This window comes from Oreochromis aureus, linkage group 3, assembly GCF_013358895.1.
Source record: "Oreochromis aureus strain Israel breed Guangdong linkage group 3, ZZ_aureus, whole genome shotgun sequence".
NCBI classification, from domain to species: domain Eukaryota; kingdom Metazoa; phylum Chordata; class Actinopteri; order Cichliformes; family Cichlidae; genus Oreochromis; species Oreochromis aureus.
Window position 1 is genome coordinate 30,305,337 of NC_052944.1, and position 72,089 is coordinate 30,377,425.

The window sequence follows — 72,089 nt, forward strand, 5'->3', positions numbered from 1 at the left end:
TGAGGTGTCAGAAGTGGAACAGCAGCAGTGGGGGTGGGTGAGTCTGCAGCCGGTGTTGGAGACTGCATCCTGGATGAATCAAACCTGTTAAAGAAATGATTCAATTCATTTGCCCACTCACATCCCCCCAGGACAGAGAGTTCTGATCTTTGTGGCCCGAGATGGTCCTAAGCAATGTTCCTTCTAAGCTGCGCGCGTGCACAATCGCACACTCCTAGCACGGTCTCTGCACTCAGAAAATCTGCGCCGCGCATAAAAAACAAACATAAAAAAAAAAATCCAACCTGAATTGAAATTAAAATAAATACATAACAATTCATTCTGTGCTGTTTTGCAGTGTGACTCAGTAAGTGACCGGTGACTGGCTGCTCCAGCCAAAGCGTTGTGGCCGATGTGAAGTGAAGATAACCTATTGACAATGTGTATAACCATTGGTGATGTGAGCAGGACAGAAAAATTAACTGAAAAACTGTGGACTTCAAACTATATACCTGTTTTTAAATTGTGTTGATAGGCCATGTAAAATCAGAGTTATGATAAAAAATGCAATGTTTTCTTTCCTGAATACTAACATTGTTTATATTTACTGCGTGAGGAAATAGTAAAAACTGCATTTTCTAAGGAAAGCGCTCGAAAGCACTCTCCGCCTGTGAGCAAAAACGAAAACCAAAGGAAAAAATCCCCACCCTTTCCTCTTGGTGGAAAAATGTACCATATTGACAAATTAAAAAAATCATATGGTAACATGGCGTTTGGTTGTTTAGGAAGAGGGGGACGTTTTAGGAGTGACCGCAGTGACATAGAGAGAGCGAAAGAGAGAGAGAGTTTTGAGATGTGAGAGATTTGTGACTTTTAGCGTATTTGGAGTCTAAAGTAAGTGTGTTGTGTTGTGTAGTTAGTGTGTAGCCTAGTCGATAGTTTTGTTTTGTGTGTCAGAAGAATGAGGCGAGTGCTGAATGTCACAGTTGCTACCGAAAAAGCCACCAAAGGCAGATTGCAGTGTAAACGCTGTCTGCAGGTGGAAAACAGATGGAATGATACACCTCCAGCTGTCAGGCCTGCAGGTATCAGGCTTGTGATGTTCTCCTTTATCTTATAGTGGACAGAAATTATTTTTTGGAGTTACACAAATAATTTGTGTGGCAACCTTTTTGATGCAGAGCAGCTGATTTTTCTGTGAATAGTTTAAAATATTTCTTTTAAAAAATGCCTTGGCTGCATTTTTAGATAAATGGCTGCACATAACTTTGTTGTTTGCAAAACTCAGGTACTTTTTTGAAGAAGTAACTAGTAACTATAATTAATTACTTTTTCAAAGTAACTTGCCCAACATTGGTCATTATATACTGTATTTTGCAGACAAAGAGTTACAGGACTCCCTCCCAGACACACAGTCAGGAGCTCAGTGCACAGCAGGAGCTTCACACAGACTCATGATACAAGTCAGAGCTTTATAAAAAAAATGTTGTGTTTCCGAAATTTGGGGGTTAAATTATTTTTACTTCCAATAGTGTTAACATACTACACAGGTCATGAACAAGTTTTTTTTAATTTTCATTGTAAGTGAGCTAAAGCACATAATTAAAAGTATTCTAACAGAAATGTAAATGCTGTAATTTGATTATTTTAATAAACCATGTAACTTGGATGGATGCGATACTGGTGTGACCACAGTGCACACGTCTGATGTTGCTCACAGTGGTCCAAGGGATCGCTCAGGGAGTTTGTGTGTTTCCTCAGACATATGAAACATTGGAGGGAACATGAGTTCTGAGGCCTCTCCAGACTTCACTAACATTGTTTTGCTGATGCTGGTTCTCCATCTTCTGCCTGTAGCTGTCCTTTCCATTCCTGATCAGTCCTTTCAGCTCTCTCTGCACCCTTTTCAGCTCCTCCTTGTCTCTCTGTTTGAAGGCCTTCCTCTTCTGCTTGAGGACGGCTTTATTACCTCCTACCTCCTGCTGTGTGCTGGACTGTCTCAGAGTGCTTTTTGCACAGCCTGCAGGTTGGTTCATGTCTACTGTGGTAGACTTCTGCCTGTGAAAGCAACATAGTCTGATAGTCCAGCAAACAATTAGCATGGAGCAGATCTCCAAACATGAAAAAAAAAGTTTGTTTGTTTTTTTAATGAGTTCATTTATTGTTTATTTTTTAATTTAATTATTTTATTCATTCAGTATGTTCATGAAAAAACAAACCTTTCTTTACCATCTGGTCAAACAGACTTATAAAATGATCATAAAATGGGAGAATTATTCATTTATTTCATTTGCTGTAGTTTTGGTGTTACAGTAGTGCAGTAGCAGCAGTGTCGATGAGGCACCGATGCCTTCATTTTTAACTTAGCTTTACAGCAAGTCAGTGTGTAAATTTAACTCTGTGGTTGCTTATGTCACATCAAACACAACAGAACAGTTGCACAGCGTTTGTCCACTTTGCAGCCTCAGAGTGTGCTGTGGTCTCAACACGTTTGCCTGACACAGCAGCAAAGCTCTTGTGGAGGAACTGCACAGTTCCTGTTGTAGGACAATCCTGTTCACACATGCTGAGTGGAAGTACAGACTGGCTTTTTCTTTTGCAGTCGACAAAGTTGTTTGTTTTATTGTTTTCATTTGTTTTTTGTTTCAGGATTAAGCTGATAGTCAAACACAAATGTGAGCAATAAAACCCCTTTTCCCTTTTTTTTCAATATTTAAAAAATACATTTTGTAAATTAATCTGTCCTATTTACCTGTAAGCTTTCCTTTTCAAGGAAGCTAAAGAAGACTCATACATAAACTGTATGCACCAAGAATAATGAAACCTTTGATGAAGTCGTGTGTATTATTTGTGATTTACATACAGCTGATTTGCTCAGCTCCTCCAGCTTTATGTTATTGGCTTCTTGTCAGTGCTGTGCACTTTTAGTTTCTCTTCCTGTATTTGTGCATTTGCACTTGCAGTTCAAAGAGCATTTATGGTGTAAAATTTAATACACAATGTTAAAATGTGCACTATGACTTTAGATAAAATATCAATGAAATCATTTTTCCCTTTGTTACATAAATTTGTTATTTCCTTGTCCTGGTCTACACAAGATAACTGCAGCATGTTATCTATTGTCAACCACAGCAATCTTATTCAAGTCATTTTATTTAACTGTCATCAATCATCAGGGAGTATTTTGAGTGAAATAAAGGAGCTGCAGGTGTTATATGGTGTTACACTTTAGTGGTCCAAAATTTCTGTCAACATTCTTAAACTATTCTGAGCTGGCGTGCATATAACATTTGCATGCATGTCTCTGTACGACTGCTGGCATAAGGTAAAGAAATGTTTTGTGAAGAGTTCTTTTCACTGTAGAAGCTTGATGAATTTTTTAGAGTCTCTGCTTGTTGCTAATCAGACTTTTCATCTGAAAAAAAGGCTGATTACTGTGTTTTAGTGTTGTCTTGGAATAATGGTTTGTGGAGGCCTGTTTGTACCTGACACATATTTAATTAAATTAAAAGTTGCTCCTGACAGTCGATTAGTATTCATAAACTGTTTTGCTTCGGGCTTTTTCAAATGTGAAACAATGTATGGGCATCGCTTAACTCACTGTTCATCAGCTCATCTCCGATCGCTTCTGCTTTTTTATCTGACAAAACCCTCACCCACTCTCCACCTTCTATTTTTATTTTTTATTTTGTGTCTGTGTTATCTTGTCAACACACAATCATAGATCAGAAGTGAAAACAGTCATTGTTCATCTTCCCGTGGAGATGGTTGTTGGTGGCTTTTGCTGCCGGAGCTCCTTCTTCACATACAGTGTGGTGCTGTTTCTCTGGGACTGCCTCCAGGGTACGTACAACTTGCAAAAACGTGTTTGAAAATGTACAGATAAAGAGTGTTTTTTTGTTTTGTTTCTCCTGTGTTTTCAAATGCAAGCTAATTAATAGCACCATTAGTATCATTTGAAAAAACAAAACTGACTTCCAAAATTGAAAAAAAACATGTTAATGAATCCAGAAAAACAACAGTGTTCTCATGATTAAAACTTGCAATACCAGACGTATTGTTGAGAATTTATACCACCTCAGGGGGAATCATCCTTTCTGTTTCTATCTCTCATTAATTATCAGTTTTAAGCTACAAAATATCCAATTTCTCCCTCTGAAATACAAAAGTTACAACTGCCCTGAACCCTGCTGACATCCAGGGATTGTGTTGCAAGAGAAGCAGTTCATTTTATATTCACTGTGATGGTACATGAAGAGTTAATGTGGTGCGTTTTGTGCAAAAGGAGCAAAAAAACATTACAAGAAATAAGTAAATAAGTTGCATTACTTAACTGGCCTTAAACAATCACATTACAATCCTCTTAAGGACTTAAATCAGTCTAATTCTGTTCTGCAAGAATGATATACGCCAATTCTTAAATGTGTCACAAGATGGTGCTCCAAACGGGGGATGCTTTTTGTGTCTGATATGTGATTGTTCCAGTTTTGTGCCAAATTATGTATCCCCTACAGAATTTGGTTCCCCTGCGTTGGGACCTTGACACAACATCAGACGGGATTATTTAAATAAACCAACGACATTTTGACTAATCATTACTTGTATCATTCTGTAACTCTACAGAACTGTACTGAGCTAAAACCACCAAAATTTCAGGAGCAATAAGTCTTTGGACAGGGGGAACAAATCGTGGCAGGATCAGCCTGATATCATTTGTATCCCACTGTAACTTTACTGTATACAGAGCTAACATTTCCAAAATGTCAGGAGTAGTTACTCATTATAAGAAGTGTTGATGAATTAAAAATCACGAATGTGGGATACTGTTAGTCCATGATTTCGGAAGGCCAGTGCATGCTCCCGACGCAGGGGAAACAAATTCTGTAGGGGATACATAATTTGGCACGAAACCGGTTTCTGCGCCTTTTGGTCTTTTATGGCATTTTATCTTCGTGGCTGAGGCCATTGGATTTTAGCTGTATTGTTTTACTGTTTTGAACTTCATTCACAACTCCATCTCCCTGGCCAGGGTATTTTAGTGCTTTCTTTGTAAATAAATTATAGTTTTAAGAATTTGAGTTTATATTTACTACTTCCTTGACTCCTCCACTGCTCTTCCCGTCAGAAGGGTTTCCCTTCTGTTTTAACCTACCACCTAGTGTCCACCTTACACATGAAATAAACAACTGTACTTCCACAAAAGCCACAAATAAGAGTTAAAAAAAAATGGCTAATCATGTTGCTGTTAGTTAGCAAACCAGATTTGACCAAAAGGTTTGCTGAGGTTTGAGGTTTGCTGCAGAAATTTGTTTTTCTGCAGCAACACACTTTATGCATTGTTTGTTTTCACTCCACTGGGGATGACTTGTGACTAAAAGTGACCAGCAGATGGCAATAAACATTAAAACCATATGCATAGATTTATGTTTTTAATGACTGAACTATCATCAGTACATGTTACACTGTCAGTGTCAAAATACCCCTTGAACTCTGTCACCACAATCCTGAAAAAATAAACAGAAATATGGCATAGACAATTTCACAGTTTAAGATTCTCTGAAGGTTTTCTTTGATATGATCCACACTGGTCAATACAAAATCTATCTCAGTTGATATTTCTCAGATTGGACCAAAACAGCCTCAGTAAAGTTTGTAGGACCTGTGCAATAGTATAAAAAATTATACTTAATTAATAAAAACATGTTTCTGTATTTTGGGTCTCTTTGAGAAAAGTCATCAAATTTCAGGCCAAAAATAATAAAATTTGGCGTATTTGACCTACATTTGAGCTGAACAGAATGTAAAGTTTAAACCATTACTATGATATGTTAAAAATTAGTTTAGCAACAAACGCTCATAAAGGGTTTTTGGTTTGTTGTATTTGTTATTCTGAATTTTTCAGATGTGGAGACTTCCAGTGGAAAACGTGTCATTCATAAAAAAGTTGGCGATACTGTGGAGCTTTCATCAGGCTTACCAACTGAAGGTGTGACCGTGGCAATATGGAAATATGGAGGAATGACGGTTGCAGACAAAGATGTGGGTTTTTCTAAACATTCTCCATTTAAGGACAGATCACAGCTAAATGCTGAAGACTTTACTTTAACAGTGAGAAAACTGACTCTTCAAGATTCTGGTGATTTCATTTTTGTCTCAGCAATAAATGACAAACAGAGGAAATCAGTCATCATCACTTTGCAAGTTTATGGTAAGACACTTTGGTCATTAAACAAGCATCCTGATAACATTTAGTGAGTGATTGATAAATGATAACCTATAATCTTATCATGCTGGCTTTGTTGGCTTGTGTTTTCTGTAAATCCTCATTAATTTTATAAATAAAGCTGGATATAATACACAGATTAAAACGGTATCAATGTGATATTGTATATTTTAATCTCTGACCCTCATCACTGCTTATTTCAAATAAATGTTATTTTTGAAATGTATGTTCTTTTTTTATTCTCATCTCATTTAAGTTTAAAAAAGGAATTATTTACTTTAAAAATTAACATTAGATGCTTGGTGTTGCTGATTGGCCTAATTCTGGATATCACATTTGCAAAACTCTGGACAAACAGCTGTGATACTAAACTTGACCTGATTGTTATACTCTTGTCCTCTTTCTGTTCCTATCTTACAGCCCATAACTAAGCAGCCTCTTCTGAAAATCCTAAATTTCAGCCAGGAGGCCTCAAACAAATTTTGCACAGTTCTGCTGGAGTGTAGCTCAACTGGCAATGTCACCTTCAACTGGACTGTAGGGAGTCAAACACAAACTGGAACCAGGCTGCATCACATTATGAAGGAGGAGGATGGAGAAATCACTTTCACATGCACAGTTTCCAATCATGTTAGTGAGAAGTCTGCATTTGAAACCATAAAGTGCAGCAAAGATAATGGTATGTGCAGCATGATTGTAGTTTTGAATCCTTGCATCTTTTTTTTTTTTTTTTTTTTTTACTTTTAATCATATTTTTAGGGCTCACAACTGACAATGATGGGAGGAGACGTAACAATATGCAACCGCAATTAAAATTTAAATTAAAACAAATACGACAATTTGAAAAATCTATAAACCCATATTCAGCAGATAGAGGAGGTGGCTGATACCCAGAAATCCTACCAGTGGCTGGACAAAGCTGGACTGAAAGACAGCACAGAGGCACTAATCATGGCAGCACAGGAACAAGCTCTGAGCACAAGATCCATAGAGGCTGGGGTCTATCACACCAGGCAAGACCCCAGGTGCAGGCTGTGTAAAGATGCCCCAGAGACAATCCAGCACATAACAGCAGGGTGCAAGATGCTAGCAGGCAGGGCATACATGGAACGCCATAACCAAGTGGCCGGCATAGTGTACAGGAACATCTGTGCCGAGTATGGCCTGGAAGTCCCGAGGTCAAAATGGGAGATGCCCCCAAGGGTGATGGAGAATGACCGAGCTAAGATCCTGTGGGACTTCCAGATACAGATGGACAAAATGGTGGTGGCTAACCAACCGGACATAGTGGTGGTAGACAAACAGAAGAAGACGGCCGTAGTGATCGATGTAGCGGTTCCGAATGACAGCAACATCAGGAAGAAGGAACACGAGAAGCTGGAGAAATACCAAGGGCTCAGAGAAGAGCTCGAGAGGATGTGGAGGGTGAAGGTAACGGTGGTCCCAGTGGTAATCGGAGCACTAGGTGCGGTGACTCCCAAGCTAGGCGAGTGGCTCCAGCAGATCCCGGGAACAACATCGGAGATCTCTGCCCAGAAGAGCGCAGTCCTGGGAACAGCTAAGATACTGCGCAGGACCCTCAAGCTCCCAGACCTCTGGTAGAGGACCCGAGCTTGAAGGATAAACCACCCGCAGGGGCGTGCTGGGTGTTTTTTTTGTAAAAATATATATATATATATATATATATATATACAGTACATACACATACATATACATATGTACATACATACACACATGGTTACATACACATTATGGTTTTAATTGCTATTTATTTAATATATTTTTACTATTTATGATTACAGACTCCAGCTCTTCTTCTCCTGTCAATGTCATTGTCGGGCTATTTGCTGGAGTTTTGACCACTCTACTGCTGGTATTTCTTCTTCGCTACATGAAGTCAAAGGGTAACATGTTTCCCTTTAGTAAAGTAAAAACCTGATTATTCATTAAAGCTGAGAAGTTTTAAAAGTTACCTAAAAATATATAACAACCCTTTTTTTTCCTTTTTTTTTCTAGACTTTTGCAAAAGGTTGGTTCAACCCTCAAGCACAGGCCTATACCTAAGATTTTCTTTATCTATTGCGTAGGTTTACTCCTCTAATACAAACATGTTAAATGATTTCAGGGTCACAGGGTCTGAAAGGATCAACCAGGATGAAAGTCAAGAGCATGTGTATTCCTCTCTTTCCCACGGTCAGTCTTTAGTTTAGCACTGTTTGTTAAACTCCTCTTTGGTGTCAGATTAAATTCTTTATTTAAAATTAGTAAATGTTTAAAAATATGAATTAATATGATCTTAATTGTTATTAACTTTTAGGCGATGCTTGTGTTTATGAGACAGTGAGAACCTCTGGAGATGCTAAACCAGGTATAGTATGAGACTGTTGATCTGTAAAAAATTTTTGCATACATGTGGATAACATTTTTATTTTAGTTGAACTGTCAACTAAATGCAATAACATCAATTGGATTAAAGAAACAGAGCAGAATAAAGAAAAGTTGCATTAATAAAAAATGCTTTTTTTTCCTGCTTTATGAAAATATGCTACATGTTGTAAAGATTATAACAAATTTAAAAATGGTGAGGCCACTGTCCACCCACAATTCACAAGAAATTCTACAAATTCCTTTAAGGGTTTTAGTTGTTGTGCTCAAAGCAGGCACCACCAGAATTTTTTCATAGGGGTGCCACTAAAAATATTGGGGTGGCACACCAAAAACTGAATTTCCAGGTTTATTATGCTGTTGCCAAACATCGATTACTTGAAAAATATGTCAAAAACGAGAGAAAGAAAAGAATTATATGCCTAGTTAATTTCCTGCTATTAAAGTTGATAACACTGGAAATAGGTACATATGAAAACCAAATAAGATGTTGAAATCAATAATAATGTGTTTTAATTGACTGATTGATTGACTGGAAGTCCCAACTCAGCAGAGTTAAGCAGAATGAGCTTAAGATTCACTCTCCCAGAATAGAGTTAACTGGTTCAGGAAAGACAAACAAGTATCAGATCATGTAAGAGTGTGAACTGTTGCCTGTCTCTATGTTGGCCCTGAGATGCACCAGTGACCTGTCCATGGATTGGCATTAGGGCTGGGTATCGTCACTGATTCCTATTGCTGATTCAATTCTGATTCACAAGGTCCCGATTTGATTCAATTCAATTTTGACTCAGACAGTCAGAAATATTATAATTATGATCATTTATCAGTTTATATCCTTATTTGTATATCTATGTAGGCTATAAAAACAAAGCTTACACCTCAGATTCCATCAGAGGTGTAAGCATTACAGCAGATGCCTTTGTGACAAAAACACAGAAAAATATGAATGAGATTTTCCTGGCCTGGCTTTTTATAGCAGATAAGCTTAAAAATATTCTGCAGTGAATCAAAAAGAGAAGAAAACCATGCATCAACATATGAACATTATCTGATGCTGCTGAAGTGAAGCAGAGCAAAGTTACAGAGGTTTTATTAGAGACACAGCCAAGCGTTTTGCAATTTGGCAATACAGAAAATAGAGACTTGAAGTACAGAAAGAGAGAGCTGTGCAGGAAGTGTGAATTTATCGTGGTGGAAGCAAAACAGCAAAAGCAAGAGGAAATTCATGACAATATTTATCAAATGTGAAGGGTAGTTTTGATCTTCTTTTGCTGCTGGTTCAGTGAATTTTGGTTTGGAGAGTGAAAAAAACATGCAGCTTCACAATCTGTGAGATACCAGTTTTTAGAAACTATGTCATCAGTTTTATTAATTAATTAATTAGTTTATTTATTGTCGGTTAGAACGGATTGTCACTCTTACCACTTCATTTTTTAACACAGCTTTTCATTGATAAGTTACCATTTCCCAGGATCTTTTGCCAACTGCCGTAATCCTAACTGACAAAAAAGCACTAGTCTATCTTCCATTCATGATGTATAAGCAGACTAAACTTTGATTATAAAGACATGTTTGTAAAAAAACACCAGGATAAGTTGTGTTCAGTGATACAGACTGACAGTTTCTTGCCTTGTTTCCTCTGCTGACAGCTAAAGGGGCTGCAGTGCTTTCTTTGCTTTGCTGTTTTTTTATATATTGAACAATACATGACTAAATATTTCAAATTAAATTTTAGGATTTAAGAATATAATTTTAAACAACTTGTTACATTGGAATCACAACTTTGTTTTGAAAGAGAAAGTATTTATTGTGATATGTATTTATATAGTTTATATATTTTATTCTGACTTGTAGGTGATGACTGTAGGGATGATTATGAACCCATGTGAGGCCCTGAGCATGCTGGACCAGGTATAGTATGAGACCAATAGATGAATTAATTGTTATTCATTAGTAATTGAATGATGTAGGGATTTGAAGTAATTATATTAAAAATTAAATAAACGTTACATATTAAATTTAAAAAATTATTTCATTTCAGGTGGACCATTGATGGGAAAAACAAATCTTGTTATTGAAGAAAGGCAATGAGAGATAAATATCTAAGAAAAACAAAAGAAATTTTAAAAAATGTATTCTGTGGTGCAGTTTGTGAAAATGGTTGTATTATCAATCGGACTTTCTCTGCCTCTTCTTTTTTCTTTCATATAATAGTGAAAAATAAATATTGTAACAATGCTAACTTGTTAGATTATGGTGGTCTATATGGCCCCAAATACTAATGTGTAAAAGTGTATAAGTAATGCTACAGGAACATGTCTCTGCAAGAGGAACTATTAGTTAGAACTATTGTATCCAAAGGAGTGATGCCCACAAATCTTGACCAGCAGTCACTTGCTCTGTTTTATTAACAGTCCATAAATGTCTGGGTACTATGGAGACCAGTTTCTGGACTTTTGGGAGAGGGATGTTGTCCCATTCTTGTTTACTATATGCTGTTTTCATTGATGCAATATTTGTTTTAGCATTGATTTACTGAGAAAAAGCTGAATAGGAGCATAAATGCTAAAACTGCTATATATCTTTCAGTGTTGATGGTACTTTTACAGATTTGTAAGCTGTCAATTCCATGCAATGCTATATCATCAAAGATGCAATCTTTTGAACTGAGCACTTAGTAATAGCAAGTTAGATGTTGCCTCTCCTTTTTAGTCTGGAGGACATTGTCACGATCCTGGGTCTTATGACCCAGTGTTTTGAGTTTTAGTTCATTTTGATGTTTATAGTATGTTTAAGCTCATTAGGTTTTCTATGTTCATTTTCTTATTAGTTCCCCCTTGTGTTTTCAACCCCTGTGAAGTCTCCCTTGCCCTTCATGTGCTTCATGTCTGTGAGTCTTATGTTGTCAAGTTTATGTAGTCGTGTCTGCGTTTCATTATGTTTCCTATTTTATTTTCTAAGAGGTTCTGTGTTTTGTTTTACTCTTTCCCTGTGGCGTTGTTATGTCCATGTTGTGTCTACTGTGCCTTTCTGTCCCATGTTTCAGGTCCCTATGGTCTATCTCCCCAGTTGCTGTTAAGTTTGCATGTCTAGAGTGCAGTCAGTGTGTTTCCTCTTTTACTTTGAAGGTCCATGTCCTACGTCAGTGTAGTCAGCTTTGCTTCCTTTGTCTCGTTAGTGTCAGCTGTTTCCCCATGTGTTTCCACTTCTCCCAATCACTCCTGTGTATTTAGTCCATGTGTCTTCAGTCATTCCTTGTCAGGTCGTCTGCTCATCCACATCACAATCTCAGGTATCCATGTCAGTTCACCATGTTTAAGGTTTTTCATGTTTAGTTTTAGTTCACCCAGTTTAGGTTATTGTTTAGTTTCACCTATGCCCTTTTGTTTGTACCTTTTTTGCTAGCCTCAATAAACGGCTTGTTTTTTGTTCTATCCACGCCACGTTCAGTTTTTGGTCTGCGTTTGAGTCCTCTTTTGCAAACACATACAGTTTGCCCCAGCCAGACTGTGACAGACATAGTGTCCATCCATGCAAAATGAATTTCTAATTTGCTGACCACAGAGAAATTTTCCACTTTTCTTCAGTCTATTACAAATAAATTTTGGCTCATTTATATTGGACTGGAAGAGGTCCTGAGCCAATGCACTGGTTCCCATGACAGAATTGTGCCTGTTGCTAATCCAGCGCCACCTAAACGCCCTAAGATCATGGGTATGCAGTATGGCTTTATGAAATTTGCAAATCATTACATTTTGTTTTTATTTGCATTTTACACAGCATGCCAATATTGTCAGAGTTATGGTTGAATCACAGTATTACTCAGTGTGTTTGTTTTGTATGACCTTGAATCATATTTGACTTGTAGGTGATGGTTGATGACTGTAACATATCTGTTTGTTCCCCTCTCTTTATTGCATTAAATTTATATTTATTTATTTAGTTTAAGATCTTCCATCAGTCAAGCAACTAAGTACAAAAGTCAGTATAACAGGTACAGAACCACTGCCAATTAGGTGGGTTTTAAAACAACTTTGCAGTTTTCCAGATTTAACCAGGTACTTGCTTTATAGTGAAAGGAATGAATGAGCTAAAAGTCAGTATCTGATATAGAGTCTGGTGGCAATTGTGAGGTAAGTGTTTGTATGACATTTATGTACTTTAATTGATTAATTTTATTATTCAAAGCTTTCACGCTATTAAAAACAGAAAGTGGTTTCACTTTCTTGTGCTTGCAGATTTTCATTTTTAGCCACATGATGGTGCTCTCTGGTTTTCCTTTCAGTTAGTAGTTGCTTTGAGTTTTGCTGTCCTCAAATACCCTTTCAGCCGCATCAGTGAGAGCATGCAAGAAGCATCACTTTATCAAGGTTCATTCTATTTAACAGTGTAATATGAGTGGTCAGTAATAGGTATTATAGGCAGGAGTGCACATAAGTGGTCCACAGGTGCGCATTCGCTGTCAAAATAAAAGACGCGCACCAGATAAGAAGTTGCAACGTGCGTTTGCGTACATAAGATTTTCTGGAGGAGGACAGACATTTGTTTAGAACTCTTAAAGATGTCGAAGAAGCAAGATCCTCTAAGCAATTACTTTGGTGTTCCTCCACCTCCAAATAAATGTCAGAAGGAGTCCGAACCACAAAAGAAGCGCTTATTCTTGGAAAAGTGGTTGCAGGAGGTGAGCTGGCTTCAAACAAATGATGAACGCACAGAGATGTGGTGCAGAATATGCCGTGAAAATCCCACTCTAGTGGACAAAAACAGTGCCTTTTATATGTACACAAACGCGCGTTGCAACTTCTTATCTGGTGCGCGTCTTTTATTTTGACAGCGAATGCGCACCTGTGGATCACTTATGTGCACCCCTGATTATAAGTATTGTAATATGTATATTATTGTTTGGTTTGATGGAAATTTTACTGTAAAATAAATTACCATGAACTTTCAAATTTATCAGGGTTGTGTTTTAGAGTTTTCTTTCAAATTGTTTGTTAGGTAATGTCCATGAATGTGTCCTGTATTGGTTCTGTTTCTTTAATAACTGACTGTTCAGTCTCAGCGCTGTATCACTTTCAGTCCTCTGAGTGTCTTTAAACATGTCTGTCTTTTGTTCTGTGTCTTTAAATCTTGGCTGGTCAGCATGGCTTCACCAGGATTGCATAACTCCTTTTGAAATGTAACTAAACATGGAGCTGTGATGTCTCGGGGTTTCAACAAGTGTTTGCTTGAAAAGCCTGAATTGAGCACCCGAAGAGCTCAGGTGATTCTGCTGAATGATCAAAGACTATTTTTAAATGAATGTAAACTAGTTTGAAATTGAAGTCAGAAATAGAAAATTGTGTAAAAAGTTTGTGGTATGAGCAGAAAGAAATGGTGTTTTCTCTACACTTCCTCATATTTCAGAAAGTAATATCTCAAAAATGCCAAGCCAAAGCATACTGAACGTTTAACTATGTTCACAATCTTAGTTTATATTGTCAATGTGTGGCGTTATTAGCTTTTGGTCACCCAGAAAGGTGTTTGAATTGCTTGTTTGTTAAGTTAAAATTGACTTGATTTCCAAAGTCAATTTGTCCTATGAGACAAATGGATTTGTTTATGATATTTCAGAGCTATTGAACAATCAGCAGTTTAGTGACATAGAAATAAAAAACAAAAATCTTAAACCTAAAGGTCATGTGGGTGAACATTGTTATGGAGTCAGTACAAATTTGTACTGGGCACAAAGTTCAAGTTAGAGTTGGTGAGATATGTGTGTGTTGATCTGTTAACCAAACATTTCCAACCATAAAACCACTGCTAACATCACAAACCCCAAATACTCATAATGATATTAGTCTGCTGCGTCTTACCTACACATAGCTGTGTGACATTTTACACATAGAGCTGTACTTTGAATGTGAAGCATCATGACTTATGTTTAGTGGCTTGTCCCCTAATATTCATAACAGACAAAGTTGTAGCTAACCACAGATGATTGACAGAAACACCACACTAAGAGCTATTTATCTCTCTTCCTTCACATTCACACCTCATGAGAGCAGTGAAACCACAGTGGTGCTGACTGATGAGGACTCTTCCTTAGGTTGATGATGAAAAGTCCCTTCATGATGTTATTACTGGCACTTATAGTTAGGATTGTGATGCTATGGTCTGAAATCTAATTTCACATTATTCTTAAAAAGCTTTGTAATAACTATGTAATGCAGTGGTTCCCAAACTTTTTTTGCTAGGCCCACCTTTGTTTTACAAGAACCCCCTCCCCCACCCACACCTCCCCACTGTACAAACACATCTTCCAACCACACACACCCATATTTTGTTTTCAAACTCTACTGCAGTTTATTTCACACCCCAAACCTTTTGTAAACAATTAAACAAATAAAGAGTAAACGGCAATAAATTACAGGTTGCAATAAAATAATATACTACCTACCAAATAACAGAAAAACAAGCCATCTTTATATCTTTATGGTGTAATTATTTTATGCGTAATTGTTTTTGTTTTTGTTTTTTTGTTTTTTTTATTCAACACTGCTATCAATACATTTTTCAAAAAAGGCCTCTCTGTGCAAAATGGGTTTAAAAACATAAACGACTGTGAGATACTGTTTGGCCGTGATTTGGACAGGGGGAACAAATTGTGGCAGGATCAGCCTGATATTATTTGTATCATACTGTATAAAGAGCTAATATCTCCAAAAAGGAGTAGTTAGCCATTATAAGAAGTGCTTGTGAACTAAAAATCAAGAATGTGGGATACTGTTTGTCTGTGATTTGGACAGCCCAGCGCGTGCTCTCAACGCAGGGGAAAAAAATTCTGTCAGGGAGACCTACCTTAGCATCACCATTGTGCAGGTGAAGCCAAAGGAAAGATATGCTTCATCATATTTTCCAGTCTTTGGTTTGGAAGCATATCTGGCGAGGCTTCATCTTCTGCTTTGCGTTTGTGTGGGAACCCCGTCAAAAATCTGTCCATTATGCTAGCAAGCACTTTGGGAACCACTGATGTAATGTTAGCTAACAAAGTAGCATAGGCTTTTACTAGTGCTGTCAGCGTTAATCTCTTTAAAATGATGTTGCACAGCACTAACGCGTTAAAGAGCTAACAGCGCTAATGCGTTGATGCCGTGCAGCCTCACGCACTGGGCGATCCACGCTAACTCGCTAACAGAAATTTGCCACATTAATGCAGTTATGGCATTAACGTCATTTTAACGAGATTAATGTTGACAGCACTAGTTTTTACACAAAGTAGTTTCTGCATTTGAAATTTGAATGTTGTCCATTTAGCTGTACATAGTCGGCTCAGTAAGTCAGCATGGTCATACATCCTCTTCTTCAGATGTAATGCAGACGAAACATTTATATAGTGTGTGTTACACACTGGACAAAGTAGGACAAGTAGTATTGCTCTAGACCAAAACCATTTTCTTTAAAGACAGGATTGATCATGGACTGTTTTTCCAGGGGGAAAAATTGTCCACAGAATTGTCCATGCCTCTCACTGTTTTTAATATCTATCGGTGTCATTTCTTCGTGCATCTCAGTATTTACGTGCAGTATATACAGACAGAGTGGTGACTGTGGTGAAAGTGACTTTATTAACCACAAACATGTCAGCAGTAACAAGGGTTTGATGATCCCTTTTGCTTGACAAAGTTGTAACAATATTTAATGTTGGCAGACAAATAAGAATATGTTTTTTAATGAACAGGATTTCCTACATATATATATACATACAGTGCTAATCTTATTTTTATTTTAATTCAACAATATCATATCATTTCTGTTTTGAACAGGCTGCATAGCAATTATGTTTATCTTGATGATCTGTCGTTTACTTCCCCACCCAAGCCACAAAATCTAGTTAAGATGTGTGCTATTAAAAGCCTCATCATGCACGCAAGAACAGAACAAAAACAAGGAAATATGCATGCTTTCCTTTACATATTGTACAGCACTATGAGAAAGCAACACTTAGCAGCGGTGTTTAAATGTTTGACAATACACTGGACAAAGTTTCACTCTATTACTTTAGACCAAAACCATTTCCTTCAAAACAGGATTGATCATGTGCTGCTCTCTTCAGGGGAAGAAACGCTTCCACAGACTTGTTGTGCATCTTACTGTTCTTTAATATTTATCAGTGTCATTTCTTCATGCATCTCAGTATTTCTCAGTATATACAGACAGAGCGGTGACTGTGGTGGAAGCAACTTTATTCACCACAAACATGTCAGCTGCAGCCAGTGCTTGATGATTCCTCTTGCATGACAGATCAAAGCTGTCACTTTTATAAATGTTTAAGACAAGTTCAAACCAATAAACACCCTCAGCGGTTCATTATCTCAGTATATGTTCTCCTCTGTTCTGGACAGGCAGCAGTGAATAAAGTTTAGGACAGCACTCTCTTAATTGTGAAAAAACTGATGACAGGATGTGGTTATGTTCTTTCTGCTGAAATGTTATTATATAGAAATTCTCATCTCTGACCTCTACATCTAGCTCAGATACAGTTGCTCTTAGCAGTAAATACAGAGTTTGTAATGTAGGACTGGATATTGTTTGATGTAAATATGATTTTATAGTGATCCTCTTGAACATTTAGGCTACTTTCTGTAATTTATTAACAGTGTTTTTGAAAATCCTCTTAAATATATTTTATTTAACTGTGAACTTTAATGTCTTATAGTTGAATTCTTAATTGTACGGCCAGCTTATGACCACTTCTTCTGCTTCTATTTTGATTGAAACCTCCCCCACTCTCAGTTATTTTTTTTTTCTGCACTTAGTTGTGAAGACACAGTTTGACAGATAAGAAGAGGAAACAGACATAGTTCTCTCCCCAAAGCGATGGCTGGTGGACGACAGTATTGTAGCTTCATACACAGCGTTGTGCTGCTGCTCTGGGTCTGTCTCCATTGGAAGTGCATCTCTGCTTCCAGATGTTTGTGACATGTGTTGTATTTTTTTGCCACATGAACTCTGGTTCAAAGTTAGTACGTAGGTCAAAAGATCTTCTTCTATTGAGAAGTGTCACATGTGACATGTCTTCCTTGGAAGAGACTTGGAGTGTATTTTTCTTGTGTGTTTCCAAATGTGGTATTACTAAATGCAGCGGTGGCTTTAAAGCCATAACAATAACATGTAAATTTGAAGTAGCCACTACTAATGAGCAATTACCTTCACTTTTTTTCCTGTTATTTTTCTTTTGTTTTCCTGAAAGACAGCCTCTGACATTTTAGTTTTCATTCATGTGAAAATTACAAAATTATGAATTCATGTTTGTTCACAGAGAAACACCAACCTAAGAACTTTAATGGAGCTATATTGTATTATTATTTTTTGCTATGTTTAAATTTTTGTTGTTCCAAGTCAGTCATATCATAGATACTTATGTATGTGTAATCACTTATGTATGATGATGTTCTCATTCAGTAAAGAGATTTTGTACTGTCTGATTTGATAGATTTTACTTTTAAAATTGTACTTTGACAATAAAGTTTTAGGCCATTTGCATGTATTTGTCTCACCCACTCGCTGACATGCTGAAAAGCTATCTTTCATGAAGATTATACTCAGTTGCTTGTCTGTATGTTTTTCAGATGTGGAGACTTCCAGTGGAAAACGTGTCATTCATAAAGAAGTTGGTGATACTGTAGAGCTTTCATCAGGCTTACCAACTGAAGGTGTGACAGTGGCTATGTGGAAATATGGAAAAATAAGTGTTGCAGACAAAGATGTGGGTGTTTTTGAAAAATCTCCATTTAAGGACAGATCAGAGCTGAACCCTGAAGACTTTACTTTAACAGTGAGAAAACTGACTCTTCAAGATTCTGGTGATTTCATTTTTGTCTCAGAGGTGAATGATGAGCAAAGGCCTTCAGTCATCATCAATCTGCAAGTTCATGGTAAGACACTTTTTTTGCTTGTTTGTTTTAATTAAAAAGGCATCCTAATAAGTTAATAAAAAGACTAAAAAGTTAGCTTATGGGGTTGGCTTTGTTTCCTTTTAATTTATACTTTGATAGATTTGCCTGTGATTTCTGTGCATTCCTGGCCAGCATAATGTGTTAAGGTCAATAATGACTGTGTGTAATACCAGTTACACAGTTTATTTTATATTTCAACCTTGACACTTGAAGAACGGTTTGAAATAGTTGAGAAACCTCCATTTTTTTGTACACCGTTGTTTCGTCTCTCCATGATTTTCTGTTTAAAGATTAATAACACTGCTAACCTCTTTAGATAAAATCTATGAGAATCAGAATCAGATTAAGCATAATTAATCTAATTTGCATTCTTGCTTAAATGGCAGACCCTGCACTGTAAAAAAAAAAGTTGTAGAATTTACGGTGAATTACTGGCAGCTGTGGTTGCCAGAATTTCACCGTGAAAAATAAACTGTAAATGTACAACACAAAACGGTATCCTATTTTGGTAACCATAAATTTCACAGTAAATGATAAATATTTTTTTTACAGTAAATGACTATGAATTTAAAAATAAATTGTAAAATTGTTTATGGGTAATTCATGTGAAAACAACAGACATTCCGTTAACCTGATTACAGTCTTACTTCGTTACATATAGTGAAACTGTATAAAATAATACGGTATCATAGTGAAAAGTTGAATATTACGGAAAATATAGTGATAATGCAGAATACATAACGGTATACTTTGTTGAGAAATGTAAAATTCACAGTGAACTTTGGTTTTTGCACAATAATTACATTGAAATAAAAAACTAATATAATGTAAACCTGTTAAAATACAATTTTAATAAGTTTGATTACCGTCTCCTATTGACAAAGCACAGAAGAGCTGTATAATACAAAACATGGTTTTTTATTCAAAAGTTCATATTTACAGTAAATTATTGGCAGCTGTTTTAGCCAGAATGTCGTCTAAAAAGATTAAGGTCCAACAAATGAGGCAATAAACATAATAGGGCTGACTGGCATAAAATTTACATTCTATGACATTTTGTTATAATTTCCTAGAAACATTAATTAAAAACCAGTAGAGACACTTAATTAATTAATTAAATTAAACAGTTAATATTAAATAATCAAATTAATGACTAAAAAGGCACTCATCTAATTAATATCAAACTTAATACAACCAAAAACAAATAAGGACATAATAAACAGTCAAATAAAATTTAAAACACTTGATACTTGCAGTGGTTGACAAACTTTCTTTTTATCCAGATTGATAGTAGAGGGCTTTCAAAACAGTCTCTGATGGTGTCTTAGGAACTGGAACAGGTTTTGGATCCAATGTGTTTGAGGACTTGCATGTTGTTCTTCAGATGCTCGGTGTAGATTAGCATTCTTTCCTTGCAGTCTGAAAGCAAATACAAAGCACAATAAAGCAAACTGCCCATTTCAAAAGCAAATATACAATCTTACATCTAATAGAGCTGACACAATTAATCGTATAATGATTTACAATTGTGATGCATTGCAATGCGGACATAAAGCATTCTTAATCCATTCAGAAGAAACTAATCGATTATTAAATACAGTCCCGATCAAAAGATTAAGACCACTTGAAAAATGGCAAAAAATCATGTTTTGCATGGTTGGATCTTAACAAGGTTCCAACAACATGCAACAAGCAGAAATGGGAGTGAGACAAAACATTTAACTTACATTTAACAAACTGGACAGGCTGTTTTTTTACAGCAGCCTAATCTGTGCAAATATGTGGATTCATTGTCATTTTCTGTCAGGTAGTCGCACTGTCATGACGTTCTGATAGCAAAAGCAAAAAAACGTTCCCTTTTGAACGTGGTCGAACTGCATAAGCACGGTCTCTCACAGCGTGCCATCGCTGCTGAGGTGGGACGCAGTAAAACAGTCATTTGGAATTTCTTAAATGATCCTGGGGGTTATGGAACAAAAAAGTCAAGTGGAAGACCCAAAAAAATCCTCAACCCAAATTAAGGCCATTAGTGGTGCCGACTGCAGCAAACAGCATCTGAGACTGAAGGGCTTCAAAAACAAATTCTCTGATGAGAAAAAAATGTAAACTTGATGGTCCTGATGGTTTCCAACGTTACTGGCATGACAAGCAGATCCCACCTGAGATGTTGTCTACGCGCCACAGTGGAGGGGGCGCCATAATGGTCTGGGGTGCTTTTTCCTTCAGTGGAGCTTCAGGAGGTGCAGGGGTGTCAAACGGCTGCTGGTTATGTCCAGATGATGCAGAAAGCATCCCTCATGACTGAGGGCCCTTGTCGTGTGGTAACGACTGGGTTTTTCAATAGAACAATGCTACAGTACACAATCCCCGTAGGACAAGGGACTTCTTCCAGGAGAATAACATCACTCTTTTGGACCATCCTGCGTCTTTCCCTGATCTAAATCCAACTGACAATGGACAGTTCCAGACAGTAGACACCCTTCGTGTGGCCCTCTTCACCACTTGGAGAAATGTTCCCACTCACCTCATGGAAACGCTTGCATGAAGGGATCAACAAGAACAGCGGACCTATTCATTACTGAGTTCAAGTTTGGAACTTTGATTCCTGTTTTGGGGGTTTACCCATGTTTTTTGGAGGTGTGGTCCTAAACTTTTGATCAGCTGTAAAACAGCCTGTTTCAGTTTAAGCTTTCTTTTTAATAAATTACATGCTCAAAAAAATGTTTTGCCTCACTCCCATTTCTTCTTGTTGCATGTTGAAGCTCTACTTGGAACCTTGTTAAGATCCAACCATGCAAAATATGATTTTTTGCCATTTTTCAAATGGTCTAAAACTTTTGATCAGGACTGTACAACCTAAAAATAACAGCAATTTGTTTTCTTCAGCCACATACATCACAGTGGACCAACAAGTGCAGTCTGTGTTCAGACAAGTTTTGAGCAATAAAAAAAGTAGCTTATATGTAACCTCCTTTATTTGTTGATGAAAACAAACAAACTGAAATTAAGTTATCATGATCCATTGGGATATTGAATTGTATCGTTGACATGAAAATTGCAATTGAATTGAAATGCAAGTAGGGCTGGGTACCAAAACACGATACCCTTTTTAGTACTGACTGAAAACATTCAGTAGGTATTGATACTAAAAGAAATAATATTTTTTGGCACAAAATTCCTGTACTTTTCTAATTAAATCTCTGTTACTGAGCCTCACAGGTCCTTTTCTTCTGCTGCTGCGCATCACATGGCAGCAGTGGGGTAAAAATCATCTGCTCCATCTTCCATTCCACCACGTCATCAATTATGAGATGCAACAGCCTTAAAAAGTTCCAGTTTTGTATTAACTGTCCTGAGAGTTTGTTTGAGGACTGATCTCACACGGTTTTGAAGAGGTATCAGAGTCAGAGTATTTAAACTGTTTAATGCTCCGATTCAGAATGGAGTAGGTGAACCATTCTTTTTTTTTCACAAATAATTTAAGAAACAGCGCAACATCATATGACAAAATGCCCTAAAAATGTTGTGTCCTAATCAAAATGGCAAACCTGGCTGACAGATGTGAAAATATTTTAAACAGTTGAAAACTGACTCAAACTTTACTCCTTCTATATCTGGTGTACCTTCAGTCTTGAGGTGTTCAACAGGAGAGTTGTACATCTCTATAGTGCATTCTGCTCCACACTGATTTGGATCACCACCCTGAAAAACAGATTGTGTCATTAAACAATATCTACAGAAATGATTTGTACAACTAAAGCAGAAGCCACCAGTGCAATGTGAGCCCAAATTATCTACAGCATGCAAAACAAGGTTCCTTTAACTACAGTTTTATCTATTTATTTCCATAACCTAAAGGATTAACAACTTCAAGGGCATCTAGGTATAGCAGTAGTTTGAAACATAATGGATTTTGGTTAAAAAAAAAAAAAAGTACTACTTTTGAATATCTTACCATCACTAATGTCACACAGTACATCTGATGAAGACTCAGCTGATTCCTCACCTGTTACACATCTCTGCCACAAATCAGTCTAACAAATATTTCAAAGTCTCTCTTAGAGGTACATAGTATGCAAACTGATCTTTTCTATTCTCACTTTGTCCTGAAAAATTTAGCTTGGGCTCCACATAGTTCAACATGTGTATGAAGAACTGTGTTCTGGAGTATGTTGTCCTCACTGGCCCTTTATGACATGGAGAAAACAGCCTGGATCCCTTGACTGCCTTACAAAGCTTGGAAATACCCTCATCAGATAATGTTGTTTCAGTTTTAAGAAGTGTAGTGAGCTTATTCAGAGTATATGACTGACCCAACTCATGTATTTTTAAAAATTTTCTCTACAATGGTCAGGATGGCAGAAGCAGGTCGCAATGAAATACATAACCCTAAATAAATCAAAAAGGAACATTGTCTTTAGCTGCTCCTGGTAAATTAAACTGGCTTTTGTTTCACAGTAAAGCTAGCTAAAATCTTCAACCTGCTGCATTAGCATGAACTTTCCAAAAAACTAAACAGGACTGAAGGCAAAGCCTGTAACAGAGGAACGCTTTCAATGCAACAAGAAAACTGACCAAGCGAACTATGGTTACAGCTGATATACGTTTAATGTCTAATGATATACTTAGATTGAAATAGAAGGTTGTTGGTTCAGTGCAGGGTGCTGCTGGCACTCCCTTGCTGAGCGGAGTCAGTCTGGACCGTTAGAAGTGGCGCTATTTTCTTCTTCGTTGGTTTGGCGGACTACACGCCACCAAGGAGTATTGGTGCCCTCTGCTGTTGCAGTACCTCACAGTCAGACAGCTATTTCTGACAACATAGTACCCTTCCATACCTCGTCTAAGATTTTTTTTTTTATATATATATATATATAGAGGTAACGACACGTGATGCAATGTCTACAAAAGTGCATATAAATGAGACATTTTAAAGAAACTGTTTGTTACAGCTTTTATAATACATTCGACTGCTCTTGACCTTGCAAGCTACACCAAGTATTTTATTAACATTATTACATTATTTTTTGGGGTATTTCATTTTTATCAATTAATTTTAATTTCAGCAGGTGGTATCACACTCAAAGAAGACTGAACAGTGGTAAATCCATGATTTATATCTCCTGTTCCACCACATCCCAAAGGTGCCCTTGGTTTGGGATCTGGTGAATGTGGAGGTTGATGGAGTTCAATGAAGTCCAAAAAAAAAAGTTTTATTGATTATAAAATACACTATATCGGATTCATATCAGTATCGGCAGATATCCAAATAAATGATATCGGTATCGGACATAAAAAAGTAGAAACAGAACACAGGAACAGAAATACCAACTGGACATAAGAAGAGAAAAGCAACTTGGAATAAGGGCACTGAAAAATCAGACAGGCATGATAAATATAACAAAATCAAGAAGAAAAGCTTAGAAAAAATCTCTGTATTATTGTAAGGTCTGTACTTTTACCAATATTAAGCACATTGAGGTACTGTTGTTGTGATTTGGCGCTGTATAAACAAAATTGAATTTAATATGCAGACTGCTGGAGGATATAACATGACACAGAAAAAATAAGACTCACACAAGTAAACTCCAACCCTGGGTCCAACCCAGCGACCATGACAACATGACACAGTAGTAAAGAATACTTGTCTTTGTTATTGTTAATTGGCCTAATTTTATATGATAAATTTGCGGAACTCTGCACAAACATATACTGTGATGCAAAAGAAAGGTGACGTGACACAGACTCTCTTTGTCCTTCTGTTTTCTCATTAGAGCCCATAACCAAAAAGCCTGTCATAAAAATCAATTCTACCTGGATTTCCTCAAATGAATCATGTAAAGTTCTGCTGGAGTGCAGCGCAACTGGTAATGTCAGCTACAAGTGGACTGTAGGAAAACAAACACTAACTGGTCCCAGGCAACAATACATCATCAGGGAGCAGGATGGAGAGACCAATGTCACCTGCACAGTTTCCAATCATGTCAGTGAGAAGTCTGCATTTCAAACTGTGAAGTGCAGCAAAAGTACACAACAAGAACCAGGTATGTGCAGTGTGCATATTTACTCCCTCTTTCTTTCTTTTGATGTTTCTTTAAATTATGACATTAGTGATCATGAATGCTGTGGTAGAAACTGTGGAAGAGATCTGATTTATTTATATTATGCTGATGATGTTCCCAGTATGGTTATTTTTATGTAACTATGTTACATAAATGTATTGTTTCAGAAAAATACTTGATCCTTTTCCTGGGTGTAGCTGGTGGCTGTTTGATACTTGTCATTATATCCAGTGCAGCTGTGGGTGTTTGTCTCTGCAATAAGAGACATCCAGGTAAGAAACTCTGAACTATGATTACTGTTTATTATTGCACGGTCAATTTCTTCTTCTCTTATCATGTTCATTAGTAAAATATGTTTTTTAATATGCAAATGCAAATAATATATATTTTTTTATTTTTATTTATTTTTTTACAGATCTGTGTTGCAACAGGTTAGAGAATTAATCAACACCAATAATGTACAAAAATACTTTTGTTCTACTGATAATAAAATACTTTTATTGCATGAATATTAATGTATTTTAAAAATTTCAGGCTCACACAGTCTGAAACAATCAACCAGGAGGAAAGTCAACAACATGTGTACTCGGCTCTTTCCCACGGTCAGGTTTAACACTGTTTAACCAGTCACATTACACTGTTAAATAATGATTAAATGTTAGACCATTTACACTTTATTATGATTTTGACTCAGCTGTTGCTAACTTGTAGGTGATCTTTGTGTTTATGAGACAATGAGAGGCCATGAAGATGCTGGACCAGGTACAGTATGACAATGATGTGATATGAGGTGCTGCATTACTCCACTTAAGTAATGTATTTTCCCTACTCACATAAGATAAGATAAGATAAGATAACCTTTATTAGTCCCACACGTGGGAAATTTGTTTTGTCACAGCAGGAAGTGGACAGTGCAAAAGTTATGAAGCAAAAATTAGAATAAAATAAGAATAAATACCGTACACAACTGTACAGAATAGAATAAAATAAAATAAAATACTATATACAGTAGAATAAAATAGAATAAAATATACAATAGGATAAAAATAGAATGCAAATGCTATATACAATTAGTTATATATTAGACTTTCCCATTGTTTTGTGCACACAGCTATTGCTTCTACACTTACTTCACTACTAAACATATTTGTTATTGCATTAATGCATTTCTCATCAGAATCTAACACCTCATCAAAACATTTTGTGTCAGTCACAACTCACTTTCCTGAATACTATCCAGCATTGCATTTCTGTCAAATTACTTCCACTTAAATCACTACCTCTCTTTATATATATATATATATAAATATATGAAAACCAGCAAAATGCTGTTAGTGGAGGCAATGAAATTGCCCTTCAATAAATATAAATATAAATAATTGTTTGAGAAAGAGGTCTAGTTGCAACAAATACATACCATCAGTCTTATGTCCACAAAACTAAACGCATCAGTAAATTGATGCTACATACATTCAGTAGCAGTTAAATAGGTAGGCAGGTTCAACTGCTTATTAATGCAAATATCTAATCATCCAAACATGAATCCGCATTTTAAAGCATTTAGGCACGTGGACATGGTCAAGACCTCCTGCTGTTCAAACTGAGCATCAGGAAAAAAGGCCAGTGAAAGTAGCTTGGTTATTGGTGCCAGACAGGCCGGACTGTGTATTTCAGACATTTCCCACACAACCATGTACTCCAGTGGCCTCCACAGTCACCTGATCTCAGTCCAGTAGATTACTTTGGGATGTGGTTGAAGGAGAAATTTGGATGAGCAGCTGACAAATCTACATCAACTGTGTGATGCTGTCATATTAATATAAAGCAAAATGTCTGAAACATGGGAAAAGAACCTTGCTGATTCTATGCAATTCTAGATCACTCTTCTAAATACTATCCGGTATTGTATCAATGTTTTTTTCAAACTTTTTTCATACATATTGAAAGAGCAAATTCAATAACACCCTGGCAGAGGTTTACATTTAACAAATACAAATACAAACTTGTGTCACAGCTGCAATCTTCCCTCTAGATTTTCATCAACATCACTCCTATAAAAAAAATAAATATGCCATGCTGTCTCATCAGATTGTCAATTGGTGTCATTTATAATGCTGCCACATTTAACATTCAAGAGTTAAACAATGTGGCAAATATTCTGCTAGGCTGTTGATTTTCCTGGAGAGTTATTTTATTATTTTCCATCATATACACTGAGACAAAGTTTTCCTTGTTTTCTTAACTTTTATCGTGTTTGTTTATTAGTTTAATTGTTTTCCTAATTCACAGATATTGAAGCCAAAACTACTCACAGAAAGTAAACAGCAGAAGCATGACAGCAGGACGTAGAAGATAATGAATCACAGCGATCTGTTTCTCTAAAAGAGTCACGGACAGCAGGAAAAGAAGGAAAGTGGCGAAATTTAGCCATGTTAGACAGCGATTCAATCATCATCGGAAAACTGTTTTTTTTTATTTTTGTTTCGTTTTTAATAAAATAAACAATCTTGGATTTTCTAACATGCAATGTGTAAACACTTTTCAGATCTGTATTTGAAAAAACAAATAGTGTAAAATAATGAGTTCTTGTTATTAGTCCAGTAGCACTTTCTTTAATAAATACATTTACTGATTAATCACAGCACAGAGGATGCTGTTTTATTGAGTTTTATTTCAAGTTTTCTGAAGCCAGTTACAACAGAACTGGAGCTGAATTGCAGTGTTTCTGCACTTTTCCTTAAGACTTGATAATTCATTGACACCGGGTGCTATTTAATCATGTTATCTGGGAATGTAAAATGAACCAGGAGACACCCACAAGAAGATAAATGATTGAAATTCATTCAGCCATACAGATTACATGATGCCAAACTTTGCAGAAACAAAGTTTAAGTACTCGTGTATTTATTTTTGCAGTAATATTAACCATGCATAAACCTTCAGCTAAACTGATACCAAGAAAAAGGAAATGTGTGCAGGGTTTTGTTCAGAAACATTTTGAAACCATCACTTGAATCCAAGATGGCTGTTAGGAAACAATTACTAAGTTGAACTGGTTCAGAAGAAAAATGTGGTCATTTTTACAAATGAATAAAAGAAGCAGAAATACCTGTCATAGCAAATGTAGTTGCTTTTTCCCAGAAAGAGACAAAAACAAAACATGATTACCATGAAATGTGTTCAACCATAAGAAAACCCAGAATTATACTGACATGAGAAAGACAGTCAACCACCAGGGGGCAAAGTGGGCTCTGCTGGACATGCTTCAGCCTCTAGAAAAGTTGAAAAAGAATGAACAAATAAAATTACAATTAAATAAATGAATAAAGATAAGAAGATAAAATGAAACAATCACAGTTTGTTACTTTATTCTGCATCCTGCATTGGGTCCTTACCCCACATTATACATGTAATCCACATTATAACTCTCAGCTTGCATTTTTCATCCATCCCTCTAACCTTCAGGTAGACTCCTGCCTCTGTGGATATGCTGCTTAGGGCCTGTTCTTTCTGTGCCTCAGGTATATTTTTGTTGTTGTTGTCAACCACTTCCTCTATCTGTTGGCGATGCATGCTATGGACAGTCGTCTCTTTTTCCTCCTGATCACCAATTTTCTTCTGCTACCTACATGGTGTGTCTGTGTTATTGTTGGTAGAGTAAAAAAAAGTACAATATGAGAGGATCATTAAAAATTATTAATAATAAAAATGTAGCCCCAGGAAGCTTACTTACTGGTTTGTATAATCTTTTTGTAATTTGTTGGCGTTTTCTAGGGTTTAAGTTAGCGTGACACAGACCTAACAATATCCAGTCCCGGTAGAAATAATAGCATATCTTTTGCACACAGGAGTTCCTGAATTTTGAATTTGAGTTTTGGTCATTTAGCTGCAGATAGTCAGATCAGCAGGTCAGCACATCATCTTTAAAAGGTGTCATTTGTCTGTTTTGAGCAGGCTTGTGTGTAGTTTACTTCCTCCTGTGTTAAGTCCCCACACGAACCACAACCTACACTATTAAAAGCCTCATCATGCAAGCACAGACAGAGACTGCAGAAAACAAGAAAACATGCATATTTTCTTGTTATATTCCATGCATAATCATGCCCTTTTTTCAGGGGAAAGGATATTCACACAGATTTGCCCATACAAGTCATTTTTATTCCTCTTATCTTATCCCTCCTCATCCACTTTTGCAGACTGTGATTCTCAGTATGTACAGTATATATAAACAGGGTGCTGTGAGGTTGGATATTCAGCAGTCACTGGTGCTTAATGCTTCCTGCTGAGTTGTTAATAGATAGTGACTCTAAACTCTGATGTTACTTTCACATGTAGCTCAGATACAGAAAAGTACAGAGGTTGTAATGTTAATGTAAAGTAGGAATAACCTTTAATAACTAGGGCCCTGGATGGCCATTGTTTGATGCAAGTAGCATTTTGTGGTTGTCTTGAACATTTAGGCAACTCTCTGTGACGTAATATATTTGTTACAGTAAAATAAAGTAAATGCTGCGATACAGTATTATATGTAACATTGAGATTTAATACATTCTTGTTGCCTATTTTAATCTTGTATGTCATTCCAGGTTATGACTGATTTTTCTGTTTCTGTGTTAATAGAAACTTCCCCCACTCAACACAGTCTCAGTTTTTTTTCTGTGCTAACATGTGAAAGCACAGTTTGACAGATGAGAAAAGGAAACAGACATCGTTCCTCTTTCCACAGCGATGGTTGGTGGACGACTTTGTTATCGTAGCTACTTCATTCACAGCATTGTGCTGCTGCTCTGGGTCTGCCTCCATTGTAAGTACACCTGTTCTTTCAGATCTCTGTGAAATGTGTTGTATTTTTTGCCTCATTAACTCTGATACATGGTTAGAGTATAGTGCCTAGAGATCAAAAGTACTTCTCCTCTTGGGAAGTAGATAAGAAGTGCTGTGTCTTCCCGGGAAGAGGCTTGTAGTGTATTTTGCTTGTTGAGTTTCCAAATGCAATATTATTAAATGCAGCAGTGGCTTTAAAGTATAACATGTGAATTTTTGAAATTTAATTAAAGGAACTTAAGGACTGATCACTCCTTCTTCTGCTGTTACTTCCTGATTCTTTTTTTCTTTGTAAGTGTTGGTTGTACGATACACTTTTTACATACTTAAAGGCTTATAGTGCTTCTCATACAGTACAATTCTATGCAGTAATTGTTTTGACAGGAATGGACGTGTTTTTGCACACGTAGATGTGTGGATCCAAGTGTTGCTTTTCTTCTGTTTAGAGTAGATATAAAGGAATATTTTTAAAAAGAAAGGAAAAGAAAGAAAATACAACATGTATTCATTAGAAAGGACAAAGTAACTGATTATAGTGCTATCAAAAAAGCTGTGAGTCAGACATGACACTAGCGACAGAAGCATTTCCTGAGTATCTCCACTGTAGTAGCTGCACTGGCCAGAAGTGATGAGCTCACAGCACAGAGGACAGCTGCAGGCTTTGCCCATGAATTCTGTGGTTCCACCATTTTTTTTTTCAAAAATCTATAGCTTTGGCCATCACAAAGACTATTGTTCTGTTAAAGTATATATTGTTATCAGTATCTGCTATTAATGAACAATTGAGTTTAACAGACACATGTTTTTCTAATCCCTTCCTGAAAGTTTAATTTCCATAACTTCAGTTTGTTTATTTTCCGTGGGGGTTTTTTTTATGTTTTTTTATTCATTTGTTGTGCTATTTATCCCAAAATTACAAGATTATTAGTTATTTGTCCATGTAGAAGTAGCAACATAAAAAATCATTAGTAGAGCCATATTGTGCAATATTTTTTGCCATATTTAAATTTTAGTTATGCAAGGTCACTTATATCATAAATGTTACTTGACATAAGTTGTTGTTTTCATTCTATAAGTATACTTTTTTCATGTTTTAATTGTCTGTCTGTTTGTTTGTTTGCTTTTGCATTAAGAATCGCACTTTCCATACTATAACTGGAGGATAAGGTTATAGGCAGTTTGGCCACTTTCTTCTCACTCACTCACTTATAACTTGAACTGTGGCCTTTCACAAAAATATGTATACATATATTTGCAGATGTGGAGGCATCCAGTGGAAAACATGTCATTCATAAAAACGTTGGCGATACTGTGGAGCTTTCGTCAGGCTTACCAACTGAAGGTGTGACTGCAGCAACATGGAGATATGGAGGAATAACAGTTGCAGAGAAAGATGTGGGTGTTTCTAAAAACTCTCCATTTAAGGACAGATCAGAGCTGAACCCTGAAGACTTTACTTTAACAGTGAGAAAACTGACTCTTCAAGATTCTGGTGATTTCATTTTTGTCTCAGAGGTGAATGACAAGCAAAGGCCTTCAGTCACCATCACTCTGCAAGTTCATGGTAAGACATGTTTCTTTTTTATTAAACAAGCATTTTGATAACTTTTGATAAATTTGTGAGGGATTAATACATGATTCCCTATTAGCTTATGCAGCTGACTCTTCAAACTTACTTTTGTTTATATTCTTTCTTTTCTTTATTTTCTGTGTATTCTCAGCCACCATTGTATGATATTGTTAAATATTGATTGTGTGTTAAGTCTTATTTAAACAGCTTTATTTTATATTTTGACCTTTGTGTCCTTATTGATACTGATCCCTGTAAATCTGTGTGAAATCTAATGTGACATTTGATGATCCTTTTACTTAAAAAATAATAATGACAGTAAAAACATGTTGAGATAAAAGCTCATTTATATATTTGATGCAATAGGAAATCCTGTGGATTAGAGCTTCAATATTTTTTTTATCACCAATTACATAACGATCAGAAAGTCAATTTCTTTATACTTTTAAATCCCACCTTTTCCAGAACTGCATACCCTTCAGTATAACTTGGTGTTAGTCTATTGTTACCTTGATTATTTTTATAGTTGCGATTTTATTTGTATACTGTGAAATGCACTTCACACACACACACACACACAGTTCTTTATAGCGAGATGCCACGTTTATTTTTAGTTTTTGTTTGTTGTGACAGTCCACAGTCTGGACAGCTTTGGTCTCAGCTGTTCCCAGCCTCCTCTCCCGTCTCACTAAAAAAGGGAAAAAAACGTCATCAGACCAAACGCCACCAGCTGTGTTCTCACCTGCCTCTCCAACACCGCCCTGTTGAGCTCACTGCACCACTCCTTCCCTGCAGCCGAGCCCGGGACCACACCGCCACATATACTTTTGTTTTAATTTTGCTGTACTAATGTAAGGTGACTGTGAAGTTGGACCCTTTACGCACGTACAAGACACTGACATTGTGACTTCGTTATTAAACATTCTTTTACTGTGGTTTGTAATGGGACACAGACACTCCCGCTCCGCTGTCACGTCCGCTCTCTTCCTCCTCCAACTGTCACTGTGAACATATAAAGAGTCACAATCACATTCACATCCCAGCACACCTGTTCACCCTGCCTCTGCGCCGCCCGGGGGCTCGCTGTGCCACCCTTCCTCTGCAGCCGGCCAGAGACCACATCCATGGCACACAGACCTTGAGGGGTCTTTAATGGCGCTTATAAATAAAATGTATTATTATTATTATTATTATTATTATTATTATTATTATTATTATTATTATTATTATTATTATCTTCTTTTCTCTTTTTTTGATGATTTTAATAATAACATGATATCCTTTTGTCTTTTTTTTAGATTTTATTATTTATATCTTGGTTTGTTTTTCAGCTTTTTAAAAAAATTTAAACTGACACAGTAGTGAACAATACTTCTCTGAATTTAATGAAGTTTATTGTTCTTGATTGGCCTAATTTTATACAGTGCATTTGCGGAACTCCGAACAAACATATACTTTAATCTGTGATTCAAATGGTGACCTGACGCAGACTCTCTCTCTCCTTCTGTTTTCTCATTAGAGCCCATAACTAAACAGCCTGTCATAAAAATCAATTCTACCTGGATTTCCTCAAATGAATCATGTAAAGTTCTGCTGGAGTGCAGCACAACTGGTGACGTCAGCTACAAGTGGACTGTAGGAAAACAAACACTAACTGGTCCCAGTCAACAATACATCATCAGGGAGCAGGATGGAGAGACCAATGTCACCTGCACAGTTTCCAATCATGTCAGTGAGAAGTCTGCATTTCAAACAGTGAAGTGCAGCAAAGATCATTCACACAGAAAAGAAACAGGTATGTGGAGAGTGACTGAGGTTCTGAATACAATGTAGCTGCTCTGTTTATATAATTAATTATTACTGTTTGTGATTTCAGAGGACAGCTCTTCTTCTTCTCTTCTCATGTTCATTGCTGGACTGTTTACTGGAGTATTGATCACTGTACTGTTGCTCTTTCTGCTTTACTGCATAAAGTCAAAGGGTAAGAGCTTTTGCTGCTACTATTAAAAATGTTCTCCTATTCTCCAAATCTCATAATACTTTCTGTTTTTTTTTTTTTTTTTTACAGGTCTGTGTCACAAAAGGTCAGTATCATGGTCTTGGGTCTGGGGACTCAGCGTTTGTGTTTCCTGGTTTTCATGTTCCTTGATTTTGTGTTTTTCATGGTTTAGTATTTGTAATTCTAGCTCTCTACGTTATCTTTAGGATTTTATGATTTCTAGTCTTTAGGTTTTGCTGCTGTGCCTCTCCTGTGTACCATGTGTCACATCGAGTCAGATATTTTCTCATGCCTGTGTTTCCTCCTGTTTTCCATCCCCTCCTTATCTGTGTGTATTTACTCCTATGTTCTCCTCTTTCTGCTTACCTCCCTCATGTTTCCCAAGTCCCAGGTTTTTTCAGGTCTCAAGTTCCTTGTTCCCAGTTCCATGTTTCGTGTTTCAGGTTTTTGTATTGTTTTTCAATGCACCTCATGTCTTTATGTTTAACTTTCCACAGTTTAGGTTTTTGTTAGTTTATCGCATTCTCCCGTCAGCTTTTCCTTGCTTTCTCTTAACATTCCTCTCCATCTATATTTTTTGCATTTGGGTCCACACTCTCTCCACTCCACACCATCTGCCACAGCAGACATGACAGTTAGTGAAACTCATCAACAGCAGTGATATAAAAAATATTTTATTCTACTAATAATAAAATATTTTACTTATTTCAGGCTCACACAGTCTGAAACAATCAACCAGGAAGAAAATCAGCAACATGTGTACTCGGCTCTTTCCCACGGTCAGGTCTAACACCGTTTATATGCTTTCATCAGTCATATTATACTGTTCAGGAATGATTAAATGTTAAATCATTTGGAGATGTTAATTATTGTGACTTTGATTCAACTGTTATTAACTTGCAGGTGATCGTTGTGTTTATGAGACAATGAGAGGCTCTGAAGATGCTGCACCAGGTACAGTATGACAATGATGAGCCATCAAAGTAACAAATGGAAACTCTTGGATTTCATGAATTTCATTTGTGACATTCTTAAACTATTCTTACTGTATTTCAGGTGGATCACAAATACAGTGCATCAAATCAGACTAGACGAGCTGCAGTTCTGCACATCTGTGGTATTTTTTTGATGTCTTAAGTTAAATGTGATTATTATGTCAAACCCTATTTTTTTTTAAAAAAAGGATGATTTAAGTGTATAATTACAAACAGCTCGTTGCTACATTGAAGATTTAACACCGTTTTCAATGTATGAAATAGTATGAAAGCCTGTGTCTGTTTGACCTGGTTTGGATTTTCTTTTGAATCTTCGAGAGGAAACGCTTCTCTCACATCTGTCTGCTCATTTAGTTCAAATCCACTGTCAACAAAACTAGTTAAAACTAGATGTTTTAAAGGTTCATTATTTAATTGAAGTGACTAAAAGTATTTTTTTCACGTTATACTTATTCAAATTTTTAATTATGCTATGGTAGGCTCAATTTTTTGATTAGTGAGCTTGTTGCAAACTATACAGATCATGTGCTTTGGTTAAACAGAATCTTCTAAAGTAGGTTTCCATAGTTCACACAAATTAGACTTTTATTAAGCCCTGAAAACAAACTATTTAGCTCCCCAGTGTGATATAAACAGAAAGCTCCTTCCATGTGTCAAGTCATTATATTTTCAACTTTTCACACATATCCTCATAAGTCCCAGTAATTAATTTGTGTCCTCTATTGGGGATAGCAGTCTGCAACCACTACATCAAGCACCATTCATGCGATCTATGACTCCTGCTGTGCTGTCAAGGGGACATCCTGGGCTCTCTATTGATGCCACATTTGTGGGGGCGGGGCTAATAGAGCACAAGTCTATCGAAATTGCAAACAGTTTTTCCTCTTCAAAATCAAAACTTGATGACACCGACCGACCGTAATAAGAATTGTTTAATGTAGGGCTCTGAAGTTTTTAGTCATTATGATATCTAGAAGGGGAAATAAGAACATTTTCAGTTGACTAAACACACACACACACACACACACACACACACACACACACACACACACACACACAGCTACAAGTTTAATGGTTCTCCTTTTATCTTTTTTTTTTGTATTTAATAGCTGCTAAAAGTGCATTAAACTGTACATTTCCCATCTTTATCAATTCAGTTTTAACTTTAAAATTAAATTGAAATTGTTTTTAGCATGAAAAAAGCAGGATAATTCTGTTGAAAACCATCAAACAGAAAATAGGCAACCATGTTTTAGAAATAAATAAATCAGCTAACTAAAAAGAGTGAACCGGACATCTGAAGCTGGCATTTAAACTAAAAACAATCTGGAAGTGAAACATTGTTCAGCATTTTTTTGGCCACCACATCATTCAGAAACCTAACATCTGAATTTACTGGTTTCTGGTTTTAGCGGATTCAACAAGTTAAGACAGATTATTTGAGATTAGGCAGTCCATTAAAGTAACAAACGATCGGGATGTCTCTGATAAGAAGGGAAAGAATAAAGCTGTCTGGAAAGTGAGAACACTCTTAAACAGAATGTAACAAGGCTGAGAGAAAGATTCCCTTCACAGGTCAGTGTCCTGTAGAGAAACCAAATCCCAGCTTCAGAGCCCTATTCTCAGGCTCCTCACGAGCTGGTATGTCCTCCATCTGAACTTTCGCCTTCTTGTTCTAATATCTGAGCCTCCTCCACCTCATCTCCAGACAGCTCCAAGTATGACTCCACTACCACATTTACTCTGAGTAAAATCCTTTCTCCCTCACTCAAGCATCATATCATTCTGTGATCAAACAAGCCCAATGTTTACTTCAAAAGACAGGAATATTGGGATGTCATAAAAAATACTTGCTCATTAATAATCTGCTCAGCAGGATTGTAATTTATGTACTTTATACTAAATGCCTATATCATGTTTATAGAAAAATCTTAGCAAGTTATTTATGAGCAATACATGTATTATCTGATCTCTGCTTTTGTCTAAGTTGGAAAAGTTGGAAATGTTTAATAAACCTGTCTGATGAGATTACAGTCTTTGTTTTAGTTCTCAGTGCACCCTTCTACACTAATGCTGATGGTGAGAAACTGATTTGTTTTGTTCATACTTTTACAAAATGTGCATTATTTATCCTTGATAAAATAATATATAGATATTAATAGATAATAGTTAATAGATGTTTCCCATGATTATTTTTATATAATATAGCACTGTGCAGAGGTCTTCAGTAACACATCGTATATTTATATTTTGTTTCCAAGGAGTCAGACTTTAAAGGAGCCAGGGTCAAACAGACTGCAATTTAAGAAAACACATGGAAAAATAAAAAATAGAAAAATGCTGCAGAAGCAAACAAAACACAATGGAAATTGAATAAAACATAATAGACATAGAAAAAAACTCTCCCCAAAACACTGATCCAAATCAGGCAGAATAGAGGAATCAAGCGGTTACAAAGTGGTGGCCAGGGACAGTAGTTATTACAATGTGAAGATGATGTCCTGGCTATTGTGAGAGACCCTGAGACATTCTTGCCACACTTGATGGATACTATTCAGTCCTATTCTAAACTATCATGATACACAATCAACTGGAGCAAATCCAAGGCCATGCCAGTGGCACCATTGTGCTATGTTTACATGGTAGAGGAGATTAATTTTAGATGGGTTCCCAAAGTCATGAAGTATTTAGGAATCCAATTTAGCCAAGATCTGGAGGACCTGAATTTTAAACCAGCCTTACAAAGAAAACCAAACAAACTTAGAAAAGTGGGGCAAAATACAACATACTCTCTGAGGGAAGACTGATATTATTACAATGATAGCAGCGCCTCAATTTAGTTATCTCTTGATGATGCTACATATCATAATAGAGCCCACTATCTTTAAAAGATATTGATGAAACAGTTCTTATAGCAATGGAAAAAAGGCAGAATTAAACTGAGTAAACTATGTGTCCCCGGGGAAAAAGGAAGACTTGGTTAATCAGAGCCAGTGCTGTATAGATTTGAAATGACTAAACTAACTAAATATTGGAAACAATTAGATAAAAGACCAGATTGAATAGATATCGAGACTGAGTGATGCGTACCATTTAGCCCAAAGGAGAAATTGTGTCAAAGGATAGCACAACAAACCCCAACCAGTCACAGCAGATGGCCCCGCCCCTCCCTGAGCCTGGTTCTGCCGGAGATTTCTTCTTGTTAAAAGGGAGTTTTTCCTTCCCACTGTCGCCAAAGTGCTTGCTCATATGATTGTTGGGGTTTTCTCTGTATCTATTATTGTAGGATCTACTGTACAATATAAAGCGCCTTGAGGCTCACTCACAGAGGTATGCCCCCTTTGTGGTTGAATCTTGCCATTTTTATTGGAAAAACACCATTATATTGAAAGCAGTGGCAGTCAAGTGGTATATCTACCATTAGAGACTTATATGAAAATTGACAATTTTAATCTTATGAAGAATTAACGAGTAAATATTAATTAGAGGGTAAACAACACTTGAAATATTTACAAATCAGAAACAGTGCCCAAATTTGCCCAGAAAATCCCATTTTAGACTACCGGAAATTACCACAATAACATTTTTATAAATTAACAAAACTTTTAGCTAGTGACGAATCCACTAGTATTAAACTGTGGCAAAAAGACCTCGGGAGAAACATGGGATAAGAAAAGTGGCTGGCAGTGTAGAAATTGACCTGACACACTGTGATAGTTTATGCTGGGAAGCTTTTATTGAAAGGACACACATGTATGTTTCAGCACCCGAGACCTGGCTCCCAGCTCCTGTTATAGAAGCAAGAGGGAAGTTTACACAACACAATATCATACACAGATACTGCATACCCCTGTGCGATTACATAGAATGTAACTAATGAAGGACAACATGTGGTGGAAATGTAAATTAGAATTAGGAACGTTTCTGCATTATATATGGGACAGCAAATGTGTTCATCTGTTCTGGGATAAAATAGTATTGCTTGAGTAATTGCTTAGGCAAAACAATCCCCCTGACTCCTGATGTATGTTTTTAGGGAAAAGAGGGACCCCAATACTGAATGCATCTAAAAGAACACTTTGTGTTATTATGGTTGGTCTAGTTACAGCTTACAGGATTATTTTAAAACATTCACCCTGAACCCTGTTTTAACAGATCAAGTTTTATTTATATTTGTTCATTTTTTCCAACAATTCTTCAAATTGAAAATCCAATAAAAGTTTAAATGGTTAAAAATTGCAAATGCTTTGTTTTTGTCTTATATACACTATTTCTTGGCATGACAAAAAGTGTGTGCTGACATTTGTTGCTTTCAAACAGATGGGTTTTCTATTTATCCATGTTTATATGATAATTGCTGATCCAGCAGAGGGCGCTGAGACAAGAACTACAGCATTTACAGTTCTTCTTCTTCTTCTGCAGTTAAATCCAAGAAGTTGGTCTGTCACTGCCAGTCCCTCTTGCAGTGTTGCCAACTTAGCGACTTTGTCGCTATATTTAGCGAGTTTTCAGACCCCCTAGCGACTTTTTTAAGAAAAAAAGTCGCTAAAAAAAGACGTGAAAGCGCGTATCGCTTTTACTCTCAACAAGCAGCGGGTGCTGTAACACAGTCAGTTCTTCTTTTACTCTTTTACTCTTATGCTGTTTTGTGGATCACAAGGTTTAAAACTACTTATAAACACACACACACAAAGTAACTCCACCAGCGTGCCTATTTCGGATCACTTTTGCCGGTCCAAGCCCGGGTAAAGGAGCAGGGTTGGAATTGTGACATTAAAAAAAACAATAATTGCTAAAAGAAATTTAATTTGTAGTTCTAAATAAACTCTAAATGCATTTAGGACGTTTTTACTCACTTTATGTCTCTTCCACGATGTTATTTCTCTCTCCAACAACATAGGTTACAATTATATTAGCATGACCAATTATGCAAATTAGGTGATGACGTCATTTAGCGACTTCTAGCGACTTTTAGGACAACCAATAGCGATTTTCCTTACTGAGGAGTTGGCAACACTGCCCTCTTGGGCTGAGCTGATCGTACGAGACTCCAGAATGCAATCTGCACGGTGAAAAGATGGGATCATGCTCGATTCCCATTTTTGCTTCCAGTGTTGGGAAGTAACGGAATACCTGTCCCGGCGTTACGTATTTAAAATACAAAATATGAGTAACTGTATACCGTTACAGTTACTGTTTAAAAAGGTGGCATTCAGAATGCTACTTTGTTGAAATAAATGGATTACACGGCGGTCTTTTCCTGTTTCATATGTTAAGCTATGCCCTCTGTATTTTTGGTAATTCCACGCCGGCGGAAAACAAACAAAACACGCATTAAGAGCCTCTAATGCCTGTGTCTCCATCTCGCGGCCCATGTCACCTCTACTGCGGCCCGCATAATGACGTGAAGAAATATTTGTAAATTTATAATTCAAAAAAATATTTAATATTTAGGCAACAGGCAGAGTGCTACAGGCATGGCCCTAAAGAATGTAGCCTCATGGGCAGTGTAGTCCGTGCTGCAGGGAGAATGGACTGACACACCCGTTATGTGTCTGTGAGCGAGGGAGGGAGAGAAAGGGAGTGGAAAAGTACGAGTTGTCATCGAGCAGAAACGGGAGATGGGAGCATTGAATAATGTAATAATAATAATAAGTAATAATAATAACCACTGAAGCCAAAAAGAGTGCCTGACGAGCCCAGCTGTAAGTAAGCTATTAAGACTCGACTGTACACTGTGTTCGTGTTTTCCTCCCAAACAATAAGTTCCGTTGGAGCAGCCTTTCAACGCCTCTCTCTGTCTCTCGCTAGCAAAGTTGACCCAGACAACAAAGTAAAGCTATTTTTCGGCTACCAGCCCGACACAGAACCCGACGTATTAGCCAGAGGTCCCTTTACTACGGCTCGGAGCTGCAAACCTGTTTTATATACACGCGGAGTAGTTTTCTATATGAGATCACTGCAAAAAGTGCAGCCTTACCTAATGTCCACCCTACTGTTACTCATTTTATATTAAGATTTAAAAATCTAGTTGCTATTGGCATGGCAAGTAGCCTTCAGTAATAGTAATAAATCACACAGCAATTACATTTTACATTTTAAAAGAAACCTTCCCAACACTGGTTGCTTCCTGGTAAACTTTTAAGCTGCAAATTCCTGCTATCCCTCTTAATACTAAAGGTAAAATGTTAAATCCGGAGTCTTTTCCTCAGTTAATATTGACCTGGGTCCCCTATTCGTCATGTAGACTAACTGTTTTGGGGGTTGTTGTTGTTGTTGTTCTTCTGTTTTATAAAAAGGAAAAGTTTCGGATTTTCCAACATGTGATGGGTAACCACTTTTCAGATCAGTATTTGAAACAACAAAGTGTGCAAACATAACAGTGTTATGTTATTAGTCCAGTAACACTCTCTTTAATAAATGCATTAATTAATTGATTAATCTGTTTAATTTACATATAATCACAATGAATTTTAATAATGCTGTATTATTCAGTTTTATTTTGAAATATGTGTTGTTCACAGCTGTGTAGTATTACTGCACCTTTCCTTAACACTTAATACTTCCTCAACATACTACTTGATTGCATGTAATCTGGAAATCTAAGGTGAACCAGGACACGCCCACAGAGATGATACACAGCCTAAATTCATCCTTAAGTCATCTGCCAACATCTACAAGAAATGCTGTCAAACCTAAAATGAGGACGTGGTCTAAGTTAGTGAATGGAACACTTGGTGTTTCTCAGCATGGTGTGCAGCATGGCTGTAAAAAATAAATAAGGAAACAGGACAAGCTGAGAATAAAATAAGTGGCAGGCCTAAAAAGCTATGATGCAGACAAACTTCATGTTTCGTGCTTTTCAAAGTTTCATGCACTTTTATATGATTGTCCTAACAGATCAGGTAAGTGATCCAGCAGAGCACACTGTTACTAAGATAACAACCACAGTAGTTCTTCTCTTTCTTCTTCTGATGCTGCTGCTTCTTCTACTACTTCTTCCCAACTGCAGGTGATGTTGTAGTCACCACCAACTATTAGGCTGGAGGTGATCGTACACAACTTCACAATGCAATCAGCATGAGGACTTCCCATTGCACAAGAAATCTGCCCCCCAATTACAAACACGGAGACTACTGTGTATTACATTTTATCCATAGACTCAATTTAGATTTTCTCTTTAGCTTAAAACATTTTCAGAAGTACTGTAATCCCATCGTGCGCATCCTCTGCAATAAAATACCTAAACTTAACTCCTGTAGACCCTTGTTTCTGTATTTTATCTTGAAAATCTCTCTGGCTCTTCTGTGTTCATTACATTCAAACATCACATGCTGCACAGTTTCATTTTCTTGTCATTTTATCTTTTAAGTTTCTTAATAGTCTAATTTAATGGTTAATGGTTGAATTTAAATCATGAGCTACTCTTAGTCTAGAGCAGGAGTTGGCAACTCCAGGCCTCGAGGGCCGGTGTCCTGCAGGTTTTAGATATAACCCTGGCTCAACCTGAATGAAATGATTAGTTCACTACCAGCCTCTGGAGAACTACAAGACGTATTGAGGAGTTAATTTAGCCATTTAAATCAGCTGTGTTGGCTCAAGGACACATCTAAAACCTGCAGGACACCGGCCCTCCAGACCTGGAGTTGCCCACCCCTGCTCTAGAGAGTACGACTCCTTTTCTGATTTTACCAACTGCCTTGCTCTGCTCCACTTTTTCCTATATAGAGTACAAATATAAAAAACTCAAATTTTCCTAAGTGCCACCCTCACCTCAATCTTGACCCCTTTAACTTCTTCAGCCTCACTGTCTTCCATTTCATTTTCTTTAATACCAACATGTGCATGTACCCAAATAAACTTTTTTTATGATGATAGACTCCAAAAGCTTTTATTGTATTTTCTTATTTTGCATCATATTCTTTGAAGCAACACTTTTTTGGTTCATTTAATTACTTATTAACAGAACTTGAAACCAAAGCCACTCTAACAACAGACAGCACAACCATACCAGCAGGGGGCAGTGTGACACTGAACTGTGATCTGAAGGGCGTCACTAACTTTAAAAGAAACCTCATCTGAGAAGAAATCCATAATTGATGGTGAATAAGAGGGATGTGCATCTCTAAGTAATGCACCTACAGCTGCAGAGGATGACTTCCTGTCCTCTGGAGTTTACTTAAACCAGGATTGCATGACTTCTTTTGAAATGTAACCAAAGATGGTGCTGTGACGTCTCAGGGTTTCCACAAGTATTTTCCTGAAAAGCCTGAAAAAAGCATCCGAACAGCTCAGATGATTCTGCTGAATGATCAAGGACTATTTTTAAATTAATGTAGAGCAGTTTGAAATTGATGTTGGGAATCGTGTGAAGAGAGAAGAGAAAGGGAGTGTTTGTGGTATGAGCAGAAAGAAATAGTGTCATTCTCTCCACTTCCTCATATTTCAAAAATAATTAGCCATTTTGTCCTGTGAGACAAATGGATTTGTGTACAATGTTTCAGAGCAGTATAACCATCAGCAGTTTATTGGCATAGAAATAAAAAGGTAATGTGGGTGAACATTGTTATGCAGTCAGTACAAATTTGTACTGGGCACAAAGTTAGAATTGGTGAGATATGTGTGCGTTGATCTGTTAACCAAACATTGCCAACCATAAAACCACTGCTAGCATCACTAACCCAAAATACTGTTACATTTTTCACATTGCTCACTAGCCATAAGGATGTTAATCTGCTGTGTGAGCATCACACAGCTATCTGATTGACACATAGCATCATGACTTATGTTTATTGCTTGTGTGTTTATGGATAAACACTTTGTTCTGACTTTCATGAGAAATAAAGTTGCAGCTAACCACAGATGACTTTGACAGAAACACCACACTAAGAGCTATTTATATAGTATGCAGAGCTATGAAGAAGCAGCACTTACAAAACTGTTAACACATTTGACAATGCACTGGACAAAGTTTCACCAGTATCACTCTCGACCAAAACCATTTCCATTAAAAACAGGATTGATCATGTGCTGCTCTTTTCAGGGGAAGAAACACTTCCACACATTTGTCTGTGCATCTCACTGTTTTTTAATATTTACCAGCGTCATTTCTTCATGCATCTTAGTATTTACGTGCAGTATATACAGACAGAGTGGTGACTGTGGTGGAAGCAACTTTATTCACCACAAACATGTCAGGTGCTTGATGATTCCTCTTGCATGACAGAGCAAAGCTGCTGTTTTTTAAATGTTTAGTTCAAGTTCAAATCAATGAGCACCCTTACTGTCCGACTCATTTTCTCAGTACATACAGGGTACTCTATTCTGAACAGCCAGGGTGAATAAAGTTTAGGACAGCACTCTCTTGTGTAAAAGAGAGTGCTAAAGTGTAAAATATCTGATGACAGGATGTGGTTATGTTCTTTCTGCTAAAATGTTATTGTATAGAAACTCTAATCTCTGACCTCTACATCAAGCTCAGATACAGTTGCTTGTAGCAGTAAATACAGAGTTTGTAATGTTGATGCAGAGTAAAACTGGCTATTGTTTGATGAAATATGATTTTATAGTCATTCTCTTGAACATTTAGGCTACTTTCTGTAACTGTACCTAACAGTGTTTTAGAAAATCCTCTTAAATATATTTTATTTAACTGTGACTTTAATGTCTTATAGTTGAATTCTTAAGCGTGTGATTGCTTTGATCTGTGTACATCAGGCCAGCTTATGACCACTTCTTCTGCTTTTATTTTTGATGGTAACCTCCCCCACACTAAGTTATTGTTTTTTTCTGTGCTTACTGTTGAAGACACAGTTTGACAGATGAGAAGAGGAAACAGAGGTTGTTTCTCTCCCCACAGAGATGGTTGGTGGACGATGTTATCGTAGCTTCGCACACAGCATTGTGCTGCTGCTCTGGGTCTGTCTTCATTGTAAGTACACCTCTGCTTCCACATGTTTGTGACGTGTGTTGTATTTGTTGCCTCATGAACTCTGGTGCATGAATGAGTTCAGAACACAGAAGATAGCTGCAGCTTTGCCATTTCAGAATATTGTTGTGCTAAAGTATTTATCATTGTTCTAACTGCTGCTAATTAACAGTTACCTTAAAATATTTTTTTTTGTATTCAACAGTTGAATTGGCATTTCTGAGAAACAGCTTCTCACATTTTATTTCATTTTTTAATTCATTTGCTGTTCTGTTTATATGAAAATTACAAAATTATGAATTCATGCTTGTCCACAGAGAAACACCAACCTAAAAACATTTCATGGATCCATAATGTACATTTTTTTTGCTATGCTTATATTTTTTTGTGCCAAGTCAGTCATATCAGAAATGTCACGTAATGTCACTTATGTATGATGATGTTTTCATTCTGTAAAGAGATTTATTTTTTATTGTCTGATTTGGTTGTTTTTATGTTAACTATCACACTTCAGCAATAAGGTTTCAGGCAATTTGGAACCTCTCACATGTTGAACTTTGACCTTTCTTTAGGATTATTTTGTGGTGATCTTGAAAATTGAGTATAAGAAGCAATGTGGTAATACAGTATTAAATGTAACTTTATAGTTATATATAGTTTATAGTTTAGAGATTTATAGCGTTTTAGTTTGATTATTAATAGTGTGCCTTCTTTAATCTGTGACTGCTTGTTCTGCTTCTGTCTTGAAAGAAACCCCTCCCCACTCTCCACCCTCTCAATTTTGTGACTTTGTTATCGTAGTTACTTTGTTCACATCATTGTGCTGCTGCTCTGCCTCCGTTGTAAGTCTACCTGAGCTTTCACATGTTTGCAACGTGTTGCATTTGTTTGCCTCACTGACTCTGATACATGGTTAGAGAAGAATACCTGGAGGTCAGAAGTTCTTCTCTTCTTGAGAAGTGATGTGTCTTTGCTAGGAGAGGCTTGCAGTGTATTTTTCTTATTAATATCTATATTAAAGAAAAATTCAAAGACTTTAGTGTTCTTCATTCATTATATATTCTAAGAACATTAGCTTTTATGATTAAAATAAGTCTCATTTTCACTGTCCTCACCATTCATTACAAATGTTTTCTCCCCAGTCGAGTATTTATAACTACATGAACAGTGGACCTGTTATATCTTGTGGCTCTAAAATTGCAGTGTCATTTGCATCTTTGCTGCGCTACGTCAGCAGATTTTCTGCCACATGTGTTTGGAATTTCAGTTAAGGTAACTCAAAGATTGATCATCCTTTGTGTTACTGTTACTACCTTTATGTAGAGAGGAGATCACAGTACAGAGGGCAGCTGTAACCTCTGTTGATTTATTCTATGGTTTTGCCACTTTTTCTTTCAAAATGCTGCAACTTTGGCAACCACAAAGACAGTTGTCCCTACAAACTATCAATTAGGGTCATAAGTAAATAGTAATAATGGACGTTTATCTTTATCAGCCATCTTTCAGTTCTGTGCTGCAGCTGGCCTTCCTGAAATACAACATCTGATTTTTTTTTCCTGAAGTTCAGTCAGGTTTATTTTTAATTCATTCAGTATTCTATTTATCATAAAATTACAAAATAATTTGTTATTGTTTGTCCATAGAGAAACGTCAGCCTAAAATTATTAATGGAGCCACATTTTGTAAATATTTTAGCAATTTATATTTTAGTAATAATATAATAATAATTTAGAGATAAATGCCATACCGTAAAGAAATTTGAAGAAATCTGATTTTTTTGGTGTGATTTTCTTACTTTTTCATCAACAATTAAACTTTCTTTACTACAAGTAGACAATAATGTGGCAGGCAGTATGTTCACTTTTTTTTTTCTTATTCAATCACTGACTCATTGATCAGTGGATCTTTCCTTAAGATTATACTCAGTTGTTTGTCTGTATGTTTTTCAGATGTGGAGAGTTCCAGTGGAAAACGTGTCATTCATAAAAATGTTGGAGATACTGTGGAGCTTTCATCAGGCTTACCAACTGAAGGTGTGACAGCAGCAACATGGAAATATGGAGGAATAACAGTTGCAGACAAAGACATTCCAGATAATGTGGGTGTTTCTAAAAGATCTCCATTTAAGGACAGATCAGAGCTAAACCAGGAAAACTTTACTTTAACAGTGAGGAAATTGACTCTTCAAGATTCTGGTGATTTCATTTTTATCTCAGCAATAAATGAAAAACAGAGGGATTCAGTGACCATCACTCTGCAAGTTCATGGTAAGAGACTTTTTTTAATTAAACAAGCATTCTGATTACTGTTAACAAAGGGATGCCCTATTAGCTTGTTAGGTTGCCTTTTTTTACTTGCCTGTGGTTTCTCTGCAGTCTCAAACACCATAATATATGCATTTTAAATACAGATATGCATAAATGGTTTACATTTTATTCATAGCTCAATGTTATCAAATCAGTTCACTTATACGTGAACACATATCAGTATAACACATAACAACTCATATATAAGTTCTTGTGAAATTCAATGTGATATCCTTTTGTCACTACACATCATTTTTTGTCTTTCCATGACTTTTTTTTAAATAATAGAAGTAATAAAAGCACAGCAAACACCTTGAGACAAATTCAGATTTTTATGTTTGCTCAAATCTGAATCGTGTAGCTTAAGACAATAACAATATTCCTTTTTCAACATCAATTATATAATAATCATAGATGGGTTTTTTTGTTCCTGTTTTTTGATTGTCTCGTTTTGCAACAAAATTATTTTATTTATACATGTATTTTATTTATACATTTTTATTTGATTTTCAGCTGTTTAAAAATTTATTTTAGGCACAATTTAGGCTAAATGTGACCAACAGACAGAGCAGTGAACAGTACTTGCCTGGATTTAACAAAGTTTGTTATTGTTGATTGAACTATCCATCCATCCATCAATCCATCTTCTTCCGCTTATCCAGGGCCAAGCCGCAAGGGCAGCAGCCTAAGCAGAGAAGCCCAGACCTTCCTCTCCCCGGCCACCTCCTCCAGCTTGTCTGGGGGAACACCAAGGCATTCCCAGGCCAGCTGAGAGATATAATCTCTCCAGTGTGTCCTGGGTTTGCCCCAGGGCCTCCTCCCAGTGGGACATGCCGGGAACACCTCACCCAGGAGGCACCCCGGAGGCATTCTTGTCAGATCTCTAAGGGAGAGGCCAGTTACCTTTTGGAAGAAGTCCTTTTTATGCCGCTTGCATCCGTAATCTTTTCCTTTAGGACACTACCCACAGCTCGTGACCATAGGTGAGAGTAGGGACATAGATCGACCGGTAAATTGAGCGCTTTTACACTCAGCTCTCTCTTTACAACAACAGACCGGTACAGTACACCCTGCCACTTGTCTACGCCTAGAAATCTTGTCCATGAAAATTATGACCAGAATTGGTGACAAAAAGCAGCCCTGGTGGAGCCCATCACCCACCAGGAACGAGTCCGACTTAATGCCGGCTATGTGGACCAAGCTCTTGCAACGGTTGTATAAGGATCGAACGGCCCGTAACAATGGGCCACACACCCCATACTCCCGCAGCACCTCCCAAAGGACACCCCGAGGGACACGGTCAAATGTCTTCTCCAAGTCCACAAAACGCATGTAGACTGGTTGGGAAAACTCCCATGCACCCTCAAGTATAACTGAGAGGATAAAGAGCTGGTCCAGTGTTCCATTGCCAGGACGAAAACCGCATTGTTCCAAGATTCAACTAATGGACGGAGTCTCCTTTCCAGCACCCTGGCATAGACTTTCCAGGGAGGCTGAAGAGTTGGAACACACACACTCCTGTCCCCTTTCTTAAAGATGGGTACCACCACCCCTGTCTGCCAATCCAGAGGTACTGCCTCGATCTCCACGCAACATTGTAGAGGCGTGTCAACCAGAACAGCCCTACATCCAGAGCCTCTGCCACCAAGGAGTTAACTGCCTCAGTGACCTCGCCCCCAAGGATTGGCGGGTCTTCCCCTTCGTCCCCGGACTCTGCTTCCTCTAGGGAAGATGTGCCAGTGGGATTAAGGAGGTCCTTAAGTATTCCTTCTACCACTCGAACATTTTCTCAGTCGAAGTCAGCAGCGCTGACCGGCAGGCCAACTGGAACACTATACACAGTGCAGGTAGAGCACTGCTTTCCCCTCCTGAGTCGCCTGACGGTTTGCCAGAATCTCTTTGAGGCAGTCTCCTTTCATGGTCTCTCCGAACTCCTTCCACACCCGAGTTTTTGCTTCAGCCACTGCTGAGCAGCGTTCCACTTGGCCTGTTGGTACCTATCAGCTGCCCCACAGGCTAACCAAGCCCGATAGGACTCCTTCAGCTTGGTGGCTCCCTTCACCTCTGGTGTCACCTCTGGTTGGTTACCACCAGGACAGACACCAACCACCTTGCGGACTGGGGTCTCTGCTAGGCATTCGCAGCACACTCACACTATATGTTTAGGTGCGCCAGATCTGTCCAGTGTCCTCCCCCGCCACCTGATCCAAATCACTACCAGGTGGTGATCTGTTGACAGCTCAGCCCCTCTCTTTACCCAAGTGTCTAGAACACATTTCTGCAGGTCTGGTGATACGATTACAAAATCGATCATCGACCTGCATCCTAGAGCATCCTGGTGCCACGTGCACTTATGGAAACTCTGTTCAAACATGGTGTTAGTTATGGCCAAACTGTGTTTTGCACAGAAGTCCAACAACAAAACACCAGTCGGGTTCAGACTGGACTAATTTTTTATAATACACTGTATAATACATTTGTAGAACTCTGCACAGACATATATGTGATGTAAAATGTGACGTGACACACTCTCTCCTTCTGTTTTCTCATTAGAGCCCATAACTAAGCCTGTCATAAAAATCAATTCTACCTGGGAGGCTTGTAATGAATCATGTAAAATTCTGCTGGAGTGCAGCACAACTGGTGATGTCAGCTACAAGTGGACTGTAGGAAAACAAACACTAACTGGTCCCAGGCAACAATACATCATCAGGGAGCAGGATGGAGAGACCAATGTCACCTGCACAGTTTCCAATAATGTCAGTGAGAAGTCTGCATTTCAAACAGTGAAGTGCAGAAAAGATCATTCACACACAAATAAAACAGGTATGTGGAGAATAACTGTATTTGCGAATAAAATATAACTGCTCAGTTTTAATAATTTATTAAAATAATTTATTTTTTTTAAATTATTGTTTGTGATATCAGAGTACAGATCCTCTTCTGTTGTCATGTTCATTGCTGGGCTGTTTACTGGATTATTGATCACTCTACTGTTGCTCTTTCTGCTTTACTGCATAAAGTCAAAGGGTAAGATCTTTTGTTGCTACTATTAAAATTGTTCTGTTAATCTTCTAATCTCATAATACTTTTTTTTCTTACTTTTTTTCAGGTCTATGTCACAAAAGGTCAGTGTGATGGTCCTGGGTCTGGGAACCCAGTGCTTCTGTTTCCTGGTTATTTCATGATCTTTGATTTTGTGTTTTTCATGGTCTAGTTTTCTGTATGTCTAGCTTTCTTAGTTATTTTTAGTATTTTGTGATTTCTAGTCTTTAGATTTTGTTACTGTGCCTCTCCTGTGTTCCATGTGTCACATCGACTCAGTTATATTCTCATGTCTGTTCAAGTCCACGTTTCAGTCAGTGTCTTATGTTTCCTGTTTTATTTTGATAGTTCCTCATTTTTTGTTTAGTGGAAACTCCAAGCAAACATTGAGGTTTTGCTTCCTCCCTGTCTCTTTGTTTCTGATTAGTACGAGCCGTGTTCCTCCTGTTTCCCATCCCCTCATTATCTTTGTGTATTTAGTCCTCTGTTCTCCTCTTTCTGCTTACCTCCCTCATGTTTCCCAACTCCCAGGTTTTTTCAGGTCTCAAGTTCCTTGTTCCCAAGTCCAGGTTTCGTGTTTTAGGTTTCTGTATTGTTTTTCTATGTATATTGTGTTTTTATGTTTAACACAGTTTAGGTTTCCATTAGTTTATCACAGTCCCCCATCGGCTTCTCTAATGCTTTTTGTTAACATTCCTCTCCATCTCCATTGTCTGCATTTGGGTCCACACTCTCTCCACTCCACACCATCTGCCACAGCAAATGTGTCAGTAGGTAAAACTCATCAACAGCAGTAGTATATAAAAATACTTTTAAACTACTAATAATATATTTTACTTATTTCAGGCTCACACAGTCTGAAACAATCAACCAGGAAGAAAATCAGCAACATGTGTACTCGGCTCTTTCCCACGGTCAGGTCTAACACTGTTTACATGCTCTGATCGTCACTTTACACTGTTAAAGAATGATTAAATGTTAGATCATTTGGAGATGTTATTAACTGTTATTAACTTGCAGGTGATCGTTGTGTTTATGAGACAGTGAGAGGCTCTGAAGATGCTGGACCAGGTGCAGTATGACAATAATGAGCCATGAAAGTAATAAATGAGAACTGTGGGATTTCATGCAATTCACATGTGACATTCTTAAACTATTCTTACTGTATTTCAGCTGGATCACAAATACAGTGCATCAAATCAGACTAGACGAGCTGCAACATTTAAGATGTCCAAGAAAATGTTCTGAAATGTATTTTTTCAGCATTGTATTTTACACACTTCATTTTAAATGCCTATATTATGTTTGGCAAGTCATTTATGAATAAGACATGTATTATCTGATCTCTGTTTTTGTCTAAGTTGGAAATGTTTAATAAACCTGTCTGATGAGATTCCAGTCTTTGTTTTAGTTCTCAGTGCACGCTTCTACACAAATGCTGATGGTGAGAAACTGATTTGTTTTGTTTCTACTTTTACAAAGTCTGCATTATTTCCACCACCCCTTCTCCACCCTCATTGAAGGTTAACTGTGCTGTTAACATTTATGGATTTACACTGTATTTATAAACCATATTTATTGTAGTATAATTTTTTTGCAACCAACATTCCTCTAGTCCTACCTCTTACTCAGCGTGCACTACCCCTGATCACATTGCACCTTATTGTCATGGTTGGCTGTGTGGCAGGCAGGCAAGCAGGAGTGGTGGATCCAAAATGCAGGACTCAGATACGGGAGTTCAACTTAAAGCGCAGCTTTATTGCTGGGAAAAACCACTACTTAACAAAACTCACCTAAAGACAACAAAAACCCAAGAGAACTAAAACACTGAAACTGAAGTACTAAACAGGAGCGGGAGACTAAACACTGGTAACATGGAAGCAGAACACACAGCTAGTTGAGGGTACGACACGACACTGACTCAGAGAAACACAGGGTTTATATACACAGGGTAGTAATGAGGGAATCGGCAACAGGAGGGAGACAAAGCTGGGAGAGATCAGGGCTAACGAGACAGGGGGAACAAAGCTGCACACACTAACATGAGGCACACTCCTTCGAAATAAAACAGGAAACCATAAACCACTAAACAAGGACGCAGACTGAGAGGCAGAATATAACACATGGAACTCAAACAATACGTGACCACAATTCCTAAAACATGAATAAACAGAAACATGAAACTCTAATAATAATAATCATCATCATCATCATCACCATCATCTCCACCACCAACACAAGCACTACAAGAGAATAAGAAAACAATCCATAATGCAAAATTAAACCAAAACATAATAAACTCAAAATACTGGGTCCAACGGACCCAGAACGGTGACACTTATATTGCATCTGCTCCTTTATATGACATATATAACTTGTATATGACTTGTACATATCTGTGTAGATACTTACGTTATTTCATACATTCCCTGTGTAGACCCCTCTTAAACTTCAAGTCTATTTTTTGGTTTCTCTTTTTTCTTTTTTTTCTCTTATTCTAAAGCAATTTTAACGTAAAAATCTACATGCTGCTAACAGAGAGATGCCAAACTGTGTTTCATTGTTCTTTTAACATTTACAATAAAGATCTATTCTATTCTAATCTATTATTTACCCTTGATAAAATACTATATAGATATTAATAGGCAATAGTTAATACATATTTCCTATATTTATTTATATATATATATATATTATAATATATTATATATTTGGATTTCCTCAAATGAATCATGTAAAGTTCTGCTGGAGTGCAGCACAACTGGTGATGTCAGCTACAAGTGGACTGTAGGAAACCAAACACTAACTGGTCCCAGGCAACAATACATCATCAGGGAGCAGGATGGAGAGACCAATGTCACCTGCACAGTTTCCAATCATGTCAGTGAGAAGTCTGCATTTCAAACAGTGAAGTGCAGCAACAGTACACAACAAGAACCAGGTATGTGCAGTTTACATATTTACTCTTTCTTTCTTTCTTTTGGTGTTTCCTTAAATTATGATATTAGTGATCATGAATGATGTGGTAGAAACTGTAGAAGAGATCTGATTTGTTTATATTATGCTGATGATGTTCCAGTATGGTTATTTATATTTAGTTATGGGCTGTTGTTAACAAACAATGTCATGATTTTCAGAAAAAGACTTGATCCTTTTCCTGGGTGTAGCTGGTGGCTGTTTAACACTTGTCATTATATCCACTGCAGCTGTTGGTGTTTGTCTCTGCAATAAAAGACATGCAGGTAAAAAACTCTGAACTATGATTACTGTTTATTATCGCAGGGTCAAGTTCTTCTCTTATCATGCTCAGTGGTAAAATATGTTTTTTAATATGCAAATGCAAATAATATACATTTTTTTTGTTTTTTTTTTTTTACAGATCTGTGTTGCAACAGGTTAGGGAATTAATCAACAGCAGTAATGTACAAAAATACTCTTGTTCTGATAATAAAATACTTTTATTGGATGAATATTAAACTATTTTAGTAATTTCAGCGTCAAACAGTCTGAAACAATCAACCAGGAGGAAAGTCAACAACATGTGTACTCGGCTCTTTCCCACGGTCAGGTCTAACACTGTTTAACCAGTCACATTACACCCTTAAAGAATGATTAAATGTTGGATCATTTGCAAATTATTATGAATTTGACTCAACTGTTGCTAACTTGTAGGTGATCTTTGTGTTTATGAGACAATGAGAGGCTCTGAAGATGCTGAACCAGGTACAGTATGACAATGATGAGCCATCAAAAGTAATAAATGAAAACTCTGGGATTTCTATTTCTATTCTTACTGTATTTCAGATGGATCACAAATACAGTGCATCAAATCAGACTAGAGGAGCTGCAGTACTGCATGTCTGTGGTATTTTATCTTAAGTTAGGTGTGATTGTGTCAAATCATCCTTTTAAAAAATAAAATGGATGATTTAAGGGTATAATTACAAACAGCTCATTGTTACATTGAAGATCTAACACTCTTTTCAATGTATGAAGTGGTATGAAAGAGTGTGTCTGTTTCATATGTGGTTTAAATTATCATATGAATCTTTGAGAGGAAACAATAAAATAAATAAATAAACTCTTCTTGTATTTCTTCACATCTGTCTGTTTGCCTGATTATTTAGTTCAAATCCACAGTCAATGAAACTAGTACAGACTATAGTAGACGTTTGAAATGTAAAATATTGTTAACCTTCACAAATTATCTAATCTTGTTTCTTCTATTTATAAGCATGTAGGTAACCCCCATAAACTATCATGGGTAGAATTTATATCATTTGTATCTATTTTTGTAAATCTGAACTCGACCAGAGTGACATACCATTTATACACATATGACAAATGTTTGGTATTTACTATTTGAAAACATGTTTATATTCAATTCATTATTTAATTGAAGTGAATCAAAATGATTTCTTTCACATTATACTTTTTCAAATCTTTATTTAGTATATGCTGTGCTAGGCTAAATTATTTGATTGCTGAGCTTGTTGATCATTTGCTTTGGTTAAAGAGAATCTGTGAATATTTTTATGAACTCTCCATCAAGCACCTTTACTACTTTCAAGGGGACATCTTCTCTATTGATCCCACATTTGTTGTGGGCTAACAGAGCACAAGATTATCCGAATTGCAGCCATTTTTCCTCAATTTTTATCTCGATCATCCAAAGAAGAGCTTTAAATTTCTTCCAAGAAGCTTGGAGAGCTTTTCCTGAAGACTACTTAAATGACTAAAGACTTTCACAAGGGTTCAGTGAGTCTGTGTACAAACTTCTTTTTTCCTTATATACTGTATGATTTCACATGTTCAATAAATCACTGCACTTACTTCTCATTTTCCTAGCAAAACACATAGAAAGAAGGGCTGACTATCTAATATCTGTCAATATTAATTTTATTTATTTTCCCATTAAGACATGATTAAAAAATGAATTGTTTGCTGCCTTCATGCAGATCGATTTTCTCTTCATGCACTTTTATATAACTGTCCGAACAGACCAGGTCAATGATCCATCAGAGCACACTGCTATGAAGATAACAACCACATGCTGTGTCCAAATTCAGGGGTAGCATGCTTTGAAGGCCGCGTTTGTAGGCAATTACATGACAGCAACAAGACAAGGGCTGTCCAAATTTGAAGACTCCTCCAAATGCACCAACAATTGCGTCTTCCTTTTCCCCAGGATGGGTCGGGTGTATCCTTTGTGGCCCACTATATCCCAGGATTCATTGTGGCCAGAAAAACACGGGAATAGAATTTAGGGTAGACTGTCCAGTTTCACAGCCGCTCACTTCCGGTCTACCCGGCCTTTGAAGGATCCGCCCTTCGTGGACCGCATAGATTGGATCCTTCGAAGCATGCTACCCCTGAATTTGGACACAGCCACAGGCTGTGTCCCAATTCAGGGTATGCACGCTTGAAGTACGCACACTACGCGTACTACGTACGGTGCGTACTACAAGTACGGGAAGTGCGGAAGTGCGAGGCTTGTGAAATGGGACGGTCTAGCCTTCGTCGCGCTGTTCAGGTTGCCTAGCAACCATGATACTAACCGCGAGAAATGTTTCATACAGCTTTGTGTGACAGAAATGAAGGAGAAAAATGTTTTGTTGGTCATTCATTTTGTCATGACATCACTTTGATTAGTTGAGACCACAGGACTGTAAAACATGATAGTTGGGCTTCATTTCTGTACTGAACAGTCATTTCAAGATTAGTTAGTAAATAATAATTAGCTAATGTTGTTCATGAGACTAAAGTCATCTCACTGTGGTAATGTTAATATAATATGGACAATATTATATGTATTGTCAGAATATATATATATATATATATATATATATATATATATATATATATATATATATATATATATATATATATATATATATATATACATATATATACATATTTATGCAAGTAGCAGTGATTTATATTTCCTATCACCTTCAATCTTCACTCAAAGACAAGTATCTCTGACAGTGTATATATAGATGTATTATATATAAGAGACAAACATTGTTCTTTCAATATGTTGGCATTACTAAATTTGGCTCAATGCTTATATATTTGTGTAAAAAGAAAATGTACGAGCTGTGAAAACTGTTTCTGATAGAATGAAGATCAGACTGATATATGAAATATTCCTTTATTGGGTGAGAAAATCAGACCATGTCATAACTGCTTTAAGTCATACAGAATAGATATCAGAGCCTTAAACAGGCTGACTTCTGCTAAATGGGCCAAACTGGGCAGAAAGTATACAAACACATAACATCCTTATAGAATATGATGTAACACTATAGATCAACTTACCTCAGACTATATAAAGCATATAAACAATTACAGCAATATGATGCAACAAACACAGCAGTGCTACTAATCCAAAATACTCAAAGCTTCATAGAACTGAAACAAACATTTATCTTTAGCTCAATTCTGCTGCTGATACATACTTTAGGTTTCTGAACATTAAACTTGTTGCTGCCTTTCATAGTGTGTAACTTGAAGGCCCTGAGTACTTTCTCCCACACTGAAAACACTGGAATGATAACATTATTTGAACATTACCTAATAAGACTGATTCAGGACAGACAACTAGTTATGTTAAACTTTTCTAGCAGTCCTTCACAAACAGGGAACAGTCTGTCTATTCTCTCCATCTGTCAGCTGCTGCTGGCTCTTCCTCCTCCTCTTCCTCACACACTGCTGAGTTTGTCCTGGTGGATCATCAGGGGTGCAAAGCCTCACAGATGATGTGCAGCAGTGGGTCCCTCAGTCTGTCCTCACTCTGGACACTTGCAGTTGTCACACATGGAAATCAAATGTGTGATAAGCTGCAGGATTCAAACACAAGTGTAACTTATAAATACATGTTCATACTTTTATTCCACAATCAGAGAGAAAGAAACAGAGAGAGAGTGCAGGACAGACAGACAGGTGACAGTCTCAGGTGTACACACTGCTACAAAACAGCACAAGAGAAGGAGGATTTAGTGTTTGTGTTATTACGAGTGCTAAACAAGAAGAGTTCCCAGATGGTCCAGTGGACACATGTGTGACTCCTGTGATTAAAGCATCTTTCTTTCACTTAACGAGTGAACCGTCAGCTCGTTCAAACACACGTTAAAGTCCGTTTGGCTCGACACCACCGAACAGAGGCAGCAATATAACATAGCTAACATTAACAGTGCAGTGAATCCTGCTTGTGCCGTCATATTCAGGACTGCAAACCGAGCAGCATCACTGACTTTCAGCTTGTTGTGTTTGTGGATATATGACTGACTTTAATTATCCATAAAATCATCACATTCTCTGTAAGATTAAGGTCAACTATATATATATGTATATATTTAGAAGTAGAGGCTTTAAAACCAAGTTACCGCTGAAAGTACAAACATTACTAATGTCACATAACTTTGCCGACATGTGGCCAACAGTAATGTTTTAATGTTCTTAAACATTCGCACATAAATAAGTGACATTATATTCAGTACTTACTTTTGACAGTTCACTCTTCGGCCGCTCCCTTCTGCCGTATTTTGCGGCAAAATTATCCACACCCACCGCCGCGCTATGGATTGTGGGATATATGGGGCCACGAAGCGTGCACCGGACCACGCTTGATATTTGGGGAAATCGACGGCGCATTTGGAGTATGCATTTGAAGTACACTTTGAATTGGGACAGCCGTCGTCGCGTGGCGGTGACGTAATCGCACTTGAAATGCGTACTTCAAGCGTGCATACCCTGAATTGGGACACAGCCACAGTAATTCTTCCTTCTTCTGATGCTGCTGCTTCTTCTACTACTTCAAACAAAAACCTAAAATCTCAAATCTAAAGGTCATGTGGTGAAAATTGCTATGCAGTCAATACAATTTTGAACTGTGCACAAAGTTGCCAAGTTAGAGTTGGTGAGATATGTCTGTTGATCTGTTAACCAAACATTTCCAACCATAAAACCACTGCTAACATCACTAAGCCAAAATATTGTTACATTTTTCACATTGCTCACAAGTCACAATGATGTTAATCTGCTGTCTGATGCTCCCACAGCTATGCGATTGACACATAACATCATGAATTTTGTTTAATGGCTTTTGTATTAAAGATAAATATTTTCCTCCAACCTTCATGTGAAATAAAGTTGTAGCTAACCACAGATGACTTTGATAGAAACACCACACTGAGAGCTATTTGTCTATCACTTCCTTCACATTCACTCATCAAGAGAGCATTGAAACCACAGTGGTGCTGACTGATGACAACTCTTCTTCAGGTTGTTGATGAAAAGTCACATTAGTCTTAAAAAGATATGTAACAATATGTAATGTTAGCAAACAAATTAACATAGGTTTTTACACACGGGAATTCCTGCATTTGAAATTTGAATGTTGTCTATTCAGCTGTACGTAGTTGGCTCAGTAGGTTAGCACGATCATACATCCTCTTCCTCCGACGTAGTGTGGATGAAACAAGACAATTTTCATATTTCATTTATGTAGTGTGCAGAGCTATGAAGAAGCAGCACGCAGAAACTGTTAACACATGCAACAATGCACTGGATAAGGTTTTCACTATTATTGCTCTAGACCAAAACCATTTCCATTGAAAACAGGATTGATCATGGGCTGCTCTCTTCAGGGGAAGAAACGCTTCCCCTGAAGAGAGCAGCACCCCGTCTGTGCATCTCACTGTTCTTTAATATTTATCTGTGTCATTTCTTCATGCATCTCAGTATTTACATGCAGTATATGCAGACAGAGTGGTGAATGTGGTGGAAGCAGCTTTATTCACCACAAACATGTCAGCTGCAGCCAGTGCTTGATGATTCCTCTTGCATGACAGATCAAAGCTGGCGCTTTTGTAAATGTTTAAGTCAAGTTCAAACCAATAAACACCCTCATTTTCTGTTTCATTATCTCAGTACATGTTGTCCTCTATTGTGGACATGCAGGGGTGAATAAAGTTTAGGACAGCAGTGTAAAATATCTGATGACAGGATGTGGTTATGTTCTTTCTGCTGAAATGTTATTATATAGAAACTCTAATCTCTGACCTCTACATCAAGCTCAGATACAGTTGCTTGTAGCAGTAAATACAGAGTTTGTAATGTTGATGCAAAGTAAAACTGGCTATTGTTTGATGTAAATATGATTTTATAGTCATTCTCTTGAACATTTAGGCTACTTTCTGTAACTGTACCTAACAGTGTTTTAGAAAATCCTCTTAAATATATTTTATTTAACTGTGACTTTAATGTCTTATAGTTGAATTCTTAAGTGTGTGATTGCTTTGATCTGTGTACATCAGGCCAGCTTATGACCACTTCTTCTGCTTCTATTTTGTTTGAAACCTCCCCGACTCTCAGTTATTTTTTTCTGTGCTTACTGTTGAAGACACAGTTTGACAGATGAGAAGAGGAAACAGAGGTTGTTCCTCTCCCCACAGAGATGGTTGGTGGACGACGTTATTGTAGCTTGGCACACAGCATTGTGCTGCTGCTCTGGGTCTGTCTTCGTTGTAAGTACACCTCTGCTTCCAGATGTTTGTGACATGTGTTGTATTTGTTGCCTCATGAACTCTGGTGCATGAATGAGTTCAGAACACAGAAGATAGCTGCAGCTTTGCCATTTCAGAATATTGTTGTGCTAAAGTATTTATTATTGTTCTAACTGCTACTAATCAACAATTATCTTTAACAGACATTTTTTTGTATTCAGTAGTTGAATTCCTGAGAAACAGCTTCTCACATTTTATTTCATTTTTTATTAATTTGCTATTTTTTTTTATATGAAAATTACAAAATTATGAATTCATGCTTGTCCACAGAGAAACACCAACCTAACATTTCATGGATCCATGATGCACATTTTTTTTGTGCCAAGTCAGTCATATCAGAAATGTCACTTATGTATGAGATTTATTTTTTTATTGTCTGATTTGGTTGTTTTTACGTTAACTATCACACTTTGACGATAAGGTTTCAGAAAATTTGGACCCACTCACATGTTGAACTTTGACCTTTCTTTAGGATTATACTCATTATATAATAATTATATAGAATTATATAATCGTTTGTATGCTTTTCAGATGTGGAGACTTCCAGTGGAAAACGCGTCATTCACACAAAAGTTGGAGATACTGTGGAGCTTTCGTCAGGCTTACCAACTGAAGGTGTGACTGCAGCAACGTGGAGATATGGACGAATAACAGTTGCAGAGAAAGATGAGGGTGTTTCTAAAGACTCTCCATTTAAGGACAGATCAGAGCTGAACCCTGAAGACTTTACTTTAACAGTGAGAAAACTGACTCTTCAAGATTCTGGTGATTTCATTTTTGTCTCAGAGGTGAATGATGAGCAAAGGCCTTCAGTCACCATCACTCTGCAAGTTCATGGTAAGAGACTTTGTTTTTTTTCTTTTTTTAAACAAAGTTCCTGATTACTCTTAATGAAAAGACTCCCTGTTAGCTCATGAGTTTGTCTTTCTTCTTTGGAGAATGAGAAGTAAACTTAAAAGCAGCTTTACTGCTGAGAACTTACAGAATAAACTTGACATGAGGCAGGAGCTAATAACCTGACAAACAGTAATTTACACTGTCTGACACTAAAATAAAACAGGAAGAAACAGAAACACCAACTGGACACAAAGACAGAAAGGCAAACAAACTTGGAAAGGAGACACAGAAACCTCAGACAGGCATGATAAATATAACAAAACCAAGATACCTGGACTCACCTAGAATTTAACCAGAGAAGAAAAACTATTATTAATTTATTGCAGGGTCTTTATGCTACAATATTAAGCCCCTTGATGTACTGTTGTTGTTGTGATTTGGCGCTGTATGAACAAAATTGAATTTACTATGCAGACTGCTGACACATAAAAATAAGAATCACACAAGTAAACTCCAACCCTGGGTCCATGACAACATGACACAGTACTAAACAATACTTGTCTGCACTTAATGAAGTTTGTTATTGCTAACTGGCCTAATTTTATATAATGCATTTGCTGAACTCTGCACAAACATATACTTTAATCTGAGATGCAAAAGGTGACCTGACGCAGACTCTGTCTCCTCCTTCTGTTTTCTCATTAGAGCCCATAACTAAACACCCTGTCATAAAAATCAATTCTGCCTGGGAGGCTTGTAATGAATCATGTAAAGTTCTGCTGGAGTGCAGCACAACTGGTGATGTCAGCTACAAGTGGACTGTAGGAAAACAAACACTAACTGGTCCCAGTCAACAATACATCATCAGGGAGCAGGATGGAGAGACTAATGTCACCTGCACAGTTTCCAATCATGTCAGTGAGAAGTCTGCATTTCAAACAGTGCAGTGCAGCAAAGATCATTCACACAGAAAAGAAACAGGTATGTGGAGAGTGACTGAGGTTGTGAATACAATATAACTGTTCTGTTTTAATACTTTATTAAAATAATTAAATATTGTTTTAATTATTGTTTGTGATTTCAGACTGCAGATCCTCTTCTGTTGTCATGTTCATTGCTGGACTGTTTACTGGAGTATTGATCACTGTTCTGTTGCTCTTTCTGCTTTACTGCATAAAGTCAAAGGGTAAGATCTTTTGTTGCTACTATTAAAAATGGTCTCTTAATCTCATAATACTTTTTTTCTTACTTTTTTTCAGGTCTATGTCACAAAAGGTCAGTGTCATGGTCCTGGGTCTGGGGACCCAGTGCTTGTGTTTCCTGGTTTTTTCATATTCTTTGATTTTGTGTTTTTCATGGTTTAGTTTTCTGTATGTCTAGCTTTCTTAGTTATCTTTAATATTTTGTGATTTCTAGTCTTTAGGTTTGGTTACTGTGCCTCTCCTGTGTTCCATGTGTCACATCGACTCAGTTATGTTCTCATGTCTGTTCAAGTCCACGTTTCAGGCTGTGTCTCATGTTTCCTGTTTTGATAGTTCCTCATTTTTAAGGGGGTAGGAACAGAAAAACTGTAAACTTCATCCTACTCCTTTTCGAGTAAACACATCGTGTAGACATGGAGATATTCATTAAAACGTGTTGTTTTTAAAGGTTTTTTTTCTTCTTTTCCCTTTTTATTTCAGTTATATTTGCATGTTCGAAATAAAAAATTCTGTCATTTTTGTTTTGTGTGCTCAGTTTGGCTTCCTCCCCGTCTCTTTGTTTCTGATTAGTACGAGCCGTGTTCCTCCTGTTTCCCATCCCCTCATTATCTTTGTGTATTTAGTCCTCTGTTCTCCTCTTTCTGCTTACCTCCCTCATGTTTCCCAAGTCCCAGCTTTTTTCAGGTCTCAAGTTCCTTGTTCCCAGTTCCAGGTTTCGTGTTTCAGGTTTCTGTTCTGTTTTTCTATGCATCTTGTGTTTTTATGTTTAACTTTCCCCAGTTTAGGTTTCCATTAGTTTATCACAGTCTCCCGTCGGCGTCTCTTTGCTTTCTGTTAACATTCCTCTCCATCTCCATTGTTTGCATTTGGGTCCACACTCTCTCCACTCCACACCATCTGCCACAGCAGATGTGACAGTTGGTGAAACTCATCAACAGCAGTAATATAAAAAATACTTTTATTCTACTAATAATAACATATTTTACTTATTTCAGGCTCACACAGTCTGAAACAATCAACCAGGAAGAAAATCAACAACATGTGTACTCGGCTCTTTCCCACGGTCAGGTCTAACACTGTTTACGTGCTCTGATCGGTCACATTACACTGTTAAAGAATGATTAAATGTTAGATCATTTGGAGATGTTATTAACTGTTATTAACTTGCAGGTGATCGTTGTGTTTATGAGACAGTGAGAGGCTCTGAAGATGCTGGACCAGGTGCAGTATGACAATGATGAGCCATGAAAGTAATAAATGAAAACTGTGGGATTTCATGCAATTCGGTTATGATATTCTTAAACTGTTCTTACTGTATTTCAGCTGGATCACAAATACAGTCCATCAAATCAGACTAGAGGAGCTACAACATTTAAGATGTCCAAGAACATGTTCTAAAATGTATTTTTTCAGGATTGTATTTTACACACTTTATTTTAAATGCCTATATTATGTTTAGCAAGTCATTTATGAATAAGACATGTATTGTCTGATCTGTTGGGTTTATATTTTATTATTGTCATTTGTATTAAGAAACATGTAATCATTTGTGTTTAGAAGTATATAGTTGATGGCATATTGAAAGAATGTCTCATCCTAGGAGGTCTATAACAACGCTGTATAGCATGAAGAGGGGAGTGTGTTCACTCCTCTTCAGAGTGTTCTGGCATAGATCACACACCTCCTAGGAGAGGTCGTATCTTCTCCTGCTGATATATGGTATAGCAAACACACGTATATCTGTTTGAGTCTAAGAGCCTTTTGTTCAGATGTACCGCTAGACTCCTGGCACCAGCTTTGGGGAGTCTTCACGGGGTCACATTTTGACCCCACACATATACACACACACATATACACACACACACACACACACAGGCAAGGTATTCTTTGTTCACATGTATACCTATGTAAGCCGTTATATGTTAATGAACCTATGCATATTCATGTAACCACAATAAAAGGAGTGCTATGGGGAACCTGGCTGAGAGTCTGGCGGAGGTCAAGTGGGTGGAACAACACTTGGCTCCAGGCAGGTCTCCCTCATGCATGAGTACTACAAAGAACTCTGCCTACTTGTGTCTTGTTTCTGCTGTGTAGCAAATTGTCCTGAACGTTCCAGCGAATAGGTTTATGCTACAAACCTATCATGATCTCTGTTTTTGTCTAAGTTGGAAATGTTTAATAAACCTGTCTGATGAGATTCCAGTCTTTGTTTTAGTTCTCAGTGCACACTTCTACACAAATGCTGATGGTGAGAAACTGATTTGTTTTGTTTCTACTTTTACAAAGTCTGCATTATTTCCACCAACCCTCTCCACCCTGATTGAAGGTTAACTGTGCTGTTAACATTTAGGGACATTTATACTGTATTTATAAATCACATTTATTGTAGTATAATTTTTTTTTCAACCAACATTCCTACCTCTATGTCTGTGAAGGTTCTCAGTCATCCAGGTCATCGTAGTCTAAGGAGCTTAGAAAGAAAAGCGTCTGGACGTTTCACCTCTCATCCGAGAAGCTTCTTCAGTTCTAAGGTCAAATGGTGGAGAGTCCCAGATTTAAACCCTGTGGGAGTATCCCCCCAAGAGGGACAAAGGACCCTCTGATGACCCTCTACCTAATCACATGGGCCAAGGTGTGAAAACGGGTGTAGGTCACAATCAGCCAAGGTTTCTGGTGAGCTCATTGTGAAACTTAGCCCCACCCTACATTGTGATTTCCTGAGGTCAGATGGCCCAGGATGTGAGTGGGCATTAAGGCGTGTGGGAAGGGATCTCAGAACTGGATTATAGATGCAGACAGTTGGTGTCATAAGCCACCATCTCTGTTCAAAGATGGTCGCTCACAGTGGACATAAATTTTCTCTTTTACTCCTCTTTCACAACTCCAAAACACAAACTTAACAACGTGGTGTATGCTGTACAGTGCAGCGAGGAATGCCCAGACCTCTACATTGGAGAGACCAAACAGCCACTTCGCAAGCACATGGCACAACATAGAAGAGCCACCTCCACAGGACAAGACTCAGCAGTCCATCTGCATCTTAAGGATAAAGGTTACTCTTTCGAGGATGCCAATGTTCACATATTGGACAGAGAGGACAGATGGTTTGAAAGAGGAGTGAAAGAGGCCATCTATGTCCACTGTGAGCGACCATCTTTGAACAGAGGCGGTGGTTTACGACACCAACTGTCTGCCATCTATAATCCAGTTTTGAGTTCCCTCCCCAGACGCCTTAACGCCCACTCACATCCTGGGCCATCTGACCTCAGGAAATCACATGATAGTGTAGTGGATTTTTGTATGACATGTATACCTATAAATCTAACATGATGGATTTTTGTACTTATATATCGATCTGAATAACTTTCATGTGGGGTTTTAGGCACGCGGTGACACACACACACACACACACACACACACACACACCCACAAGTCATGCAGCACACTCATGAGGCATATCTTCACTGTCCTGTACACACACACACACTATAAACCTACACTGGAGTGTTTTATTTTTATGTTATGCATTTAACTCATATATTTGATGTAGTTAGGCCAAGTATTATTCACATTAATAGCATAAGATTATCATAAAAACTATGCTATTTGCTGTACTAATGTGTGACCTTTGACCATGTTGTGACCTATTGTCAGAGGGTAAAGCAAAGGGTTAACCTAGGGGTGTCACTTTGGACCGGGCGCTCAGCCAGCGCCAGGTGTGAACTCTGGCCGGCATTTGACCCTGCACCTGCTGCTCCTGGGTGCGTGGGAAAGTTACTCAGCAGCAGGAGGTGGGACTACTGGTACCTTTAAAAGGGGGCCGGGGACAGCCCTCTGGGCTTTTTTCCTGCTGTCTGTCCGTGGGGTTGGTCCCTACCTGCATGCGCTTACTGCGAACACCCTAGGGGAGCTTTGCTTTTCCTTCTGTTTTGCTGAGCTACACTGTTCAATAAAACAGCTGGCATAGAACTTTGCTCCTCTCCTGTAATTTTTGTGTTTTTGACTTTAATTGAAATTGGGAAGCTGAGATCCACCTATTGCTAATTTGAAGAATTACTCTCCATTGTGGCAACTACAATAGGGTGGGGCCAGGTTTCATAATGAGCTCACCCGAAACCTTGTGATTGTGGCCTACACCCATTTTCACGCCTTGGCTCATGTGAATAGGTAGAGGATCATCAGGGGGTCCTTTGTCCCTCTTTGGGGGGAAACTCCCACTGGGTTTAAATCTGGGACTCTCCACCTTTGACCCTTAGAACTGAAGAAGCTTCTTGGATGAGAGGTGAAACGTCTTCAAGCAACCTAAAGAAGTCCAGACGCTTTTCTTTCCAAGCTCCTTAGATTCCTACCTCTAGTCCTACCTCTTACTCAACGTGCACTACCACTGATCACATCAGCACCTTATATTGCATCTGCTCCTTTATATGACATATATAACTTGTATACAACTTGTACACATAGCTGGACAGGCCAACGGGCATACTGGGCATTTGCCCGGTGGGCCGATGGTCATTTTTCGTTTTTATGGGCCGATGGGGTTTTTTTTGTTTGTTTGTTTCTTTATTAGTTTTTTTCGTAACGGTATAAACACTGAAAGGTGGTGGATTGGCCAGATGCTGGGAGATGTGTAAAAATAACTCAATTGTTTGGTGGTGGCTATTGCGGAGCTTTCACAAATTGAGTAACATTAGCAAGTGGTGGAGGCCAGCAGGTGCAACAGGAAATCAGTTTTTGTCACAACAACGGAAAGGTGAGGCAGGGGGAGGAGAGACCCGAGGCGGCCGCAGGTGTCGGTCCGAGTATCAGGGGAAATGAACTTCAGGTGAGAACTTATGACCTGCAGTCTATCTGGGTCAGATATAAACCAAGTTTAGGTGTAGTTTATTTTCCTTATGCTGACTTTTTACAGTCAGTCTCGTATTCGGAGAAAATATTCGTGTTGAGCTGAAAAGGAACACAGATTTGTCCCGGACTTCAGCCAGAATGAAAAAAGACACAAAGCTGGATTTATTCTGTGTCTTTATGCTGCAGCTGTTTCCTCTTCTACCATTCTCTCTCCCCTGTTGCTAGTTCAATCATGAAACTGATCAATGATCAGCTGATCAGCTTGTCTCTCATGTTTGTTTATCGCTCACTTTGCACCAGAAAGAGGAAACCAGCGGATGTCGCGCTAAACAACAGCAGCACGTTTAAGCTTGATCAGCTGTTGTTAGAATGTATTTAATATTAATTGCTAGTATCAGCTGATGTTTGCTGGAGCCACAGCTGTAAAGCTGCTGTTCATGATATCGGTTTGTATATCTGGTGAGAGGGAAACATGAAGATGAAACCAGGAGATGTCCTTACTGAATCATCAGAGCTGAACAGGTGATGGAGAAACAGGTTTACCTTTTAGGTGACATGAATGAGTTGAAGGGAAGTTATGAACTGTTTCTGAGAGACAAATAACACCAGGATCCTTTTCTATGTAGCTGACAGCTGGTAACTGTGCAGGGGCGGGTCTAGGAAACTTTTGCCAGGGGGCCAGGTAGGGCATTAACAGGGAAAAGGGGGGCACAAAGAAATACTTTTCTTTCTTATTCTCATTTAAAATGTCTAGCTTTTAATAAATAATTATCTGAGTCTTACAACAAACTTTTTCATCTGATGCAAAATGTATAGAAATCCATTATTGTACATAGTAATTTTTTTCAGGGTCCCATTATAATTTCTTCAGAAGTAAGTACTGTATATGATGCCAGTATTTTCCCACATTTTATAGATTCTGTACCAGTAAAATGCCATCAAAAAGTCAATTAAGTTTATTCTTTCTCACCTGTCTTTCTGTCTACTTTCACCTTTTAAAGGTTGCCATCTTAGAAAAAATATTTTGCCCTGCCATGCTGTTTATTGATGTGGTAAATGAATATTTTATGAAAATATATCTAAATCTGTTATTTATTATTTTTTAATATGCAGTAATGATCATGTCTCACCTCTAGTCTTCTCTGTCTTAATTTCAGGTTTCCACCATGTGTTGTAGATAGTTCAGGAGGTTAACTCGACCAAGCAGTCTTTGGGTTTCAGCTAAGTATGGTTACTGGACTTCCTGACCAACCGCCCTCAACATGTCCGGCTGGATAACCGCTGCTCATCTACAATCACAATGAACACCGTGTACCACAAGGCTGTGTGATGAGCCCTTTCCTCTACTCCTCTTCACCCACGACTGCAGACCTGCTGATGGTTCCAACACCATCATTAAGTTTGCAGATGACACCACGGTGATTGGCCTCATCAGCGACAACGATGAGACCGCCTACAGGGAGGAGGTGGATCATCTGGCTGAGTGGTGCGACACAAACAACCTGCTGCTTAACACCGAGAAGACCAAGGAACTCATCGTGGACTACAGGAGGAATGCTGACCCACATCCACCCATCCACATTAAGGGGACGGCTGTGGAGCGTGTGAGCAGCTTCAAGTTCCTGGGAGTCCACATCTCCGAGGATCTCACCTGGACAACCAACTGCTCCAAGCTGGTCAAGAAGGCTCACCAGCGCCTCTTCTTCTTGAGGACTCTGAGGAAGAACCACCTGTCCTCAGACATCCTGGTGAACTTCTACCGCTGCACCATCGAGAGCATCCTGACCAACTGTATAACAGTCTGGTGCGGAACTGCTCCGCCTCGGACCGGAAGGCGTTGCAGAGGGTCGTGAAAACTGCCCAGCGCATCGCCGGAGCACCACTTCCTGCCATAAAGGACATCTACAGGAAGCGGTGTCTGAAAAGGGCTGGGAAAATCATCAGAGACCCCAGTCACCCATCACATGGACTCTTCACCCTCCTGCCCTCTGGGAGGCGCTACAGGAGCCTCCGGACTAAGACCACCAGGTACCGGAACAGCTTCTTCCCCACAGCTGTCAGACTCCTGAACTCTGCCTCCTGACATCTGACCCACGTTAACACATGGACTGAACATACACACACCCACAACCACTAGCACTTTATCACTACTGTATAGTTCTGTGTAGATAATCATTCTGTACATACGATAATTTTAATCCCACAACTGTTTATAACTTACATAGTTCACATTCTGTATAACTGTATATCTCAGATATCTGTATAGTTTTTATTTCATATTTATATCCTGTTCATAGCCTGTACATAGCTTGTACTCACTACAGCCTGTACATACTTATAGTTATAGAATATTCATAACATACTTCACACCGTGTACATTATAACATACCATAATAGACCCATTTCTGTAATATACTTACACATCTATATTATTGCTAATATATATTGTAATATATCTATATCGCGGCTAAAGCACTTCTGGATGGATGCAAACTGCATTTCGTTGTCTTGTACCTGTGACATGTGCAATGACAATAAAGTTGAATTCTATTCTATTCTATTCTATTCTAAGTACTGTTTACAATACCAGAATAGGGAGGATGGTGTAGTTTATTAGATTGATACATATATACCAACAGGACAGTGTATATCACTGTGACAACAGCGTTTGTTTTCATTCAAAGGCTTTATGGTTTTTCCTATAATACCTGGTGGGCCAGTCTCTAGTCAAATTGCCCGAGCCGATTTTTTGTCCCAGTCCAGCCCTTCTTGTACATACCTGTGTAGGTACTTATGTTATTACATACATTCCCTGTGTAGACCCCTCTTAAACTTTAAGTCTATTTTTTGGTTTCTTTTTTCTGTTTTTTTCTCTTATTCTAAAGGAATTTTAATGTAAAAATCTACATGCTGCTAACAGAGAGATGCCAAACTGTGTTTCATTATTCTTGTAACATTAACAATAAAGATCTATTCTATTTTAATCTATTATTTATCCTTGATAAAATACTATATAGATATTAATAGGTAATAGTTAATACATATTTCCTATATTTATTTTTATATAGTACAGTTTTTATATAATACACTACAGTGCAGAGGTCTTCAGTAACACTTCATATATTTATATTTTCGTTCAGAGGAGCCAGACTTCAAAGGAGCCAGGGTCAAACAGACTGAAATTTAAGAAAACAAATAGAAAAATAAAAGTGCAACAGAATGATATTTTTTTCAGGGGAAGAAACCCTTCCACAGACTCATCTGTTTATCTCACTGTTCTTTGATATTTAACACTGTCATTTCTTCATGCATCTCAGTATTTACATGCAGTATATACAGATACAGACTGTGGTGGAAGTGTCTTTATTCACCACAAACATGTCAGCTGTAGCCAGTGCTTGATGATTCCTCTTGTATTACAGAGCAAAGTTGGTGGTTTTTTTTAATGTTTAAGTCCAATTCAAACTAATAAACACCCTTCCTTGGCAGTCTCTATGGGTTAATCTACTGGGTCCATACTGCCCTCTATTCCGGACATGCAGGAGTGAATAAAGTTTGGCACAGCACTCACATAATTGTGTAAAATTTCTGTTGTCCTTCCTGCTGAAATACAATTAGATAGAAACTCTGACCTGTACATCTAGCTCAGATGCACTTGCTTGTACCAGTAAACACAGAGACTGTGATGTTAATGCAGAGTTGGACTGACTACTAATTGGGGGCCAGGATTGCTATTAGATGCAAGCAGCATTTTGTAGTGGTCCTGAACATTTAGGCCGCTTTCTGTGACATAGTAAAAACAGGCAATGTTATATGCTATAATATTTTTTGTTTAACTTTTTGTTTTAATGTTTTATAGTTGATCTGTGTACATCAGGCCAGCTTAGGCCAGCTTCTTCTGCTTCTATTTAGACTGAAACCTTCCCCACTCTTGGTTATTGATTTTTTTCTGTGCTTCCTTGTGAAGACAGAGCTTAGTATATGTGAATAGGAAACAGACGTCGTTCCTCTCCCCACAGCGATGGTTGGTGGTCGACTTTGTTATCGTAGCTACTCAATACACAGCATTATGCTGCTTCTCTGGGTCTGCCTCCATTGTAAGTACACCTGTGCTTTCAGATCTTTGTGATGCGTGTATTTGTAAAACTTGTTGTATTTAACTCTGATACATGGTTAGGGTAGAGTGTGTAGGTCAAAAGTGCTTCTGCTCTTGAGAAGTGGCGTGTCTTCCTTGGAAGAGGCTTGCACTGTATTTCTCATGTGTGTTTCCAAATGCAGTATTACTAAATGCAGCAGGGGCTTTAAAGCTATAATAATAACATGAACATCAATATTAAAGAAATATTTAAAGAATTTCATGTTATCAACACCTAATTATTCTCAAGGTCAAAGTTTTCTCTTTATTAAAAAAAAGTTACACGTTGACCATGCTCAACATTTGTTCTCTCTGCTTAAGTATTTATAACTTATATCCACTTGCACTTACAAGTGAATTTGCATCTTTACTCCGTCGACAGAGTTCCTGCTGCTTCTGTTTGGAAATCAAATCAAAGCAACTTCAGGATTTATAATTCTTTGTCTTGTCCTTCTTGTATATTTTTAAGTGCTGGTTGTATGGTATGCTTTACCACATATTTATAACCGTACGCGTATATATAACTTGCTTTGATAGTAATGGAGAGAGTTGGACATTATAGAAAATTAGCAGAAATATATGAGTGGATCCAAGTGTTGCTTTTCTTCCATTCAGAGTAAACATTACAAAGTGCTGCTGAACTACTAATCAAAGCTATTGTATTTAATATTGTAACCGCTATTAAAAAACACTTACTTTTTAACAGCAACATTTTTTTTTATAATTCTGTGTTTTTCCATTATTATTGTTTTTCCATCTAGTAACAGCAACATAAAATTAACATTATTGGTGGCATTTTATTCAGTTACCTGTTTAAATGTTACTCACCTGACATATTTTTCTCATTCTGTGATACATTTTTTTTATTATCCAAATCTGGTATTTTAGCATTTTTAGACAAAAGAATAAGATTGGGGGCAATTTGGTCTTGTTTTTACTCACTCACTTTTTATGAATATCATTTGTATGTTTTTTTCAGATGTGGAGACTTCCAGTGGAAAACATGTTATTCATAAAAAAGTTGGAGATACTGTGGAGCTTTCATCAGGCTTACCAACTGAAGGGGTGACTGCAGCAACATGGAAATATGGAGAAATAATAATTGCAGACAAAGACATTGAAAACGATGTGGGTGTTTCTAAAAGATCTCCATTTAAGGACAGATCAGAGCTAAACCAGGAGAACTTTACTTTAACAGTGAGGAAATTGACTCTTCAAGACTCAGGTGATTTCATTTTTGTCTCAGCAACAAAAGAGAAACAGAGGGATTCAGTCATCATCACTCTGCAAGTTCATGGTAAGATGTCTTGATGCATTCTCAATCATCCAGGAAAGTAAATCTCCAAAAGTTGAATCTGTTCATCTGGACGTAGCGTTTGGTGGGAGAAACGTTTCGTCACTCATCCAAGTGACTTCTTCAGTCTCAGCTGACTGCAGGTTTCCCCAAACCTTATAAACAGTACATTTGCATAATGACTGAAACCAGCCCACTGAAGGAACAATGGGCTGTGAGGTCAGTTCCTTAATCATAATTATGCAAATTCCCATGACCATTGATCAACAATCACTGACCAAAACCCACTGATCAAAGAACACTGATCAAAGACCATGAGTACCATTCACAGAGTGTTGGGGAATGGCTGCAATCACAGCATTGTAAGATGGTGAAAGGCCATTTACGTGAAAAGGGAAAGACCATCTCTGAATCGAGGAGGGGGCCTAAGGGTACATCTTTCGCCATCTTACAATGCTGTGTTTACAGCCATTCCCCTCGTGTTCCTTCTTCTTGATATTGCTGTCATTCGGAACCGCTACATCGATCACTACGGCTGTCTTCTTCTGTTTGTCTACCACCACTATGTCCGGTTGGTTAGCCACCACCATGTTGTCCGTCTGTATCTGGAAGTCCCACAGGATCTTAGCTCGGTCATTCTCCACCACCCTTGGGGGCGTCTCCCATTTTGACCTTGGGACTTCCAGGTTATACTCGGCACAGATGTTCCTGTACACTATGCCGGCCACTTGGTTATGGCGTTCCATGTATGCCTTGCCTGCTAGCATCTTGCACCCTGCTGTTATGTGCTAGATTGTCTCTGGGGCATCTTTACACAGCCTTCACCTGGGGTCTTGCCTGGTGTGATAGACCCCAGCCTCTATGGATCTTGTACTCAGAGCTTGTTCTTGTGCTGCCATGATTAGTGCCTCTGTGCTGTCTTTCAGTCCAGCTTTGTCCAGCCACTGGTA

The 72,089-nt window shown here is 37.6% G+C and overlaps 3 protein-coding genes and 2 long non-coding RNA genes across 7 annotated transcripts; 4 read left to right on the plus strand and 1 right to left on the minus strand.

Annotated features, from left to right (window-relative positions):
• Positions 1 to 17,449: 17,449 nt before the first annotated feature.
• Positions 17,450 to 34,150, plus strand: LOC116327076. The gene is made up of 9 exons (XM_039599948.1): positions 17,450 to 17,466; positions 18,286 to 18,340; positions 30,927 to 30,975; positions 32,501 to 32,776; positions 32,858 to 32,962; positions 33,050 to 33,065; positions 33,692 to 33,759; positions 33,884 to 33,934; positions 34,037 to 34,150. Exons 1-9 carry the CDS (start codon positions 17,450 to 17,452, stop codon positions 34,069 to 34,071), a joined length of 672 nt encoding a protein of 223 aa, XP_039455882.1. The 3' UTR covers positions 34,072 to 34,150.
• LOC120439169 lies at positions 19,787 to 22,610 on the minus strand. The gene is made up of 3 exons (XR_005612436.1): positions 22,484 to 22,610; positions 22,152 to 22,230; positions 19,787 to 19,947 (listed from the first exon to the last, which is right to left on the minus strand). It is a non-coding gene; the product is annotated as an uncharacterized LOC120439169 (long non-coding RNA).
• LOC120439148 lies at positions 24,320 to 25,419 on the plus strand. The gene is made up of 5 exons (XR_005612410.1): positions 24,320 to 24,569; positions 24,755 to 24,859; positions 25,003 to 25,018; positions 25,122 to 25,189; positions 25,299 to 25,419. It is a non-coding gene; the product is annotated as an uncharacterized LOC120439148 (long non-coding RNA).
• Positions 34,151 to 39,620: 5,470 nt separating the features above from the next.
• On the plus strand, positions 39,621 to 50,647 carry LOC116333252. 2 transcript variants are annotated; one of them, XM_039609888.1, is made up of 10 exons: positions 39,621 to 39,680; positions 43,783 to 43,906; positions 45,853 to 46,170; positions 48,763 to 49,035; positions 49,138 to 49,239; positions 49,322 to 49,337; positions 50,014 to 50,024; positions 50,101 to 50,168; positions 50,275 to 50,325; positions 50,428 to 50,448. In XM_039609888.1, the coding sequence occupies exons 2-9, from the start codon at positions 43,837 to 43,839 to the stop codon at positions 50,299 to 50,301; spliced, it is 885 nt and encodes a 294-aa protein (XP_039465822.1). In that variant the 5' UTR covers positions 39,621 to 39,680; positions 43,783 to 43,836; the 3' UTR covers positions 50,302 to 50,325; positions 50,428 to 50,448. The 2 variants fall into 2 exon arrangements, with proteins under 2 accessions (XP_039465822.1, XP_039465821.1); XM_039609887.1 differs by lacking the exon at positions 50,014 to 50,024 and having other exon boundaries at positions 50,428 to 50,647.
• Positions 50,648 to 58,249: 7,602 nt separating this feature from the next.
• On the plus strand, positions 58,250 to 62,460 carry LOC120439142. 2 transcript variants are annotated; one of them, XM_039609889.1, is made up of 8 exons: positions 58,250 to 58,784; positions 59,355 to 59,660; positions 60,366 to 60,641; positions 60,745 to 60,846; positions 60,920 to 60,935; positions 61,858 to 61,925; positions 62,033 to 62,083; positions 62,186 to 62,460. In XM_039609889.1, the coding sequence occupies exons 1-8, from the start codon at positions 58,715 to 58,717 to the stop codon at positions 62,218 to 62,220; spliced, it is 924 nt and encodes a 307-aa protein (XP_039465823.1). In that variant the 5' UTR covers positions 58,250 to 58,714; the 3' UTR covers positions 62,221 to 62,460. The 2 variants fall into 2 exon arrangements, with proteins under 2 accessions (XP_039465823.1, XP_039465824.1); XM_039609890.1 differs by lacking the exon at positions 60,920 to 60,935 and having other exon boundaries at positions 62,186 to 62,203.
• Positions 62,461 to 72,089: the final 9,629 nt, after the last annotated feature.

Bases quoted from the DNA above. Each gene is read 5' to 3' on its own strand.
- LOC116327076 (XM_039599948.1), top strand. The intron at 18,341-30,926 runs GGGTGTTTTTGA...TTTGTCTCAGAG, and splicing joins AGTGTTGCAGACAAAGATGT to GTGAATGACAAGCAAAGGCC. The intron at 32,777-32,857 runs GTATGTGGAGAG...TTGTGATTTCAG, and splicing joins TTCACACAGAAAAGAAACAG to AGGACAGCTCTTCTTCTTCT.
- LOC116333252 (XM_039609887.1), top strand. From the start codon at position 43,837: ATGGTTGGTGGACGATGTTATCGTAGCTTCGCACACAGCATTGTGCTG. The intron at 49,036-49,137 runs GTATGTGGAGAA...TTGTGATATCAG, and splicing joins TTCACACACAAATAAAACAG to AGTACAGATCCTCTTCTGTT. The intron at 50,169-50,274 runs GTCAGGTCTAAC...ATTAACTTGCAG, and splicing joins GTACTCGGCTCTTTCCCACG to GTGATCGTTGTGTTTATGAG.
- LOC120439142 (XM_039609889.1), top strand. From the start codon at position 58,715: ATGGTTGGTGGACGACGTTATTGTAGCTTGGCACACAGCATTGTGCTG. The intron at 58,785-59,354 runs GTAAGTACACCT...TATGCTTTTCAG, and splicing joins GCTCTGGGTCTGTCTTCGTT to ATGTGGAGACTTCCAGTGGA. The intron at 61,926-62,032 runs GTCAGGTCTAAC...ATTAACTTGCAG, and splicing joins GTACTCGGCTCTTTCCCACG to GTGATCGTTGTGTTTATGAG.